Consider the following 71,669-nt stretch of genomic DNA (forward strand, 5'->3'; position numbering starts at 1 on the left):
CTATGAGAAACCGCCGCAAGAAATAATGTTGACGTCGCAAGAAACGGTGTTGATGGGAATTGCCAGACGTCGCCTGGACAAATGATTTTTGCCTCATTGGGATGACAAGATAATGAAGGCCAATTTATTTTCGATACTACCCAGTACCCGCAAGGCAAAAAAAAAAAAAAAAAATCCTACTCTCCAATCCATCTTGAGGATGTTGAATACTCTAGAAGCAGTGCGGTGGTTGAAGGACGTGGTTTACCACTTGAACGAATGTTCACAAAATGAAGTAGAATGAGAATGAGTTTGAACACTCTTGCTAATGCCATCTACTATTAGATCACCCTCTGGTTCATCTTCTTCTTTTGGTTTGACGTCACCAATTGACATATTCTTGATAGCCATCCTCAAGCCTACATTATCTATATTATTTAAATTTCTTGTTTTTCTTGATAGTCATAGTTTCATCAAATTTAATATCATGTATCTCTTCAACTAAATCAGAATTTTGATTGTAGACGCGATAAGCTTTACTATTTGAAGAATAATCAAGTAAGAAATCTTTATTACATTGATGAACCTTCATTACATTTACTAGAATGTACTCCTTCCATTCAAAAAGAGTAGACATATTTCTTTTGGGCTCGGTCTTCGAAGTTAGATTTTGACTAAAATTTTCTTATAAAATATATCATTTATAGCTATAAACCCTATACAATGTGAAACCATTTTGAATTATAAACCTAGTTGCTTGTATACATTAGATATTCTTATAATTTTATTAAATGTTAGTTAAAATACACCAAGTTTGACTTAAAAAAAAACCCTACTATTTCTGAACAGAGTGAGTAGTATTTGCATTGAAATATAAGAAAATATATGAAATGTTTGGTTTCCTTCTAATAAGAAGTTCATATGAGATCTTCTCCAACAATGGGAGATGATATAGTCTATTCAATGCATAGCAAGCAGTGTTGATTGCTTCGAAAAAAATCTGAAATATTACATTCTAAAAGTATAGATTGTCATATTAATTAGAGTCTGATTCTTACTTTCAATTACTTTATTTTACTCAAGAATATACTTAGCTGAAAATTCATATTTGATACCATATTCTACGACAAAATGGGTTCTATCGTGCCCCGTCCACACAACGGATTCTATCTTTGAAAAAAAATAAAATATAATAGTTGAAAAGCAAAGAAAAGAAAAGAAAAAACAAAAAAACCCCTCTTGCAGCATGGATCACACATTCACATCACAACTCCCAGGCGTATGACCTATTTGTTTTGTACTTTTGTTTCTGATTTCTCTGGTGTCAGAAGTTAGAAGCCAACAAACATTTTAAAAGTATATGATCTATTGGAAGCTGAGAAACTAGTTGATAGTAGCTTTTTTAAAAAGTTATGTGTTACGAAATTAAAAATTTATTGTAAAAACTAACCGTTAAAATAAAAACACAGTATTTTAGAAAAATCAAAAACATAGTTTTTCGGAAAAACAGAAACAGAAAAGGCAAACAAACATGCCGTAGAATAAGAGGGACGGAAGGGAGGCGGACACACCCGCCGCTACAGAGTTGAGTGACACGCCGGATGCGCACCGCACCCGAGTACAGTCCAGCGCAGTCCCCACCCTCAAATGCGCACCGCATCCCACGCTCATGGCGCTCCCGTTTCTTGCTATAATAGGCGTGCCGCCGCGCGAGCCTGCGTTGTTGTGGTGGTAGTGGTAGTAGCAGGCCAGCCAAGCCAGCCGCACTGCGAAATACAGAACCGCTCTCTGGGTTTCTCCTACGGAGAGGAGGGAAAGATGGACGACAAGGCGTCCAATCTGGACGCCGTCCTCAAGGAAGCCGTCGATCTCGTACGCTCCTCCTCCTCCTGCCCAAAGAACTCTCTTCTTCTCGCGTCGGTTCTTGTTTCTTTTTTTCTTTTCTTTTCCCCTTTGCGGGTTTTGTTGGGTTTCTGGGGGTGGATTTGGACCGTTTGGTGATGCTCTGCTCAGTTCGTCTTTGCGGCGTTGCTTTTCTGGTGGCAGCTCCCCTCGTTTCTTGGATTTTTGGTGTGCTTTTTTTTTTTTGGGTGGAGTGGGGTTTGTTGCCTGGTGTTGTATTAGTGCTCTCGCCGTTCATGTTCTTGCTCGATCTCGGTGGGATCTCTTGATCTCCGAGCGTCGCGTGGTTTGCTTCCGGACCCTCGTCGATTTGGTCCTTGGATTGCCTCGCCTCGTGCTCCATTTTGCCGCGGTTACGCTTGTGTTCTTCTTGCCAGTTACGTTTCTTTCTTTTTCGGCCCACTTTTTGTAGCTTTTAATCCGCACGTTCTCCTTTTCCGCCCAATCCGCGCCGGCTTCCCTCGTTTGCACGAAGCAATTGTTGTTTCCCCAACGCGGTTTCTCCCAAAAAAGTTGGAGGATTCTTTTTCTTGCCTCTCCCCCTGATCCCTGTGCCGTGCCGTGCCGTGCCGTGCCGCGGTGTGATGGTTTCTTGCGTCCTTGCAGGAGAACATACCACTCGAGGAGGTGTTCGAGAACCTCCGATGCAACCGCGAGGGCCTCTCTTCCGCCCAGGCCGAGCAGCGCCTCGCCATCTTCGGGCCCAACAAGCTGGAGGAGAAGCAGGTAAAGGAATCCGCGTCCCTGGCTTATGCGTTTCTGTTAGTCTCACACATCAGTGTGAAGTTTACATGATGGATGTATGTGAGCAGGAGAGCAAGTTCCTCAAGTTCCTGGGGTTCATGTGGAATCCGCTGTCCTGGGTCATGGAGGCGGCCGCCATCATGGCCATCGCGCTCGCCAATGGAGGAGTAAGTGTTGATTTTGTTGACGACATGTGAACATGGCATGTGTGGATTGCTGTGGAGACGGTGGGTTCAGATGAGTTCATGTGTTTTGCTTTTTTTTTTGAAGGGGAAGCCGCCGGACTGGCAGGACTTTGTGGGGATCATCACGCTGCTCATCATCAACTCCACCATCAGCTTCATCGAGGAGAACAATGCCGGCAATGCGGCCGCTGCTCTCATGGCCCGCCTCGCCCCCAAAGCCAAGGTATTGATAGGATCTTGTTTTCTGTGCCGTTGCGGTGCTGTTGTTGTCTAGCATTACTGATTTTGGTTTTTCTGATGAAGGTTCTTAGAAATGGCCGGTGGAACGAGGAGGAATCAGCTATCCTTGTGCCAGGAGACATCATCAGTGTAAAGCTTGGGGACATCATCCCAGCAGATGCTCGTCTCCTTGAGGGTGATCCGCTTAAGATTGATCAGGTCATTACTAATTACAGTTGCTCCTCTTATGTTGATTGGATTGATCCTAAAAGCTTGAGCTTCTGAGTTCTGACTTTTGAAGTTGCTCTTGTGCAGTCTGCACTCACTGGTGAGTCTCTGCCCGTGACCAAAGGCCCTGGTGATGGAGTATACTCTGGCTCCACGTGCAAACAGGGTGAAATCGAGGCTGTTGTCATTGCCACCGGTGTGCACACATTCTTTGGCAAGGCAGCGCATCTTGTCGATTCAACAAACCAAGTTGGCCATTTCCAGAAGGCAAGCTTCTAGTCCCTGTTTAAGTACTTGCTTACTTTCTTGATTAATAAATTTATGATAATGATAGGAACCTGCTGTTTGCTATCCAGGTTCTGACCTCCATTGGGAATTTCTGCATCATTTCAATTGCTTTGGGTATGGCCGTGGAAATTGTTGTCATGTACGCCATCCAACACAGGGCTTACCGACCAGGAATTGACAATCTTTTGGTGCTTCTGATTGGAGGAATTCCAATTGCCATGCCCACTGTCCTTTCTGTGACTATGGCAATCGGGTCGCACCGCTTGGCTCAGCAGGTATCCACTTGTACAATCAGTAATAGATTGATCTTTATTGCTCAGGTGATCTATTATAGTAGTTGGATGTTAAAGTATTGCATATTGCTGTAGGGAGCAATTACAAAGAGGATGACAGCAATTGAGGAAATGGCTGGCATGGATGTTCTTTGCAGTGACAAGACAGGGACACTAACCTTGAACAAGTTGACTGTGGACAAGAATCTTGTAGAGGTAGGCCTTTGGTATTAGTAGTTCATTATCCTTGCTGTTTATGGATCATTTCAATTACTTTTAACATGATTCTTAATCGGATCAGGTTTTCCAAAGAGGTATTGACCAGGATACTGTAATATTAATGGCTGCCAGAGCTTCACGTACAGAAAATCAGGATGCCATAGATGCCACAATAGTTGGTATGCTTGCTGATCCAAAGGAGGTAAATCAGATTATTTTCTTTTTCTGTTTCAGATGTACACCCATTATTCTATATTCCTTTTTCTTACATTGATTGTTTGAACAAAAAGGCTCGTGCTGGTATTCAAGAGATCCATTTTCTGCCATTCAATCCAACTGACAAAAGAACTGCTTTAACCTACCTCGACCATGAGGGTAAAATGCATCGTGTTAGCAAGGGAGCACCAGAGCAGGTATTAATCGCTTTAGCACTTATTGGGAACTCTTTATTTGTGACTATGATTTTACTTATTAATTATGGATGTTCAACAGATCCTTCATCTTGCACACAACAAGTCTGATATCGAGAGAAGGGTCAGAGCTGTGATTGACAAATTCGCCGAGCGTGGCCTGCGATCACTTGGTGTGGCTTACCAGGTTTGAGATCCTATGGCCTTGCAAGATTTCAATAGTGCCACACTGTAACTTAATTTCTTTTATACTTGACTGACAACACTCATACAGGAAGTGCCGGACGGTAGGAAAGAAAGCCCTGGAGGACCATGGCAGTTCATCGGACTCTTGCCACTTTTTGACCCCCCTCGGCATGATAGTGCAGAGACAATCAGGAGGGCTCTGAATCTTGGTGTCAATGTCAAGATGATTACAGGTTAGGCATATTATTGTTCTCCACCTTTTATTCTGTCGATTCCTCAAAATGTAGACATATGTCCTCCAATTTCTTGCTAGCTTGTTGATAGTAATGTGTCTGCAGATTGGACTAGTGCTTATGAAGAGCTATGTCATAATGTTGATTCAATTTCTTAGTCTCTAGTTGTTTCAACTGGGCTAGGAAATATCAAGTAAACTATTAGAAGACCATCTATGCTAAATTGGAAGATACATTTAGCAAATTCGAGTGCGATATGGTTGCATAAGCTTAGAAACTTTCTCCTAATGTTTTCAGGTGATCAACTTGCTATTGGGAAGGAGACAGCACGTCGTTTGGGAATGGGTACTAATATGTACCCATCATCTGCTTTACTCGGACAGAATAAGGATGAATCAATTGCTTCTTTGCCAGTTGATGAATTGATTGAGAAGGCTGATGGCTTTGCTGGGGTCTTTCCAGGTACAGTTTTGTTGGAGATATCTTCTTTAGAGTACTCATGTTTCACAGGATTAATGATTCCTCAGCATCTGTTTGCATTAATTATGTGTAGTCTATGTTAAACTGTCTCTTAACAGAGCACAAGTATGAGATCGTGAAACGCTTGCAAGCAAGAAAGCATATATGTGGTATGACTGGGGATGGTGTAAATGATGCTCCAGCTTTGAAAAAAGCTGATATTGGCATTGCAGTGGATGACTCGACTGATGCTGCTCGGAGTGCTTCAGACATTGTCCTAACGGAACCAGGCCTTAGCGTGATTATTAGTGCTGTGCTTACTAGTCGAGCAATTTTCCAACGCATGAAGAATTACACCGTAAGTCATTTCTGTAGTTCCTTTTCAGTTTTCAAGTTCTTCATTCTTTGTGCAGTATTTTCAAAGTTCATTTGTGCTTGCAGATATACGCCGTATCAATTACCATCCGTATTGTGGTATGTCTTTGTTCCTTTTATGTTCAATTGTTTACTAAATTATGTATTGCTTGTTTATAGATTATTTGAAAAGGTAATTCACTTCATCTCTACACAATCCGTTGTAACAGCTTGGCTTTATGCTTCTTGCGCTGATATGGAGGTTTGACTTCCCACCATTTATGGTCCTGATCATTGCCATCCTCAATGATGGTAAGCCTCCTTTTAGCTAATTCATGATGAGAGTAAAATTTTCAGTTGATCAATCTCTTTTCTTGCTCATATTCACATGTGTTTGAAGTATAAGAACTTCTGCTTTTTTGACATTTATAGGTACCATTATGACTATTTCAAAGGACAGAGTAAAGCCATCTCCACAACCTGATAGTTGGAAGTTATCTGAGATTTTTGCAACTGGGATCGTTCTTGGTGGCTATTTAGCCATGATGACTGTGATTTTCTTCTGGGCAGCATACAAGACTGACTTCTTCCCGGTATGGGCCAGTAGTTTCTTAAGCATACTTGTAGTTGTAGTTCTCTGTGATTTAGGTCATAAGTGTATTAATATTTTGTGATCCTTGGCATGGTTTGTTAATTCTCAGCGAGTGTTCCACGTTGAAAGCCTTGAGAAAACCGCCCAGGATGATTTTCAGAAGCTTGCCTCTGCTGTCTACCTTCAAGTTAGCACAGTTAGTCAGGCCCTTATCTTTGTGACACGGTCTCGCAGCTGGTCATTTGTGGAGCGTCCTGGGTTCTTGCTGGTCTTTGCTTTCTTGGTGGCACAGCTGGTATGTTATCTCAATCCAATTCACGTCTAACTGCTTTAATTTTGTATTCCTGCTCACATTGTTTTGTCTTGTTGTTTGCAGATTGCTACTCTAATTGCTGTATATGCCGACTGGGGATTTGCTGCGATCAAGGGCATTGGATGGGGCTGGGCTGGTGTCATCTGGCTTTACAACATTGTCTTTTACTTCCCACTGGATATCATCAAGTTCCTCATTCGTTATGCACTGAGCGGGAGAGCATGGGATCTCGTCCTTGAACAAAGGGTAAGAACACGCTTCGAACACCTCCTTGTCATCTAACATTCAGTTACCTTTCACTTGTGTGTACTCATCTTTGTTTGCTGCTGGACATACAGATCGCGTTCACAAGGAAGAAGGATTTTGGGAGAGAGGAAAGGGAGCTCAGGTGGGCGCATGCCCAGAGGACACTCCATGGGCTTCAGGCACCAGAGGCATCCATCTTCGAAAACAAGACCACCTTTAACGAACTCAATCAGCTTGCAGAAGAGGCCCGCAGGAGAGCCGAGATGGCGAGGTACGCACAATGGCAGAACTTTTCAAGATCCTCCTAGCCCCGCTGTAGTTCCTCCTCCAGCATTTGTACTGAACCGACATCTCGAAATTTGCAGGTTGAGGGAGCTGAACACCCTGAAGGGAAAGATGGAGTCGGTGGTGAGGCAGAAGGGTTTGGACATGGAGACCATCCAGCAGTCCTACACCGTGTGATTTGATTATAGAGGCTTGTTCCCATATGTACTAGGCAGCAATAAGAAATCCATGATTGCGAGGATATATTGCTGACTGTCGGTGCGGTGCTGATCGCCAGTCTCACTCCTATATGTCGACCGTTAGCCACCCCCGGCAGATTGGCTGCATTGAGATGTACTCCTTAGCACTTACTAGATGATATAGCACATTTTTGCTTGTTATTTAGCTCGCTCTATGACCTTGTTTACCTGATGCTAGTATTCCGGAATCTGGAAGAATTGGTAAGGTAGACATGGGCAGCATCAATGGCCTCACATGCCTGAGAAAGGGGTGACGAAGCTCATGGTGTGAGGCTGCATTGGTTGCGGCAATGGAGAGAATCTGTGAATTCTTGGCATGTGGGGTGATGTCTAGTGATCCACATGGCTCTGCCGCGGAGCAGGCGGCGTGTCGCTTGAATCAGATGGTCAGCGCACTGTCGGTGCCGGGCAGGAAGAGAAGAGAGAGCGCGAGAAGGCAGGCTTGGGCCTTGGAGCCCATGGAGCGATGTGGCAGATCGCTCGGCCCGAGTTGCCAACGCCGGAGTGCGGCACGGGGAGAACAGTAGAACACATCCAAATCCGCCATCGAGACAAGGCGCGCGCTCCCGTGTCGTCCACACAAACCCACCCCCACCGTATCCTCTCCCCTCCGCGCACCATGAGCGCCTCACCTCCACTACCGCCATGCCCTCGCTCGCCGCGTCCACCTCCTCCCTCCCCACCATCCCACCGCGGGGCACCGCCCGCTCCTCCGTCAACCTCCTCCGCTCCCTCGCGCGCTCCCGCCGCGCGGACCTGTCCCACCGCGCGCTCCTCCTCTTCCGCTCGCTCCATGCCTCCTCGTCCCCGCCGCCGCCCCACTTCTCCCTCCCCGCGGCGCTCTCCGCGGCCGCCTTCCTCGGGGCCCTGCCCGAGGGGCGCCAGCTCCACGCGCTCGCCGCCAAGCTGGCTCTCGCCCCCGCCCACACCGTCGTCGCTAACTCTCTCGTCCACCACTACGCCTCCTGCGGCCTCCCCGCCGACGCCATCGCCCTGTTCCGCCGCATCCCGGACCGGTCCCTCGTTTCCTGGAACACCGCCATCGACGCGCTCGCCGGGAATGGGGACCACCTGGGCGCGCTCGACCTGTTCAGGGAGATGCAGCGTGACCGGGCCGACCTCGCGCCCGACGCCTACACCGTGCAGAGCGTGCTCGGCGCCTGCGCGGGCGCCGGCGCGCTTTCTCTCGGCGTCTACGCGCACGCCATGCTACTCCGGGAGCTCGGGGCCGCGGGAGACGGTGGCACCGAATGCGGCGCTTCGGCGGTGTCCCGCGACGTGCTGATCAACAACTCTCTCGTCGACCTGTACGGCAAGTGCGGGGCGGTGGAGCTCGCACGGCAGGTGTTCGACCGGATGCCCGCCCGGGACCTCGCGTCCTGGAACGCCATGATCCTCGCGCTGGCCAACCACGGCCACGTCCGCGAGTCGCTGGAGCTGTTCGATCTGATGACGCAAACGGAGAACGTCGTGCCGAACGCGATCACGTTCGTCGCCGTGCTGAGCGCGTGCAACCATGGCGGGCTGGTGGACGAAGGGAGGAGGTACTTCGCTGCAATGACGGGTGAGTACGGGATCAGGCCGAGGATCGAGCACTACGGGTGCATGGTGGACATCCTTGCACGGGCGGGGTTCATCGAGGAGGCCCTTCGCGTCGTGGCTGGGATGAATTGCCGCCCCGACTCCATCATCTGGAGGAGCCTGCTCGACGCGTGCTGCAAGAAGAATGCTGGGTTGGAGCTCAGTGAGGCCATGGCCAAGCTGGCGCTTGATGTCCCTGACGACGCTGTGAGCGGTGTCTATGTCCTGCTGTCAAGGGTCTACGCGTCAGCGCAGCGGTGGAATGATGTAGGCATGATTCGGCGGTTGATGAGCGAAGAGGGTTTCAAGAAGGAGCCAGGGTTCAGCTCCATTGAAATGGACGGCTCGGTACATCAGTTTGTCGCCGGTGACACATCGCATCCTCAGTCGGAAGACATATATGAGAAGCTGGATGAGATTCAACAGAGGCTCACATCTGCTGGATACAAGCCAGACTTGTCAGAGGCGCCCATGGTCGCTGGCATTGACCGCACCAAGGGTGCCGCCCTTCGTTTACACAGCGAACGGCTAGCCATATCGTTTGGCTTACTCAACGCGACACCTGGGGCTCCCATTCGGATTCTGAAGAACCTTAGAGTCTGCAAAGACTGCCACACGATCAGCAAGCTCATATCGAGGCTATATGACGTTGAAATCATCGTGAGGGATCGGATTCGGTTTCATCATTTCAAGGATGGGTCATGTTCTTGCAAAGATTACTGGTGATTCTTGAGCCATGAGCTGTGATATGCTATCCAGAGAGATCTTGCTGATGCATCCAAGGCGAGGTGAACTGGAATGTCTATCAATGCTGGCAATACAATGTCCGTCAACTCGTGCAGGGCAAAAGCCCAGCACTTCTAAATCCCTTGTAACTTTGTAAGGTAGATGGAGTTTGCATCAGTTTATACCACAGAAGCTCATTTGAGCATTTTTCTTCAATCTAACATGCAACATGGAGTCAACGCGTTGCAACATATTTTCTATGGTTGATGCAACATTATTTTATCAGCTGTTGCAACTTCGACAACAAAATGAAGTATCATGACCAGTTTCCTCCTGTAGTGGGTCACTCTTGATTAACATCCACTGTGTGCACAATAATCGGAATCCTCACCTAACGCACACCGTCAGACCACACGACGGCAGCCAACATGAACTCGTTCGCCACCGGCAGCGCGCTAGAGACCGTCACGGTAAATGACATCTTCTGAAGCAGCCTGCTGAACGCTAGCCTCCTTGGTGCGACGATGATTGTAATGAACTGCCCTAAGCTGACGATCTTAGTGACGTACACGGACCATGGCGCTCCGACGTTGGCGCGGGAAGTGGACGGTAAAGTTCTTACTCGGCGCCATCGTCGGGTAGTTGAGGTCGCGGGCGGTGCCCTCCGGGTGCCGGCTGGGGCCTTGGAGTCGGTGATGACCCAGAGCCGTGTGGAGTTGTACCCGGAGCTGCTGTCGACATAGGCCAAGATTTCGTCCAACAGGTCCTGAGTTATCTGTAAGGGAATGGGTAGGCTACGCTAGCATAAAATGAAAATTTTCTACCGCGTTCAATCAGAAATCCATGCTAGTATGAGATCATGGAACGTAACCACTAGACGCGTAGCACAACGGAAGAAGAGTTGTAGTAGACCGATCCAACGTCGTGCGTGTCAACACAGAGGTAAAAGCTTTCCGACCAGATCCGAGCAGGTGCGTCGCGCTCCTCGACCAGTTTTGAGTAGTAGTGTCAAGTTTTCGACCAGCTCCGAGCAGATGCGTCGAGTCTTTGACCAGCTCCAAGCTCGACCAGCTCCGTGCAGCGTGTCACAACCTGCGATCAGCTCCGAGTAGCACGCAAAGAGGAAGTAGTCGATCTCGTCGATAATGAAGAGGAAGAGCGACCACGAAGAGGAAGCAATCGATCTCGTCCTAACATCTTTTGTCACCGATCAACACCGCGACAACAGCAGCAGTGCTTCTACGGTATTCACATGTACGAGAATAGAATGTTGTATGCTGGTGTGCTAGTACTGTGCCCAACTAGGGTTTTGTAGGGAGGTCGGGAGGAGGTAATGGCTAGGGTTTTTGGGTGGTAGAATCATAACGCCCACGACCCCTGCCTCCTCTTATATATAGCATGCTAATAGGTCTTCTATGCTGGTGGCCTATTATAACTCTAATCCCTCATGGATCAGAATCCAATAGAGTCTACGTATGAATCTAATTCGAATTGATGATTCCTCTATGGCATATCACTAATAATCTCCCACTTGCACTAGAGACAAATCATGCAAGTAACTCAATATTTCAACACGTTAAGTGTGTGACCCATTAGGTTCACATGTGAATGGCCATGACCCAAAAACCCTTTCAGAACCATAAGTCAATAGTGACACCTAGCAAGATATATTAACTTGTTTCAGAACCACAAGTCAATACATAAAGATCGTATCGGCAGAACCTTGATATACACATACACCAATCTCTTTACCTCACGATATCAGTTAAGCTAAGGTAATAACTCAACCATTCACTCGTTCTTGTAGTTGATTACTATCTCGCGATCAACTATCGAGATTGCTATTCTTTGAACACTTCATTTCTCTGAAATTTTCACGCTCGACGCTGGAGCCTTCAGATTTGTGATGATATTCGTGTTCTTTCTGTTCCTAAAAAACAATTTGTGACTGCCCGACTCAGAATACACAAGATACATCACGAATTTTCTTGAGAAACAGATATAGGACGAATCACATCATAAATCTGGACGCTCGGTGAACATTAATTTCAGACAAATCAGGCGTTTGACGAATAGCAATCTCGCTAATGATATGCAAATCAGCTAACGAATATTATTGCATAACCAGACCGCAAACGATGAAGCGTACGTCCCCAGCATCCAACCGTCACCACTCAAAACTCCCGCGAGCTACGCGCGCGTGTCCCGTCCCAGAATAGCTGCCCCGCCCACGCCCACGCTCACCACCGGCATCCGGCAGCCGATCCCCACCTCTCGCCAGAGCACCAACAAGAAACTACGCCGCGGCGCGCGCGCGTTGAGGCTAGGCGACGTGACGCGGGGGAGGAGAGGAGGGGGCACCGCCGCTGCGCCGGGCGCCGATGGAGCTGTTCGAGCGCGCCAAGACAGTGCGGCTGCGGAGCCACCATGACAAGTACCTGTACGCGGACGAGGACGAGACGCACGTGAACCAGGACCGGAACGCGTCGTCCCCGAACGCGCGGTGGCTCGTGGAGCCCGTGCCGCACTCCCCCGGCGTGCTCCGCCTCCGAAGCCGCTACGGCCGCTACCTCGCCGCCTCCAACGAGCCCTTCCTCCTCGGCGTCACCGGCCGCAAGGTGCTCCAGACGTTTCCCCACCGCCTCGACTCCTCCGTCGAGTGGGTCCCCGTCCGGGAGGGGGGGGCCCACGCGCACGCGGTGCGCCTCCGCACACGCTACGGCAACTTCCTCCGCGCCAACGCCGGGCTCCCGCCGTGGCGCAACTCCGTCACCCACGACGTCCCGCACCGCCACGCCGGGTGGGTGCTCTGGGACGTCGAGATTGTCCAGGTCCTCCCGCCCCCAGGACCCGACTCTGCCGCCTCTGACGCCGCCGCCGCCTCCGTCTCCCCGCCGCCGTCTTACAAACCGCCCTCTCGCTCTCCCTCGCCATCTCCGTCTCCCCTGCCCACGTCGGCGCTGAGGCCGCCTCCGCCGCCGCATCACCGTCCGGAGAACTCGGCTCCATTCAGAGCGCAGCCCCCGCCGCCGCCACCGGGCTACATCGGGCCCCCCGCGCCCGGCCTGGCCAGGCTCGAGGTCCGTACGCTCACACTCGCCTCCTGTTCGACGAATTGATCAACCAAACGCAGATTGCTCAAGGATGCTTATGTTTGTCTTCGCAGTCGACGGACTCCTTCTCGGTGCCGCTGCACAAGGTGGAGGGGCGGTTGATCCACTACCACATTGGGGATGACAATGGGAATGTGAGCGACGATGAAGGACACTCGTTCACGTTCAACGGGACGAGCCTGGGGGAGCTGCTGGAGAGGCTGAAGGAGGAGACGGGGCTCGAGGATGTGATCATCTGCTCAAGGAGCCCGATCAACGGGAAGCTCATTCCGCTCCGCCTGCAGCTGCCGCCTGACAACGTTGCGATGCATATCGTTCTTGTGCAGGAGTCGTCAAAAGGTGCACTTTCTTCGTCAACGACTGATGTCTGCAGCATTTGATTCTCATTTCACACCCTTTTTTGTATGAACTGAGAACACCCTTACCTAATGACATGATATCACGAAACTTGACGTTAGCTGTTATTGAATACTGATGCTGCATTGAGAGCCTTCGATTCCTGTGATATAGGCATTATTTATTTATTTTCTCTTTCCACATTAGCTTTTCTTTTCTGAAAAAAAAGACGAACCATTTGATATTAGGTTATCAATAACTGATGCGATCAACTTCCTAAACAAATTAGTTGTGGAATGGAGCTGAAGTAGTGCCTATGATCATAAGTCAATTTTTACATACGAAACAACACCCGAAAACATCAGCTTAGTAAATTGGAGTAGCTGCAAAACAATATGCATTACTCAATTTTAGTAGATAATAGTCTTGATCATTAGCAATAAATATTTCTGTGTTTTTAGATTTTCAGTTCGTGTTATTTGAAGGCTGAGATGCCCTCCTGCTGGTTCAGTTGGTGTTATTTGAGTGTGGAGGATATAGTAAAAAAAAAAAATACTAAGAAGAGGGCCTAAACGGGTTCGAACTGGTGACCTCTTGATCTGCAGTCAAAAGCACTACCACTGAGCTATGCATCTTTCTTTAAAACATTAATTAGTAAACAAGTAGAAAATGCCTGTTCCTCTCACCTGAAGACGCTACTAAAGGATCGACAGGCTACTCGCTTAGTGTTGAACATCAGAAGATAACAATTGACGTTCCTTCTACCACTCAATCGTTATGATTTTTTGGGCTGAACAAATCTGGAAATATAGGGCCTACAATTAACTAAGCAGATATTTAGTCTGCATAACAAGGTGATCCTCATTCGTGTGCAAACAAGAAAGAAAAATTGACCCTTACACGCTCATGATTTATCTTAGATTCATATGATCTTATCCTGGTTAATGAATGTCGGCAAAATGGAAGCTACCTAAAATGTCTAGATGAAACTAGCATTGATGAATTTAATAGTAATCGTGGAGGGTTAACAATAGTTCTGTCTGTGTTGAATGGTGTGCACATATGTATAGTGGATTTTTAATCACGGTGATGACTTTTACCCCAATCTTAAGTGAAAGGGAACGTGCGTAATATTATATTTATGTGAATCTCCGTAATTTCTTTTTGGTGAATGCAAGAATAATTTTGCTTCTTACCCTCTAATAGAGTTTTTCAACCATTGTGACTTCCAGTGGCAAAAACTTTTCTATGACCTTCTGGTTCACAAATTTGAAGATGGTGGCAGTGGCGGGGCTTGAATTAAATGCAGCATTGTGCATCTCTTGTGTATATATTTGTAATATCTGATTGTACCAATTCCACTGACTAACATAAGTTACTGTTATTCTTTCACCTCCCATGGTTCTCATAAGTATTTGCATTATCTATGTATATGTGCCATCTCATTCTCAAGAGTCGGAGTGATCTTTGTAGCTGAAGACCCTTTGAAATTTCCTATACCATATATTAATCCATTTGTTAACTCTATAGTTTCCCCACTGTACGGTGGTTGTGCGCATCTTCAGATGCAGTGGCTCGGATATTACTATTCCATTGCTACAAAGATTAGCTCTCCTTTACACATGAATACACCACAATAGCGTCGGGATTCTATCTTACAGCACGGCGTGGCCCAGGACCAAGCCAACGGGTCAGAGTTGTGCCCAACAATCATGGGCGTTTGTTGGGCCAACTGTTGTCCTAAAATTTGGGGTGACAGTTGGCACAGAAATCATTTCCAACATTCAAACAAAGTGAACAAAGTACAAAAGCCAAATGTCTTCCACACTTAGTAACAGATAACTAGAGGGAATATGGCATATACCATGCAAATTGGTCATCTACAAATGCATTAAGCATTCCATAAAATTCACAACTGAACAAAGTACAAAAGCCATATTTATTTCACGCCAATTACAGTTTCACACTTATTAACATATAACTAGAGGGTGTATGGCATATACCATGCAAAGTGGTCACCTACAAATGCATTAAGCATTTATATATGAATATCATAAACAAAACCAAATAGCAGACATCAGAGTATTGTTTTACATACCCCTGAAATGTCTAGTGAGAAATCAAGTGGGTATGTACCTTGGTTTATATGCGATGAGTCATTGACAAAGATTGAGTTGAGCTGAATTTGGTTTGCATGCGCATGTGTATGTATTACAATGCATGATTATGATTTTGACTAACCGGAGATGGAGATAAATGGAGTTGGAGAAACTTGCGTGCTTACCTTATGATGTGTAGGTGATGGATACAACTTGGTGGGCTACGGCGAGATGATCAGGGCTAAGCGGAGTGCTTGGTGCCGGACGATCAAGGAGGCTGGGTAGAGTCAAGGGTGATCCTAGCTGTACACGTGGACAGCAAGCAAAACTTGAGAATGTGGATGAAAACGACGTGTTGACAAAGTCAAGCGAAATAGATAACGGTGCAAGTGACAAGGCGGCCTGAGGGATCGGGAGCAGAAGAGACTTGCCAGTGGTCGAGATCGTAAGATAGAGTACACACGCCATCATCAGGAAGGTTACTTGGGATGCAAAGAAATCTAGGTTACTTGGGATGCAAGAAAGCTATGTTACTTGGGATGCAAGCGATTTAGAAAACTTAGGGTGCAAGGAATCTAGAAAACTTGGGATGCAAGAAAGCTCCCAAAGACTATAAAATATGAGGGGAGAGCTATGAGAGCATCCTTGAGTCATCCATTTGAGAGTTGAGTTGTAGGGTTTTAGAAGAGAAAGAGAGAAATGCTTAGCCTATTGTTTAGGTGAGAGCTGTGTATCCAAGGCCACTTTGTAATCAGTCAAAAATAGGATGTTCTTCTGCAATTAATGAATATTGTGTTGCATCTTACCCGTGTGTTCATCTCCTTCTAGTTTCCCTCTCTTGGCCCCCTTGCATAATTGCAAGTTCTTCAGTATTGTTGTGATTTTCATATTTGTTGGAGAGTTGAATTTTCCGATCGTGTTGAATTTATTCTTCTTGTTCCTAGAGGGATAAGAATCATCTATAAGTTGGTCTTGAACCATTCCTTATCTCTAGATCCATCAACTTGCAGAGTTTCTTCACCCGGTGTCTAGTTATTTGAATTTGAGTGTTTTCTCATCGAGTTGCAAGTTTTTGTATGGAATCTAGGTTTAGATCCATCTATTGGAGCTATGTTCTTTTCGGAGATGTTCGATGTGATTTATTCTTGTTTCTCTGGGTTTCTTGCTTCTGTTTTTTTATTTGAGGTGTGTTGGGTGAAAGATTAGGATAGGCCATTCAAGAATTTGGTGAGACTCCTATTAACCCCCCTCTAGTCACCTTTCTCGGTCCTATAATTGGTATCAGAGCCATGTTTGATCACTAATTGGCCTTAGCCGGCTTTGTGATCCATAGGCGACAATGGAGAGAAATGGAAAAAATATCGTTCTTTGAGGGTCATGATTATTTTGTATTGGAAAATGTGCATGGAGGCTTATCTCTTAAGCCAAGGAAGTGATATATGGGAACTTGTTGATTCCAACTATGAAATTCATATTGCTCGTACTTCTCAGACCCAAACTGATCAATATGAGGCCAAAAACAAGGTTAGGAATATATTGTTCACCAGTCTAAGTCATAGCGAGTTTGATAGGGTTCAACACCTTCGCACTGCTAGAGAGATTTGATCCACATTTAGTGTTTTTCATGAGGGCACAAACCAGATTAAGGTTAGGCATCAGAGCACTTACAATCAGGAGTATCAGATGTCTATGCAGGGTCCTGAAAAATCTTTAAATGTCATGTTTGCATGGTTCGATGGGATTGTGAGCAATCTTAGAGCCACCGGGGTTTTTCCTTATTCTGATCATGAGAGGGTGATCAAGCTTCTCTATGCTCTTGACCATAGCATTTGGGAGGTGAAGATCTGTAGCATTGAGGAGTCATCTAGCTACAATACCCTGACTTATGATAGGCTATTTAGCAAGCTTAAGTCCACAGAGATAGATAATGTTGTTAGGATAGGTCTAGGAAATCTCATGTCCCAGAACATGGCGTTGGTTCCAGGATCTAGTAGTTGCAATCAAGAGGGAGGTGGTTTTTCTTGTGCTAACTCTTCACTTGGTGGTTTTGCTTTATCTTCGTTGGTCTCTATTACAGAAGAGCAGGTGGATGGACTTGATAATGAAGATCTGACATTGATCGTGAAGAAATTTACCTGCTTCTACAACAAGTGTCGAAACCAGAGGAGAGGTGGTCCTCATGCTTGCTATGAGTGTGGTGACACCACTCATTTCAAAGTGGACGACCCCAAGCTCAAGAAGAAAGGATACCACAACCATGACTATGGCAAGCACCTGAAGAATAAGAAGCCTTTCTACAAGAACCATGATAAGATAGCAAAGAAGGTGGCCAAAGCAGCTTCACAAGCCTTCATGGTGGCGGTCAACGACATCGACACTTCCTCAAATGAGGATGAGAGTTCAAAAGAGGAGGAGAAACCCGTGAAGAACAAGAAGGATAACAAGGACTTCACCGGCCTATGCTTGATGGCGGGTGAGAACGACGACCTCGATCCTGATTCACATGAGGTACATGCATCTTATGATTAGCTTTCTATTGAATTAGATCGTTTAACTCATGCGTTGATTAGTCAAGATAGGTTGGTTCGTAGTGCACCTAGAGAGGTTAAGGAACTCAAGTCTAAGCTAGAGTGTTCGGTGTCTGAGCTTGAGTTGCTTAGGTCTAGGGCTAAGGATGAGGAAGAAGAGTGTGAAAGTTGTGTTGTAGTCATGACTGAGCTTGCCGAGCTTCAGAATTTGCATGCTTAAGTTGCAGTTAGCTTGAGACTGCTAAGAAGAAGCTTCTTGAGGAGTCTAGACCCACTCTTTTAGGTGCTTGCAAAAATTACCCTTTGCTCGCAATGGATGTTGAAATGAAAGTCAACTGCATTAAAGAGTTAGAGTCTAGATTGGAGAGTGATGGGTGTTCTAAGGATGTATAGCCGAATTGTTCCATCTACATCATCTTTAAGGACAAACCAGTTGGGTAAGAGAGCAGGTTTAAAAGCTTATGGCTGAAAATGAGTACCTCTTTTCTCTTGTGGAGAAGTGCTCAGAAGGCAAGGGCAAAATGGATTTGATTTTGGCAAAGGCCAAGATGTGTGCGGATAAGACATGATTAGCTCTAGGTTTGGGTTTTGAGAGAGTGGCTTACAACAGGCTTGGCAAGACTGTATTAAACACATCCAGTACTGTCGGAGGATTAACTCCAGTCGCAGGGATCCCGAGAGACCCCTTTTTAGAGATTCGGCCGGGGGGATGATCCTGAGTATGTTCATCGGAGAAATAAATAGGAATGGATGCAACGACCGGTGGTGGGGGTGACCTAGTGCAGAAAGAAGTAAATGCACCAGAATTTAGACAGGTTCGGGCCGCACGGAGGCGTAATACCCTATTCCTGTATGGATTCTATAACTGTCCTGAGGAAATCCCTCAAGGATGTTGCTAGTTACAATGAGGGGTTTCTATCCTAGAGCTAGGGCTCCTTGTTCTTCGGCTTGATCGTAGTGTCTCCTCTCCGCTGTGCCTTGCTGAGTTCTTGGCTATGCTTGTATGTTCTCTCCTGGATCCTCTCTCTCAGCTCCTTGTTTTTCTTTTCGTCTCTCTTTCTCCATCTGTCTCCCTGTGCCACCGGCCTCTTCGAATATATGCCAGCAGCGGTATGCTTCGCACGGGCGGCGCGAACTCCGAGGCACCTTAAATGGAAAGGGCGTCATCATTTCTTCTGGGCGAAGTGACCGGGGTTGGAAAAAGCGTCCCACGCCCGGTCACCCATCGCCATAAATGCTTAGGTAACGGACACTGTGGGGTGGGCCCACCGGGCAGTCGCAGAGCGGCCCGGCGTGCCCGCCCTGTCTTGTTCCCTGACATCGCAGCGTGGCAGACGGAATGCCTCGGCCCTTCCGACGTTGTCCTGAGACGGGCCGAATAGCACGGGACGGGACCTGTGCAATTAATGCCCCCATGCCTCTCTGCCAAAACGGGGCAGGAACCGACGGTAAGCGCAGCGGGAGCAGTTGGAGATGACAGGCCATGTCTGCTCTTTAAATGCGGCCTCCGGCCTTTGACTGGCTGACACCTCATCGGTGGGCCCCTCGGGGGCCTCTGCCAGGGGCTTTTTGGGTCGTCGGGGTACCGAGTGCTCGGGGGCACTGTTTACCACCCCGAGCACTCTCTCCCGAGAACGCTCCTTCTTGTCTTCGGGGAACCGAGTGCTCGGGGGTACTGTTCACCTCCCCGAGCACTCTCTCTCGAGCACTTTGGTACGGATCTTCGGGGAACCGAGTGCTCGGGGGCTGCCGCACGCAGCCCCGAGCACTCTCTCCCGGAACTTAGCTCTCCTGGTCGTCGGGGAACCAGGGTGCTCGGGGGTGGCCATACACCCTCCCAAGCACCTTCTTCTCGGTACTTAGTCTTCGTGGATCATCGGGGAACTGGGGTACTCGGGGGCCACTGACTGTGGCCCCGAGCGCCTTCTCCCGGGACTTGCTCTTCTTACCTCGCGGGAGGGACTCTTCGGGATGACGCCATGTGGCGCATGGCTAGCCTGGCCTTGGGATTCGGGGACCCCTGGTTCCAGATACACCGACAGCAGCCCCCGGGCCCATTGGCAGGCGATGGCCTAGAGACTGTGGATGGGCCCTTCGTCGCTAACGAGGCCGAAGCCGGCACCGACGCCACGTGGCGGGTTTTCAGATGGTGGTCCCTCCGGTCCGGACCTTTGGTATGGCCCGACGGGGAGCCGAACGGACGCACGTCCAAACGACTCTCAAGGCGTGTGACAACGGGACGGGCGGCGCGCGTGGCAATTGCGTAAGTCGAGGAAAGTACGCCTGGTAATCTGCATGGCATGGGGGATTCGCCTGACGGTTGTGTTGATCGAGAAAACCGTCCTGCCGAGCGCGCCGTGGCAGGCGACATTTGAATTCCCCCTGGGGTATAAAAGGAGGAGGGGAGCGGACCGCCCCCCTCTTTACGCTATCCCGCGATCAAGCTCTTGCCCTCTTCGCGCTCCTGAGCCCTAGACTTTCCTTAGGCGATCAGAGCGCTTTCCTTTCTCCTCCGTCCAGATTATCCCCCGCCCCGACGAAATGCCAAGAGCAGGAGGAAGCCGCTGCGACAGGACTCCCGACGGTGTGCTGCCGGAGTCCTGCCTGGTGAACGAGGAGGTGGTGGAGAAGATCCGGAAGTTGCTGGTCCCCGAAGGCCAGCAGGGGGCCGTGGTGGTGACGCCAGCGAGCTTCCCGCCGGCGACCAGCCGCCTAGGACACATCGTCCTCTTCACCTCCTTTGTAGCAACCGGCTTCATGCGGGAGGCGCCGCCGACCCCAGCCCCGAGGAGCAGCAGCGAAAGCTCCGGCTCCGACTAAGCCTTTTTTGTAGTAGCTTTTTCTTCTTCTTTTCTTTTTGACTTGATGTAAATATGGGAGTGACCCCGCAGAATAGCTGTCCTTTTTTGTGAATATAATGGAAGCCTTTTCTTTGGGATCGCAACTCCAGTATTCTTCTGAGTGCTTGATGAAGTTTCTGCCGTTTTTCACTTGATGTTCCGAGGAGTACTCAGTCGGACCAATACCGACCTTTCCTTCCCCGAGAACGCAATCGCCTCGACCGTCCTTCTCGGCGCGTTTAGCCACCGAGCCCTCGCGAGTCCGCGACAGCTAAGACAACAGACAAAGACACGAACTTCCTTGCTCGGGAGATAGATCGATCCAGCACGGAGCACGCCATGATCGGTGAACACTTCTCCACTTTGCGACCACTCAGCAAGTAGACTGGAGACACGTGTGGGTGGGAATGCGACCAAGAGTCCCCACGGTTCGGTGGTGCCCGAGCTTAAGACGGACCGGACCGAGCACCGACAACCCGTCCCTGGGGTCTAGGCTCCGGACTACTCGAGCGGCTCAAGTGATAGGATTACCCGAGAACCCTAGGGACTCGGTAGTGCTTGGGGCCCTAAAAAGCGGACCGAACACCACGACCACCATGAAAGACTTCGATCGGTAATCACCGTTCGTACGGTACACCTTTCTACTGACTGTTCTGTCGTTCATATTGCTCGTACTTCTCAGACCCAAACTGATCAATATGCGGCAGGGTTTTGTGCGCGAGGAGACCATCTCACCGAGCAAATTAGAGTACGAGGGCCCCCGAGGACGACTCGGGAACAAAATATTACTGAATGTAAACTCGTCTGAATTTAACCACTCACCGGACAGCTGTCAGCTTCCTCGGCCGACCGATCCGGGAGGGGCATGCGCTCCGAGCTCGGGGTGCCTGGGAACTTGGCTCCCACGGCTGGGGCGCCCGAGCACCAGGGGGCGCATGAGGAGCCCGGGATCGGGCGATCCCGACCACTCACGATTGAGCGGTAGGACCACCCGAGGACCCTTAGGGCTGAGCAGCGACCTAGGCACTGAGGCCCTCGCGGTCGAGCTGCTCTTGCTTTCGATTGTCGATCTGTGACTTGAGAAAAAATAGAGAAATTATTTGCTTGGTGTGCTGTGTTAGTGCGGTACTCATTATAGACTGCTCTCATTTTTGATCCGAGACCCCTCGAATACCCAGACCGGAGGACTATACTATCAGAGGCATAACCCAAAGGTCCTATGGTTCGGTGGCGCCCGGGTATGACAGACCAGACCGAGCACCGACAGCACGCCCTTGGGGCCTAGGCTCCGGACTACTCGAGTAGCTCGAGCGATAGGATTACCCGAGAACCCCAGGGACTCGGTAGTGCCCGGGAGACTGTCACGACACCGAACACCACAGCCTACCACATCAGATGTGAGTCAGCAGCAACTGCCCGCGCGCATACTGATCGGGATTCTTTTATCAACGGGGAAAATGAGAGAGCGAACTTTTCTCGCACAATCGAGCATCTCACCAGATAGATTAAACATATGGCATCTAGAAAAAGAGAAAATGACATTGATATACATACGGTATTGACAAATTTTTCTTTTACAAGGTTGGGTGACTTACCCAGATAGTGGTAGCCCCCGGTCAACTTGGGCGGGGGGAAAGCCCCCGACCTGGTTGACCTAAGCCACGAGCGTGGCCATCTACGGGAAGAACTTGCGCAAGTGCTCGATGTTCCACGGGCTGGGAAGCGGTTGTCCATCTTCTGCAGCCAGCCGGAAGGAGCCTTCTCGTGGGACACCGATCACGGTAAAGGGGCCTTCCCACATAGGAGACAACTTATTTCTTCCTTCGTGTGACTGAACGCGTCGGAGAACTAGATCCCCCACCTCGAGAGACCGGGCCCGGACATGGCGCTGATGGTAGCGCCGTAGGCTTTGCTGGTAGCGGGCTGCTCGGACGGCAGCGCGCCGGCGGCGCTCTTCCAGATAGTCAACGTCGTCGTGCCTCTGCTACTCTTGTTCGCCTTCAGAGTAGGCATGCACCCGAGGGGAGCCTAGAGTGAGCTCGGAGGGGAGGACCGCCTTAGCGCCGTACACGAGGAAGAAAGGAGTCTCCCCGGTAGCACGACTTGGCGTGGTTCGGTTGGTCCATAGCACAGCAGGCAGCTCGTCGATCCACCCTTTCCCGTGCTTGGCGAGCACGTTGTAGGTCCGGGTTTTGAGCCCCTTCAGTATCTCCGCATTGGCACGCTTGGCCTGCCCATTGCTCTGAGGATGAGCGATAGAGGCGAAGCAGAGCTTGATGCCGAGGTCTTTGCAGTAGTCCCCGAACATGGCACTTGTGAATTGAGTGCCGTTGTCAGTGATGATCCTGTTCGGGACACCGAATCGACTGGTGATGCCACGGATAAACTGGAGCGCCGTGTTCTTGGTCACCTTGACGACTGGGACCGCCTCCGGCCACTTGGTGAACTTGTCGATGGCGACGTAGAGGTACTCATAGCCCCCGATTGCTCGGGGGAATGGACCCAGAATGTCCAAGCCCCCAGACCGTGAAAGGCCATGACAGGGGATGGTTTGAAGAGCCTGAGCTGGCTGGTGAATCTGCTTTGCGTGGAACTGGCACGCTCTGCAGCGCCGGACCAACTCGGAAGCATCCTGGAGAGCTGTAGGCCAGTACAAACCTTGCCGGAAGGCCTTCCCGACCAACGTGCGGAACGATGCATGGCCACCGCACTCGCCCTCGTGGATCTCAGCGAGGAGCTCGCCGCCTTCTACCTGGGAGATGCATTTTAGGAGAATACCTCCTGCGCTACACCGGTAGAGATCCCCATCTACTATGGCATAGCGTTTGGACTGCCGAGCAACTCTTTCGGCAGAAGCCTCATCCCCGGGGAGGAACTTTTTCTTCAAGTACCCTCAGATCTCGTCCATCCACGAGGCATCTTGAGAATAACCAGCAAGTGCAGCGCACTCGCCGGACGACAGCACCCTGTCGGGGCTTCCCATTGAGGGCGCCGCCGGGTCCCCTGAATTGAGCTCGAGGTTTCCCCTTCGTCCTGTTCGGCAGGTAGGACGGAAGGCCTTGTGAGTCTTTCTTCAAAGACTCTGGTAGGGACGCGCGCACGGGAGGAGGCCAGGCGGGAGAGGTCATCGGCCAGAGCATTGTCGCAGTGAGGGATGTACCGCAGCTTGAGGCCGTCGAAGTGCTTCTCCAGCTTCCTGACTGCCGCCACGTACGCCACCATTTGAGGATCCGTGCACTGGTATTCTTTCGATACCTGGTTGACCACCAGCTGGGAGTCTCCCTTGATCAGGAGGCGACGAATCCTGAGGCCCACTGCAGCTCGGAGGCTGGCGATGAGGCCTTCATATTCCGCCATGTTGTTGGATGCGCGGAACTACAGCTGCACGACGTACCGGAGTTCTTCACCCGTTGGGGAGGTGAGAACCACTTCGGCCCCCGCGCCTTTCAGCAAGAGGGAACCATCGAAATGCATGGTCCAATACCCGAGCGCATCGAGCCCGGGATATGTAGAGAACTCTTCCGGGACGACCTCGGGGGCGGGCGTCCACTCTGCCACAAAGTCAGAGAGCGCCTGGTGGCTGACGAAGTGCAGGTCGAACTCCACCAGCTCCACCGCCCACTTGACTACACGCCCAGTGCCTTCTCGGTTCCGGAGGATGGACCCCAGCGGGTACGTGGTAACCACCGAGACCTTGTGCGCTTGGAAGTAGTGGCACAGCTTCCGGGAAGCGATGAGCACGGCGTAGAGCAGCTTCTGGGTCTGGGGGTACCTTGTCTTGGCTTCCTGGAGGACCTCACTGACGAAGTACACCGGTCGCTGTACCCGGTGGGCCCAGACTGCGGCCTCGCCCGAGGGCCTGCTGCAGCCCCCAGACTCGGCGCCGTGGTCGGGGCTTACTAGGTGCTCGGGCTCGACTCCCTGACCGAGAGGAGCCAAGTGCTCAGGCTCGACCACCTGCTCGGAGGGAACCGAGAGCTCGGGCTCGACCACCTGCTCGGGGGAACCGAGAGCTCGGGAGAGTACCCGGGGGCCGCCGGGAGCTCGGACCCAGCGCCTGACCCCGTGCACTCATCGTGCTCCACCACCAGTACCATGCTCACGACCTGAGGAGTGGCCGATACGTAGAGTAGTAGCGGCTCTCCTTCGGACGGGGCCACCAGTACGGGTGGCGAGGTGAGATACTTCTTCAGCTCGCGGAAGGCCTGCTCGGCCTCCGACGTCCAGTCAAAACGACCGGTCTTCTTCAAAAGCTTGAAGAGGGGGAGCCCCCGCTCCCAAGTTTGGAGATGAAGCGCCCGAGGGCCACCATGCAGCCGGCGAGACGCTGGACCTCCTTGAATCGAGCCGGGGGTCGCATCTGCTCGATGACCCGGATCTTCTCTGGATTGGCCTCGATTCCTCTGCTGGACACCAAGAAACCGAGGAGCTTGCCCGCAGGTACCCCGAAGACATACTTCTCGGGGTTGAGCTTCAGGCGGGTGGTGCAGAGACTGTTGAAAGTCTCAGCAAGGTCCTCAAGCAAGGTGGCGTGGTCTCAAAACTTGACCACGAGATCATCGATGTAGGCTTCGACGTTGCGACCAACCTGTGAATCAAGAGTGATGCGGATAGCGCGCTGGAAAGAAGACCCAGCGTTGCGCAAACTAAAAGGCATCGACACATAGCAATAAGTTCCCACCGGAGTGGTAAAAGCAGTTTTTTCTTCATCCTCCTTGGCCATACGAATCTGGTGATAACCAGAGTTTGCATCTAAAAAACACAAAAGATCACATCCCGCGGTTGCATCTACAATCTGATCTATGCAGGGCAAAGGAAAAGGATCCTTGGGGCAAGCCTTGTTTAGATCGGTGTAGTCCATGCACATGCGGAGCTTGCCGTTGGCCTTCGGGACGATAACTGGGTTTGCCAGCCACTCGGGGTGGAGGACCTCCCGGATAAATTCGGCGTCAAGGAGCTTGCTGACCTGCTCCCGGATGAACTCTTGGCACTCAGGCGCCTGCCGCCGGACCTTCTGCCTCACCGGGCGTGCGTCCGGACGCACAGCTAGGTGGTGCTTGATCACCTCCCTAGGGATCCCGAGCATGTCGGACGGCTACCATGCAAACACGTCAGCGTTAGCCCGGAGGAAGGCGACGAGCGAGCTTTCCTATTTGCCGCCCAAGTCACCGCCGATTCGGACGACCTGGGAGGCGCCTTCGCCCACCACGACCTCCTTCGTAGGAACGGAGGCGTCGGCAGCGAGTCGGGGTTTGGATGAAGAGGGTCCCGGGCCCCCTGGATAACCTTCGGCCTCAGCTTGGGCTGAGACCAAGGCCGAGTACGACTGCTCGGCGCAGGAGACGGCGCTGCTGGTCTCGGCGGACACGGAGATGGGGCCCGCTGGGCCCGACATCTTGACCGTGAGGTATGCGTAGTGCGTGACCACCATGAACCGAGTGAGCGCCGGGCGCCCGAGGATGGCATTGTAGGGGAGGGGGAGCTCCACGACATCGAAGATGACGTTCTCTGTCCGGAAGTTATCCTGGCTCCCGAATGTTACGGGCAACTCGACCTGCCCGAGGGGCAGGGAGTGCCCGGGTGTCACCCCGTAAAACGGGAGCGACGGCTTTAAGCGCCTGGAAGGCACCTGCAGCTTCTTGAAGGCCTCCTTGGAGAGGAGGTTAAGGCCTGCTCCCCCGTCGATTAGCACTCTGTTGACCTTCACATTGCAGATGGCGGGGGACACTACCAGGGGTAGTCGCCCCACGCCTGCAGTACTGGCGGGGTGGTCGGCCAGGCTGAACATGATCGAAGCGTCCGACCACTTCTGTGGCCTTATGGCTTCTTCGCTCGGGGTCGCCGAGCACACCTCGCGCTGCATGGTTTTGACACTGCGGCGGGAGGAGGGCGTGTACGCGCCTCCGTCGATGAAGGCAACGGTGTGCTCGGGCTCCTGGAAGCCGAGTTCGGCGTTGTCGGGGGTGGCTTCATCGACGCCATCCCTGCGGAGCTCGTCGCGCTCTCTTTGGCGCTGCTCGACGAGGCCCTTGACCGTGCGGCACTCCGTGAGGTCATGCCATATGGTCTAGTGGATTGGGCACCATTTACCTGGCTCGGGCCCCGCAGGAGCTGGAGCCCTTGCTGGAGCGGGAGCCCAGGCGGGAGCCGGAGCCCTTGAGGGAACCGGAGCCCTAGGAGGGGCTCGGGCCGGGGCTCTCACGGGCACGGGTCGTCTGTCGGCGGCCGCCCGGCGTGCTTGCCAGCGGTCGGGCTCTTGGGCCGTCCTATGGGTGGGGCCCTGGGCCGGCTCGACGGGGACAACCTCGCGTCTCCTTCTCTTTTTCTTTTCCCACCTATCGGAGCGGGAAGAACCTGTTTGGTCGGCGGCGGGGGGCTTAGAGCGCGGAACGTGCCAAGCCCGAGCTTCCGCCGCCTTAGCACACTTGTTGGCCAGCACGAAAAGTTCCGCGGTAGTCTCGACCTCGTGCGTGCCTAGCTTCTCGAGCATCCGCTCGCCGCGGACGCCCTGCCGGAAGGCGACGATGACAGCGTGGGGGGTTATCCGCGGGATGGTGTTGCGGACCTGGCTGAAACGCTGAATAAAGCGCCGCAGCGTCTCCCCCTCCTGCTGTTTGACGGCATGGAGGTCGCACTCCAGACCGGGGCGCGTGAATGTGCCCTGAAAGTTGGCCACGAACTGGTGGCAAAGATCATCCAAGGAGCTAATAGACCCTGGGGGTAAGTTCATAAGCCAAGAGCGGGCATAGCCTCTCAAGGCAACATGAAAGTAGTTAGCCATCACCTTTTCGCTGCCACTAGCCGCCTGGACCGCGGTGGTGTATATCTGGAGGAACTCGACAGGGTCGATGGACCCGTCGTACTTCTCTGGCAGCTCGGGGCGGAACTTAGTGGGCCATTTGACCCGGTGGAGCTCACTGGTGATAGCTCGGAAGCCGGTGCCGTACCCTGTGGCGCGAGCGGTGCCTTTGGGCGGTGAATGCTGGCGAGCCGGGGAGCCCCGGCTATCATAGGCCGGCAAAAAAGGAAGCCTGGTCCTCAGCTTCAGCCTCCTGCTGGGTCTCCCGCTGGCGCTCAAGAGTGACACGCCCGTCTTCGACGCCCCTCCGCTCATTGAGGTGCAAGCGGAGGTCGTGGGCTCCGGAGGTGGCCAGGGGGGGCAGCGCTCCGCCTGGAGGCCCCCCGGCTAGCACGAATGCCACCTGACGATGGGCCGGTCCCAGCGGCGCCACGCTGGGTAGTGGCCCAGGAACTTTCGGCCAGCACCTGGCGACAGGCAGTGTTGACCAGGGCAGCGACTTCCTGGATCCAGCGACCCTCCGGGGTTTCCCCTGCCGCCTGGATTGGCGGATGCCTGAGGAGAGCGTGCGCCACAAGCAGTGCACTCCCTAGGCTGGTCTCGCCGAAGGCAAGCCTACGCCGGAGCGGCGCCCGGTGCCGCCCAGACGCAGACCTGGCGGCGGGTGTTTCGGCCACCGGTTGGGGATCGGACGGTGCACCAGCGACGGTGGCGGCAGCCCTGCTGGGCCCAGCGCCCTGGTCCCCTTGAGAGGGGAACGCCGTGCATGTAGAACGCGGCTGCTGCTGGGACGCAGCAGCGACTGGAGCCTCCTGTGCGAGGGGTTGCATTTCCCCGCTGGAACTGGAACTGGAACGCTGGAGGCGATGACCACCGGCCATTTTTTCTACAGTAGGAAACAAACAAACAAATTCAGAGATGCTTCCCCCCTACCTGGTGCGCCAGCTGTCAGAGGATTAACTCCAGTTGCAGGGATCCCGAGAGACCCCTTTTTAGAGATTCGGCCAGGGGGATGATCCTGAGTATGTTCGTCGGAGAAATAAATGGGAATGGATGCAACGACCGGTGGTGGGGGGTGACCTAGTGCAAAAAGAAGTAAATGCACCAGAATTTAGACAGGTTCGGGCTGCACGGAGGCGTAATACCCTACTACTGTATGGATTCTATAACTGTCCTGAGGAAGTCCCTCAAGGATGTTGCTAGTTACAATGAGGGGTTTCTATCCTAGAGCTAGGGCTCCTTGTTCTTCGGCTTGATCATAGTGTCTCCTCTCCGCCGTGCCTTGCTGAGTTCTTGGCTATGCTTGTATGTTCTCTCCTGGATCCTCTCTCTCAGCTCCTTGTTTTTCTTTTCGTCTCTCTTTCTCCATCTGTCTCCCTGTGCCACCGGCCTCTTCGAATATATGGCAGCAGCGGTATGCTTCGCACGGGCGGCGCGAACTCCGAGGCGCCTTAAATGGAAAGGGCGTCATCATTTCTTCTGGGCGAAGTGATCGGGGTTGGAAAAAGCGTCCCACGCCCGGTCACCCATCGCCATAAATGCTTAGGCAACGGACACCGTGGGGTGGGCCCACCGGGCAGCCGCAGAGCGGCCCGGCTTGCCTGTCCTGTATTGTTCCCTGACACCGTAGCGTGGCATACGGAATGCCTCGGCCCTTCTGATGTTGTCCTGAGACGGGCTGGATAGCACGGGACGGGACCTGTGCAATTAATGCCCCCACGCCTCTCTGCCAGAACGGGGCAGGAATCGACGCTGAGCGCGGCGGGAGCAGTTGGAGATGACAGGCCACACCTGCTCTTTAAATGCGGCCTCCGGCCTTTGACTGGCTAACACCTCATCGGTGGGCCCCTCGGGGGCCTCTGCCAGGGGCTTTCTGGGTCGTCGGGGTATCGAGTGCTCGGGGGCACTGTTTACCTCCCCGAGCACTCTCTCCCTAGAACGCTCCTTCTTGTCTTCGGGGAACCGAGTGCTCGGGGGTACTGTTCACCTCCCCGAGCACTTTGGTACGGATCTTCGGGGAACCGAGTGCTCGGGGGCTGGCGCACGCAGCCCCGAGCACTCTCTCCCGGAACTTAGCTCTCCTGGTCGTCGGGGGACCAGGGTGCTCGGGGGTGGCCGTACACCCTCCCGAGCACGTTCTTCCCGGTACTTAGTCTTCATGGATCATCGGGGAACTGGGGTACTCGGGGGCCACTAATTGTGGCCCCGAGCGCCTTCTCCCGGGACTTGCTCTTCTTACCTCGCGGGAGAGACTCTGCTGGATGGCACCATGTGGTAGATGGCTGGTCTGGCCTCTGGATTCGGGGACCCCTGGTTCCAGATACACCAACAAGTACCCTTGAGACTGAAAAATCCAAGATCATAACACACAGCTTGTGCTAGAAAAGAAAATTCCTATATCACAACCTATGAAGACAGAGCTTCCACAAACACAACCCAGGAGAGCTCCTCAGCTTGAGTGGAAAGCCCCTATGAGAGATTCTAGAGTGATCAGCTGGCCAGTTCTTGAGAGACGCTATTTTTGCACTTACTGCCAGAGAGAGGGTCACCTAGTTGAGTTCTGTTTTTGCCTTAGGAGAGATGAGAGATGTGAGTGGAAGTGGAGCACTTAGGACATGTACCATCCTTCTTTTGGTGTACATGAGCCTTTTCCTCGCCCTTACTCATGAGTTTCTGATGCTTTGCAATTTCCTTCTAGAGGTGGTGCCCAGCGTAGATCATACCATGGTACATATGATTTTGGTTCGCATGTCAGAGGTTTTGAGTCATAGCGCATTGGCACCCCACATTTTCCTTGTGCTAGGTCTGATTTACATACACCTATTTTTTACTCTTTCTCCTTGAGTGACTCGGTGCTGGATTCCCAAAAAATTTCTGACTTACCCCAGCACTGCCTACTCGGGCTCTTCTTACTTTTGTGTAGGAGGCAGGTGGAGGCCTGGAGAATATGTGGCTCATTGACTTTGGTTGTTCATGCCATATGACCAAGGATGCATCATGGTTCTCTAGCCTCACCCTGATGAAGCGACATGAGTACATCACATTGAAAGATGACAGAAAAGGAAGAGTAAATGCCAAAGGTATAGTAAAGGTAAGTGAGAGTTTACTCTCAAAGACATGGCTTTGGTGAAACATCTGGGGTACAATTTGCTTTCTGTATCTCAGTTATTGGATGATGACTTGGAAGTGTGCTTCAAGCATGATGTTTCTCGAGTTCTTGATTCCTTGGGCAATTTAGTTTGTCGGATTTCTCGAGTTGGGAGAGTTTTCGGAGCCAGATTTTTTGAGTTTTCTGGTTCTTCTCGGTGTTTGATTGCTAGACCTTCTTTTGAGCTCTAGATGTGGCATAGGAGGCTAGGGCACATGAGTTTTGATTTTCTCACATGGTTAAGTGGCCTTGGCTTGATCCAAGGATTGCCCAAGCTTAAGTGTGAGAAGAACCTTGTTTGCGCTCCTTGTCGACATGGAAAAATGGTTGCCTCCTCTCACCCACTAGTTAATCTGGTGATGACTGAACGACCGGGAGAACTTCATATGGACATCGTTGGTCCATCCCGAGTATGTTCAATGGATGGGAAGTGGTGTGTACTTGTCATTGTTGATGACTACTCGCGCTATTCTTGGGTGTTCGTTCTTGCAAGCAAAGATGAGGTGTATACACACTTTCGGAGCTTAGCTTTGAGATTGTTCAAGGAACTCTCTGGTACATTAAGAGCAATCCGTAGTGATAATGGCACCAGGTTCAAGAACTCTCTTTTTGATGCTTTCTACCTTGAACATGGCATTGAGCATCAATTTTCTGCCCCACATGTTCCTCACCAGAATGGCATGGTGGAAAGGAAAAATATAACCTTAGTTGAGATGGCTAGGATGATGCTTGATGAGCATAGGACTCCTGGGAGGTTCTGGACAAAGGCAATTAGCACAGCTTGTTATATCTCAAATCAGGTTTTCTTGTGCTTGATTTTGAATGTGACTTGTCATGAGTTGTGCTTTGGGAGGAAGCCGAAGGTTTCACACTTGAGAGTATTTTGCTTTTGTTGCTTCATCCTAAAGCATGGCAATCTTGATAAGTTCGAGTCACATTCTTCTGATGGGATTTTCTTGGGTTATTTGGTTCATGGCCATACTTATAGGGTTTATAATCTTGACACTAACACTATCATAGACTCCTATGATGTGACCTTTGATGAATCAATCCCTTGTGCTAGCTCTAATCTTGAGTGTACAGGTGATCAAGAGATGAGTGAAAGTATCTTTTAGATGGCAACCTTACAACTCTCATTGATGATGAGGACGATCCACTACTTCCTTCTATCACACTTGCTCCCGAGCTACTTCCTGCCTCTTCAACACCGGACAGAGGGTCTTGCAGTGTTTACTTCTACTTCAACTGCTTTCGAGTCTTCTTGAATAGTGTTTGTGATGAGAGGATTAGGCCTGATCTTCCGTTCGGTAATGGTAAGTCGATTGGTGGAGACTCGACATTGATGATCCAAGGCTTCCGATCAGGATAGAATGCAACCCTTGCCAACGCTACACCACTGCTCCGTTGGTTATCAACCGCGTGCGGCATGATTGACCTCGCCAAGAAGGCTAATTCCTGCAAGCAAATCGAGAACACAAGTAAGAACACGGAAGAACACAATCTGAAATTGCAAATATGATTAAGCTCACGAGTTGGGGTTTCACAAACCGAACGACGGTGAAACTGTTCAATGACAGATTAATCTAATAAAAAACCTAAAACGTCTATGACGACGGCTGCAAGATATATGAAGAGAGGTGTGCTAGGGTTTTGAGTGACCCGGGGGGTGTCCACAACTTGGTCTTAGACCCGAACACGTTTACAGGGCCCGATATGGCCCAAAATTGTGATACAGCACATTATTTTGATGACACAAAATAATCCACTGTGAATCTGGATCTGGGACCGGTACCAAAACAAAGCTATCGTCGTCAGCTTTCCAACGCATCATAGAACACCTTATTTGGACTCCATATGAAGTTGTTACGGCCGTTTTAGTGCGGCGCTGTCTGCTGAATCCGAACCGAGTTCCGACTCCGACTTGAAGTTGGCTTGAGCCCCGTTCGACTTGGATGTTCCATAGGTGCTTCTCCCATATTCCTAAGCATAAAAAATTCACAAAAATTGAGTAGCATCCCATCCTTATAATTAGTAGTATGGACAGCTAGTAATGAATTCACCTCATGAGTTAAATGACGTGCACGAGCCCGTGTAATCGGTCCTTGTAATGGATCAATCACCGGAGGATCACTTGTAGCTCGTGTATCTAAATGAGTGATGTCCTCATCATCCTTCCCCTCTTGAATTGGAGTCACACTCGACGCAACCTCATCTTCCTCTCCAACATATGGTTTTAAATCTGAAATGTTAAATGTGGGACTAACCCCAAAATCTGCAGGCAACTCAAGCTTATATGCATTATTATTAATCTTCTTAAGAACTTTAAATGGACCATCAACTCGAGGCATCAATTTAGATTTTCTCAACTCAGGAAATCGATCTTTACGCAAGTGTAACCAAACAAGATCACCAGGTTCAAAAGTTAAATGTTTTCTACTCCGGCTACCATAAACTCTATATTTCTCATTTATTTTTTTAAATATTTTCTTTAGTTGTTTCATGCATCTTTAGAATAAATTCAGCATGTTGTGTAGCATCCAAATTCAGAGTTTTAGAAGGAGGTAAAGGAAGTAAATCAATAGGAGCACGGGGATTGAAACCATACACTACCTGAAACGGACTTACCTTGGTGGTGGAGTGGACGGATCTGTTGTAAGCGAACTCAATATGAGGCAAACACTCTTCCCACATCTTCTTTAAAATAGCCTGCAACATAGTAGATAATGTGTGATTAACAACCTCCGTTTGTCCATCAGTTTGGGGATGACATGTAGTAGAGAACAGCAGCTTCGTCCCCAATTTATTCCATAATGTCCTCCAAAATGACTCAAAAACTTCACATCACGATCAGAGACAATGGTATTTGGCACTCCATGTAAGCGTATAATCTCCCTGAAAAATAAATCAGCTATGTGTGTACCATCATCACTCTTGTGACAAGGTATAAAATGTGCCATTTTAGAAAAATGATCCACCACTACAAATATACTATCCCTCCCCCTCTTTGTCCTAGGCAATCCTAAAACAAAGTCCATAGAAATATCCTCCTAAGGTACACTAGGAACAGGAAGAGGCATATAAAGACCATGTGGATTCAAGCGAGACTTAGCTTTATTGCAAGTAGTGCAGCGTGACACGTAGCGCTCGACATCGCATCTCATCTTTGGCCAAAAGAAATGAGTGGCCAGCACATTTTCAGTTTTCTTCACTCCAAAATATCCCATCAAACCTCCTCCATGCGCCTCCTGTAAAAACAAAAGATGAACGGAGCTAGCTGGAACGCATAGCTTATTAGCGCGATAAAGAAGTCCATCATTCATCACATACTTATTCCAAGTTCTCCCTTCTTTACAATTTTGAAAAGCATCTTTAAAGTCCGAATCAGTTGCATACAACCCTTTTATTGTTTCTAAACCAAAGATTTTGTGATCTAGTTGGGACAACATGGTGTAACATCTAGATAATGCATCTGCAATGACATTGTCTTTACCTTTCTTGTATTTAATTATGTATGGAAAAGATTCTATGAACTCAACCCATTTAGCATGTCGTTTATTCAGTTTAGCTTGACTTCTAATGTGCTTCAAAGATTCATGATCAGAATGAATAATAAACTCCTTAGGCCAAAGATAGTGTTGCCATGTTTCTAAAACTCGAACTAAAGCATACAACTCCTTAACATAAGTCGAATAATTCAGAGATGGCCCATTTAATTTCTCACTAAAATAAGCAACGGGTTTACCTTCTTGAAGTAACACTCCTCCAATTCCAATTCCGCTAGCATCACATTCTAACTCAAAAGTCTTACCAAAGTCTAGAAGTTGGAGTAGAGGTGCATGTGTAAGCTTCTCTTTCAGCGTGTTAAAAGCTTCTTCTTGTGCTGGACACCAATGGAATGGAACATCCTTTTTTGTCAACTCATTAAGGGGCGCAGCAATGGTGCTAAAATCTCTCACAAAACACCGATAAAACCCTGCAAGACCATGGAAACTTCTCACCTGTGTAATAGTCTCTAGGGTCGGCCAGCTCTTGATGGCTTCAATTTTTGATTCATCCACTTCAATTCCCTGTGGAGTAACAACATAGCCAAGAAAACCAACTCGATCGGTGCAAAAGGTGCACTTCTCAAGATTAGCAAACAAACGTGCCTCTCGCAAAGCATCAAAAACAGCACGTAGATGATCAATATGTTGTGTATGTGACTTGCTATAGATCAAGATGTCATCGAAATAAACCACCACAAATTTACCAATGAAAGCATGTAGAATCTCATTCATCAATCTCATAAACGTGCTAGGTGCATTAGTTAAACCAAAAGGTATCACTAACCACTCATATAAACCAAACTTTGTTTTAAAAGCAGTTTTCCATTCATCTCCCAATTTCATTCTTATTTGGTGGTAACCACTATGCAGGTCAATCTTTGTGAACACAATAGAACCACTTAACTCATCAAGCATGTCATCTAGCCTAGGGATAGGATGACGATATCTTATGGTAATATTATTAATGGCTCTACAATCAACACACATGCGCCAACTACCGTCTTTTTTTGAACCAAAAGAACAGGAACAACACAAGGATTAAGGCTTTCTCGTACATACCCAACCAAAAGAATAGGAACAACACAAGGATTAAGGCTTTCTCGTACATACCCACGGTCCAAAAGTTCTTGGACTTGCCGCTGAATTTCCTTAGTCTCCTTTGGATTGGTCCTATATGCTGCACGGTTTGGTAAAGTTTCTCCTGGGATCAAATCAATTTGGTGCTCGATTCCTCTCAAAGGTGGCAGCCCCAGGGGTATCTTGGTTGGAAACACATACTTATACTCCTGCAAAAGGTTAGTGATAGCAGAAGGCAAAGAGGAAGGTATATCATCAAGTGAAAATAAAGCCTCTTTGCATACTAAAGCATAGCAAGGAACATCATTGTTAACAATTTCAGCAAGGTCTGATTTTGTAACAAGCATAACACCACCTTTTAATTTAATGCCTGTGGAACTAGAAGAAGGTGTTGGTTGCTCTTTCTTTGGTGGAAAAACATGTTTAGCTACTTGCTGATTTTTAGATTGTAATCTTGCTCTCTCTTCGCATTTTCAGCTATCGCTTTATCACATTGCACAATCTCACTTGGTGTTAAAGGAAGCAAGGTTATTTTCTTTCCTTTGTGCATAAGTGTGTATTTATTACTTCTACCATGGTGTGTAGCATTAGTATCAAACTCCCAAGGATGGCCTAACAAAAGGGAACATGCTTGCATAGGCACGACATCATAATCTGCATAATCATTGTAGGAACCAATGGAAAAATGAACACGAACAGTGTGTGTTACCTTCGCCTTACCACTATTGTTGAGCCATTGAATGTGATATGGAGAAGGGTGTGCACGAGTGGCCAAGCCAAGCTTCTTGACAAAATCTGAACTCACCAAGTTATTGCAACTCCCACCATCAATTATAACTCGAACATGGCAGTCCTTGACAATGAGAAACATCTGAAACAAATTATGGCGTTGAAGCTGCTCCGCTTGCTCCATTTGAGCACTCAAAACCCGTTGGACAACAAATGTTCTATTTTTGTAGTCCTCAGTGGCAGCGGCACCTAAAATCTCATCACCATCGCTATCAGTCTCATGATCACCTGCAAGGTTAGCTTGAAGCACAAATTTATCCTCAACATCACTAGTACTGATGTACCCACCATCATCGGTTGCAACGTAAGCGCATTGACTGGGGCAATCCTTCATGACATGGCCCATGCCCTTGCAACGGCGGCACACAATACTCGTTGAACTACTCGTGGAGCCAGTTGAAGGAGTGGTCTTCGTCGCTGGTTGTTGCACAGAAATAGATTTGCTCACCTCGGTTGTATGTGGTGCTGGTGGTGACGGTGCTGCTGTACGCGCCCTATTATCGGAGGGGGCAGCAGACCGTGCCGGAGCGAACGAGGCTGATTTGGCTTTGCCCGATTGCGATTTGGAGGAAAACGAACTCCCAATGTTCCGCGACTTTGGCTCACGTCCCTGCAATTCTTTCTCAAACAACATAGGAAGATGGAACAACCTATCCATGGTATTATAATCTCTATAATCAACCAAGTCCTGAATTTCACGTCGCAACCTCGAATAAAAACGAATCATTGTATCCTCATCATTTTCTTGTATACCACAGTGAAGGACAGCAATGTGTAGTTCATTATAGTATTCATTAACAGATCGACTACCTTGATTGAAGTGCTGCAATTTCTTTTTTAAATCTCGTACGTGCTCAGGGGGTATAAATCTACTACGCATGGCATGCTTTAATCTCTCCCAAGTAGTAGGTTCTAATCCAGCATTTACCAACCCATTCCACCAAATAATTGCATAATTAGTGAACTCACTAGTGGCTTGTCTAACTCTATGTATGTCAGGAACCATGTGAGAATTAAACTTCTGCTCAACCGTCATTTCCCAATCTAAATAAGCATCAGCATCATATGAACCATCAAAAGAGGGTATCTTAAACTTGACCTTAGCGTAGTGATCATCATTACCTCGAACATTACCTCCCATGCGGTGGTTACGGTTGTTGTTATTGTTGTTCGGCCAGCGCTGAAGTTGTGCCCTCCAATCTTGTCCCACAAAAACATCAGCATCATCATCATCTTCATGTCTAGCATTGGGATCATCATTGTTAGAAGCATCTTCTTCCTGTGGACCCCGCAGCTCAATGTCGTTCACCCGTGTGACTAGATTAGCAATGCTTGCTCTCATGTCATTCATCCTTGTGACAATGTCATTCAATGTTTGATTCTGTCTTGCCATCATGTCGTTCAATGCTTGATTCTATTGCTGAACGAGGGTGTTAAGTTCTCCCTTGGAGACACAGTCCTTGAAATCCGTCGGATCATCTGCCATGATTAGTAGAAAGCAAAGGACAAAACAAAATTATCCCTATCACTATTAGGTAGTGGAATCACACACACTCAAGCGTCTTACCATGCTCTTACAAGTATTCTTACCAACGCAGCAGGTGGAACAATCGGCGGCTGCTTCTTGATAACTTGTCGAGCGAGGGTATGATTGCAAGAGAGGACCTGTTCTGATCAAGAGAAAGTGTAGCTTGGCACGGAACAATATGGTAGCAAAAAATAGCAAAAATCGTAATCAGATTAGCAAAGCTGAATAAATGTCCAAAGTAGTTATCGTTGCTAGTCCCTAGCATGTGCCTAGACCTAGCACAACAAGCTGAAAGAAAGGACCAAGCACAAAGAACACAGTGTGCTACCACAATCTGATTGCCTTTAATATTTCTGATTTTTACCACAATATTTGTTCTCTATTTTTTTTGCACACTTTCTTTTCCAGATGTTGTAGCACACACTTATAAAGGTTCTAAAAAGGATAGGCACAAAATTTGGAAGCAAGCAAAGCCAAAACAAATCACAAAGCGGTAGACAACAGGATGTGAAAAAACGGGTGCTGAAACTTCCGGGCCCTGAAAGAGGGTCTAAACAATCGAATTTGGGCGTCAAACAGGGCAACAAGTCAAAGACAAGTTATTATTCTCACGTCGGGCTCGAAATTAGCTTTCCAACGGCGTATAGAACGTCCAAATCTGAGTTCGTAGGCAAAAGTTATGCACGATTTAGTGAACACTGCTCAAACTAGGATTTCTGCGCACTTATTTTCTTCTGTCGGTTTAGGGCAAAGCTTCCCTATCAACCGAACACAGGACATGGCTAAGTAACTCTGCTTAGCGATGTGAACACACCTAGGGAAAAGCTTCCCTGGGCTATGGATGATAACAGCAGCGGAAAATTAGGGCAAAGCTTTCCTACTCAATCGGTAAGCCCACGAAATTAGGGCAAGCAAGCAATCAGATCGCCAGATGAAAAAGGAGGGCTGTGGTGGCAGGGCAAGTGATACAAGACGGCTTGCGACCTATCTAGGGCTAGCATGGTGAGAATTAACACAAGGCGGTTCGTGAGGGCAAATCGAGTGATGTAGTGGCTCGACTTGTTGGTGGGGGTGGGGGTGGTGGGAGAGCGACGCGACAAATAGCACAGGTGTTGATCTAAGACCAAGAACACTACTCTAGACCAGCAACAAGAATTGACCACGATGGACACAAACTCAACAACGCGACACCAAAAACAAAATTGCAAGGCCCAAAGGGTTGTAGGACAGCGGACAAGGGAAATATTTTTGGCTTTTTGTAGACTCTAGGTGATGAAAACAGAACTAATCTAAGGGAAAAATCAAATTACCTGGCGAGCAACCTGAAAATTTGATACCAATAAATGAGAGGATTAGGCCCGATCTTCCGTTAGGTAATGGTAAGTCGATTGGTGGAGACTCGATGTTGACGATCCAAGGCTTCCGATCAGGACAGAACGTAACCCTTGCAATCGCTACACCACTGCTCCGTTGGTTATCAACCGCGCGTGGCATGATTGACCTCGCCAAGAAGGCTAATTCTTGCAAGCGAATCGAGAACACAAGCAAGAACACGGAAGAACACAATCTGAAATTGCAAATATGATTAAGCTCATGAGTTGGGGTTTCACAAACCGAACGACGACGAAACTGTTCAATGATTGATTAATCTAATCAAAATCCAAAAAAGTCTATGACGACGGGCGTGCTAGGGTTTTGGGCAACCAGGGGGCGTCCACAACTTGGTCTTAGACCCGAACACGTTTACAAGGCCCGATATGGCCCAAAATTGTGACACAGCACATTGTTTTGATGACACAAAATAATCCACTGTGAATCTGGAGCTGGGACCAGTACCAAAACAAAGCTATCGTCCTTATCTTTCCAACACATCAAAGAACACCTTATTTGGACTCCATATGAAGTAGTTTTGGCCGTTTTAGTGCGGCGCTGTCTGCTGAATCCGAACCGAGTTCCTACTCTGACTTGAAGTTGGCTTGAGCCCCGTCTGACTTAGCTGTTTCATAGGTGCTTCTCCCATATTCCTAAGCATAAAAAATCACAAAAATTGAGTAGCATCCCATCCTTATAATTAGTAGTATGGACAGCGAGTAACGAATTCACCTCATGAGTTAAACGATGTGCACGAGCCCGTGTAATTGGTTCTTGTAATGGATCAATCACCGGAGGATCACTTGTAGTGCATGTATCTAAATGAGTGATGTCCTCATCAGTTTGAGGGGGAGATCTTCTCATAGCGCGAAGTGATGATCAGTGATCTCAATGAAAGGGTAACAATGTCTAAATCCGCTCAACATGTTTATTTCATAGAATTTGTATTTGACGCTTCTTTTGAGCCCCATGACATTGGACACACGATTTCTGATTCAAATTGGGTCAATACTATGCATGAAGACCTTGAGAACTTTGAGAGAAACCATGTTTAGGTCCTTGTAGAGCCACCCCCAAATATCCATACTATAGACACCAAATGGGTTTTAAAGAACAAGTAGGTGGATAGGTCTGTAGTAAGAAACAAAGCTCGACTTGTGGACCAGGGTTTCACACAGATAGAGATGATAGGTTTTAGAGAGACATTTGCACCAGTGGCTAGATTAGAAGTCATTATGATCCTCCTTATATTTTTGGCATCCAAGGGTTTCAAGTTTGTATCAAATGGATGTAAAAAGTGTCTTCCTAAATAGGTTTATAGAGGAAGAGGTCTATGTCAAACAACCCCCTAGTTTTGAGCATCCTAAATACCCACATAGGGTATGCAAGCTTCAAAGGCATTGTATGGCCTTAAGCAGGCGCTTATGGCTTAGTATGATTGGCTTAAGACTTTCTTGTTAGATCATGGGTATGTGATGGGGTTGGTGGATAAAACTTTGTTTACCTTCAAGCATGGCGATGACTTCCTACTTGTTCAAATATATGTGGATGATATAATTTTTTGTTGCTCTTCTCATGCTCTTGTGGTCAAGTTTGCAGAAATTATGAGTAGGAAATTTGAGATGTCGATGATGGGCGAACTCAACTTCTTCATTGGGCTTTAAATTAAGCGATGCAAGAAAGATACATTTGTCCACTAGATGAAATACACAAAGGATTTGCTGAAGAAGTTTGACATGTGCAATACGAAGCCTGCCTGTGTGCTCGCTTCCAAGCATCACCAAGGACATCTCAATACCAAGTCGTGAAGCGCATCTTAAGGTATCTCAAATACACCCATGAATATGGTCTTCGGTTTTCTGTATCTTCCTCACTTTCTTTTCGAGGCTTCTTGGATGCAGACTTTGCTGATTGTAGGATTGATAGAAAGAGCACATCGGGTACTTGTCATTTCTTAGGAACCTCTTGTTTGTTGGCCTTCTCACAAGTAGTTTAGTATTGCCTAGTCCACTGCCGATGCTGAATATGTTGCTGCCACTAGCAGTTGTTCTCAGATCTTGTAGCTGGTTGCCACTTTGATAGATTTTGGGCTAGATTTCAATAGTGTGCTATTATTGTATGACAACACTAGTGCCATAAGCTTAGCCAATAACCCAGTCCATCACTCCAGAACCAAACACATAGATGTGAGATTCTATTTTTTGCAAGACCAAAATGAGAAGGAAGACATTGACATGCGTTACATAGATACCCATCACCAACTTGCAGATATCTTTATCAAACCTCTAGATGCAACTAGGTTTGTTTTTATGAGGGTAGAATTTGGAGTGTGTCATCCTTATGGCATTGTGTGATGGGAAGTTCTTGAATACTATAAATAAAATAAAAAACAATAAAAATGTAACGAGCATTGTACTTTATACATGTATGACATTTGAAGCCATGTTTATGCTACAAGGTTATTGCACCTTCATATCTATACATGTAATTGTGTAGTTTTAGTCATTACTTTTTAATTGGAATGAAAACTTGAATTAAATCTTGTCATGGTCAAACTTTCTTGACTGCTTTGATCTTTTCTAAAAGATCTAAATGTGAATTATCAAAATTATGTGCTAAATGCTAAAATATAGTTGATAGGCAAAAGATCAAGGAAATATGCATTGTCGCACTTCTTTTTTACAATACTGCTTATCATTGCACTTTGATATAAAATTGAAAGAAGTTGTGTATGATCGAAACCATTAATCTTAAGCTTCTCATTGTCTTTTTGACATAAGCTTGGCACGGTTGAAAATTAAGGCTGATAGTGCATATAATTTCTTACAAATGAATTATATCTTATATGTTTTCAAGCAATGAATGAGTTGTTTCAACCACAATGAAATGTTAAAGTTTCAATGTTTTCTAAGATTGAAGTAATTGAGTTTTGGAGACCATGCCTTGGTTATTGTGTTTCAATTCATTCTTTGTTTTTCATGTATGTTGTCAATGGACTCATCAAGGGAGAGATTGAGAAAACAAGTGGATATGTACCTTGGTTTATATGTGATGAGTCATTGACAAATATTGAGTTGCGCTGAATTTGGTTTGTATGAGCATATATATGTATTATCATGCATGATTATGATTATGACTAACCAGAGATGGAGAGAAATATAGTTGGAGAAACTTGTGTGCTTGTCTTATGATATATAGGTGATGGATGCAGCTTGGCGATTGACGGCGGGGTAATCAGTGCTAAATGGGGTCCTTGGTGCTGGATGATCAAGGAGGCTGGGCGGAGTCAAGGGTGATCCTAGCTGTACCCGTAGAGAGCAAGTAAAGCTTGAGAAGGTGGATGAAGACGACGTGTTGACAAAGTCAAGCGAAAGGGATGACGGCCGGTGCAAATGACAAGGTAGAGACTTGCCGGCGATCGAGATCGCAAGACAGAGTACATGCGTCATTATCAGGAAGGTTACTTAGGATGTAAGAAATTTAGATTACTTGGGATGCAAGAAATAGGTTACTTGGGATGCAAGAAATAGGTTACTTGGGATGCAAGAAAGCTACGAAATTTGGGATGCAAGGAATCTAGAAAACATAGGATGCAAGGAAGCTCCCAAGGCCTATAAATACGAGGGGGTGTTGTAAGAGCTTACTTAAGCCATCTATTCGAGAGTTGAGTTCTATGGTTTTAAAAGAGAAAGAAAGGAATACTTAGCCTATGGTTTAGGTGAGAGCTGCGTATCCAAAACCACTTTGTAATCAGCCAAAAATAGGGCGTTCTTTGCAAGTAATGAATATTGTGTTGCATCTTACCCGTGTGTTCATCTCCTTCTAGTTTTCCTGTCTTTGCTCCCTTGCATAATTGCAAGTTTTTCAGTATTATTGTGATTTTCGTTTTTGTTTGAGAGCTAAATTTTTTGATCATGTTGAATTTATTCTTCTTGTTTCTAGAGGGATAAGAATCATCTATAAGTTGGTCTTAAACCATACCTCACCTCTAGATCCATCAACTTGAAGAGTTTCTTCACCCGGTGCCTAGTTATTTTAATTTGAGTGTTCCCTCATCGAGTTGCAAGTTTCACTTGGAATGGTTTTCTATGGAGCCTAGGGTTCAGATCCATCCATTGGAGCTATGTTCTTTTCAAAGATGTTCGGTGTGATTTATTCTTGTTTGTCTTGGTTTCTTGCTTTTGCTTTTTGATTTGAGACATGTTGGGTGAAAGATTAGGATAAAACATCTAAAGCGGCGGAGTGCCTCCCACGCGTCGCTGACCATGGGGTGGGGCTCATAGGAGTGGAGCGTGGAGGAGGCTATCGTGCCGATGAGTTAGCGAGGCCATCCCCTGACGAGTACATGCTGTTGAAATCGCTGCCACTCCTGGCGTAGCCACCGGAGTGCGAGACGTTGCTGAGCCAGCAGTCGTCGAAGGAGGCATGCGTCCTCCATCCCCCTTCCCCTCGGACTTCACCAATCTTCGGCTGGCCTCCACCTCCTAGCTCCGACCAAATCTAGCCCGAGTGCCAGCGAGCTAGTGCGAGATCTATGCACTGACGTGACTGAGGGGTGGTAATCCACAACTAGAAGCAAAACACGAAGGTGACGACGAATGCGGGGGAGTAGCGGGTGAAAGGATCAAATGATATAAGAGGGGGGTGACTTGGGCATTAAATTAAAATTTCTACCAATTTCTAGAACAAGTAGCAACCTTAACCTAGATAAAAAGAAATTGTGACTACACAAACAAACTAGGAGAAGAAAACAAGACAAGCAAGCAACAAGACTAAGTAAATGCAGAAAGGAAAGCTTGCAAGAAAATAAATGCTCGAAGTAAGTGCGGCAATGTAAAGAGTTAGGCAAGAGGACACAAAAAAATTTCTCGAGGTATCGAGGAGTTTGCACTCCCCCTAGTCCTCGTTGGAGCATCCACTAAGGATATTGCTCCCCCTTGAGCCACAAAGACTCAAGTGCTCCCTAATGATTACCAAGTACAAACCATCTCTTGGGGCTCCCACAAGATCTCCAAGAGCTCATCGAGACACCTCCAATCACCAAGACCAGCTAGGTGTTGCTAACCACCAAGAGTAACAAGCTATAAGCTTCACTTGACTAAGATCAAGTCTAAACTACAACTAGATGCACACTTGCTACTCTCCAAGCACAAATGAAATCCATAATCTTCAATTAAGACTTTGCTAATGACCCAAATGCCCTCTCTTGCCTTTAGATGACACACTAAGTGTATTGGTTTCTCTGGGGTCGCAAGAGATCGCAGGGAGACGAGATGGGGGTATATATAGGCTAGAGGTCCAAAACTAGCAGCTGCCCAACAACCCCCATTTTCTGTAATGCTGGAAGGTTTGACGTGCTTTGTCTCCCCGTCACCAGAACATCTAATGCTTACTGCTTCAAAATTTAGCCATTAACTAGCCATTGGAAACTGTCATTAGTCATTGGAAAACACTCCGTCGATGACTAAGTCCCTATGTCGGATCATCCGACGGGTAGAACTCCGCCAATCGAATACCTAGATGGAGGATGGAGTGATAAAGGCCCTTAGCTTTGGGAGCATGAACTTCCAGCTCCAGCCGGAGTACAAGGATACATTTCCCGCGAAGGCCAACAATAGCTGGTGGTACACCGGTTGGTCAGAGCGATGATTTTACTATGATGTTGGCATTGGATCCCCCTTTTGCTCTACAAACTGTGACATCAAGTACGTCCAGACCCTAGTGCCAGATATCTCGGATGCCTAGCTTGCTTCACGGTTGATGCTCCTCCAAAGGGTGGCCAAAAGGATGAGCTTGCGTGATCTCGCGGAGGTGTTTACTATGTTGCAGACGTGAAATGCCTTTTTCTTTCAAAGAACTGCCTTTTGCTGGAGCGAGTGATGGATATTGTGGAGGAGTTCTTGGGCCCAGCTACCTCCGTGGCGCGGAACCAACGCATAAGCATGGTTGGGACCTGCGAGCGACACAACCGCATATGCCTTCGTCTCGGGGTGGAGGCCCCGATGTGGTCAAACCCGTAGGAGCCCAAGGTCACCAGGAAGCGGGGTTACAGGGTTTCTGGCGCTGCAGCCTCCGTAACACCCGCTAGCTCACTCTGAGCTCGGCCCCACCAACCTCCCAAGGCTCGCAGGCCAGCTTGGTGGTCAAGCCGTCCAAGGCGTCGTTGGACGGAGTGAAGCGTCGAAGGCGGGTCAGGAGAACTAGAAGCATAGGTGGCCTGGCCGAAGACAAGGCCCAGCCCGGAGGAGGCGATCATGGGATGAGCCCAGCCCTTCCGGACCTTGCTGGCCACGGCCAGACTAGAGGGGGAGGTAGTGAAGCCTCACTGGATTTCCGCGCAAGGTGGGGTTTGATGCCCTATGACGATGAGGAGGTCATGGGTCATTTGGTTGGAGGGACCAGAGGTATTTGTAATGTAGCTCGCACCTTGTAGGCTTCTGTTCTATAGTGGTGATGAACAAGGAGTCTTGACTTCCGTAATTTCCAGGTGTTTCTAGGAGGCATGGGGAAAGATGGGCCCTCGACCCCCATTCCCGAGGTTACAGGGCCTCAGCAGGAATCTACGACCCCTCCGGAGGTGTCCCCGATAGTCACTCTGGAGGGCGTAATTTCAACACCATGGGATGCTGAGCTGGTCCACGACCTGGCTTTGGTGACTAGTGCTGGTGGTGCCGAACCCTCTACAAGGGCTGCCTCTATAATAGTTGAGGGGGCTCTTGGCCTTGATGTCCTGACCCCGGATGACTTTGTGTTGCACCTGGAGGCATTGAAGGCTTTCGCCTTGGCCTCGTCTCGACTCCGGAGTGGAGATATTGAGTAGTTGGTGGCCCGGGGTCCTCTAGAGGAAGTGGAGACGCGCTTGGAGGCGGCGGCCTTGCAGCTAGGCAGTTAACCGAAGTTTCTTGGATCTGGCATCTATTTTTTAGTAGCTCATCTTATTGTTCCTATGCTTTGTTCTGCAGCAACGGATTTTGGCGAGGGCACTGGGATGTGCATGGCAGCAAGCCCTTGTCGCGACGTGTGATGAGGCTTGAGACGAGGTGGCAGGGCTCCGTTAAGCCTTGGAGGAGGCTAAGAAGCAGGTAGAGTCTACGGAGGGTCACCTACAGGAGGAGACAACATATTGAAGCCCTTTGGGACATGGAGGCGTCTCTCAAGGAGCCTGCTATGGTTAGAATGGCTGTGGAGGATAGTGCCTGGGGCCTTTGGGTTACGATTGCTGAGGTTGGAGGCAAGTTGGAGGTGGCCTGGGCGGCGGAGGAGCCACTTTGTGTGGAGCGCCAGGTGATATATGAGCGCGCGTTGGAGGCGGCCTGGGGCACCCATAGTGCATTGAGCGGACTCAGAGCTGAGGCACCGTCAGTGCCCTCCGGCCCAGAGGCGCTGGCCCATATGCTACGTTGGCTCAAGACTGCCACGGAGGTGATGACTGTCGTTGTTGAGGCCTACACAAGGTCTAGCGCACGTGTGGCCTCAGAGCTCCAGTTGGTGTTTCTGCACTGAGCGGGGCTCCGCCAATTTGATGCATTGAGGCAGCCAGTTCCGGACTCCATGATTAATGACTTCCGGTGGAGATTCGTGCAGCCTCGGACAACTTCTGTCGGGGGGTATAGACGAGGCTTTGCCGAGATGCCACGCTGTGGTATATGGAAGCTTGAGTGAAGCCGGGTGCCAAAGGGACTTCCCGCCAGGGCTCTTCTGCAGGAGTTCAGGCACCCCACCAAGAATCTTCGGATGTACGGCCGTCATCTGGATATCCTTCTGCTCCGGTCATCACCCCGCAGGAGCATTCTTCACATGTGAGCGACGCCTTGTGAGCTCCGCAACAGGAGGTGTAGTTCTGAGTAGGATACTTTTTTTCCTTCTCTTCTTGCGGGGGGTTAGAAACTTAGTTTGCTGATCGCCCTCTCCTGCTTCATGTATTTTGACCTTGTTCACCAAATGGAGCCATGTCTCCCTCCTACTTGCGATGTTTGTGTTTGTGTTGTTCTAGAATACTCGTGCCCTATGGCTGACTTGAGTAGGATTTGTGCATACAAGTACGGTGACCTGAGCCCAGAAGGGGCCTCACCTGCGCTCGGGATGTCGTCTTTGAGGAGGAGTCTAGTGCATTCGGAGCATCCAGGGAGCGGTGGCGGGATTGCCTTGTTTTGCCTTGTGATTCCCAAGGGCACGTGGATCTAGAGGTGGCCACCGATGTCTTGGTTAAGGAGGAACTAGCGGGCCCCACTGCTTCTATTTCTGCTCCTGCCTCATAGGTGTGTTTTCTTGAGAAGGACAACTGGTGGACAGTCTGGGAGGCTGCTGGTCCGCACGACTCTCAGCATTTTATTCTTCCATGGGGTCCTGATGGAAAGGTGCCTTCGGAAATCCTCGAGTTCATCATGGCCGAAGTAAAGGCAGAGGATATGCAGGCTACGGAGGCTTCGCGGAAGGAGTGCAAGGAGCTGGACTTTTCTACTTTTGATATGTACCCCTTCCAGGTAGAACCTCCATCTTCTCGAGCTTGGGGAGACCCTACTGTTGATAGAAGGCATGGTGATCCAGTGCCTTCCACATCCCGAAGTGCTCCGGGGAGGTGCAATAGGCTAGCACGTTTGTTAGGCATGGATTCAATGTATGACAACTAGCCGAGCGCAATATTTTTATGTGAATAAACTCATACTATGTTAACTTCGCTCTCTACATTTATAATTTTGATCGCACCGACACTTCGTTTGCCTCCCCTTACCTGGCCCCCTCACATTATGCGGCTGCTAGCAGCCGGGGATGCGATTTTTTGAGGGGTACTTAGTTGCGTTAGGTGCGAGAAGAGCGAAACACTTCATTGGTTAGTGATTAGATGCGTCACCCCTCTCTAGTACAGAGGCTAGGCCTTCAAGATACCGGAGGGGTTAGACAACTTTAGCACATAGGCTTTAAGCCTTCAAGATGCCAGAGGATTCGAACCTTTTCAGCACGGAGGCTAGTCCTTCAAGATGCTGGAGGATTCAATTTTTTTCTTTTTTTGGGTATGGAGGCTATGCCTTCAAAATGCTGAAGGTTGTTTCCCCTCCATCATGGTGGCTAGCTAGGCCTTCAAGATGGCGGAGGGTCTATACCTCTCCGGCACGGAGGCAATGCCTTCAAGATTGTGGAGGGTTCTACCACTCCACCATGGAGGCTAGCTAGGCCTTCAAGATGGTGGAGGCTCTATACCTCTTCGGGACAGAGGCAATGCCTTCAAGATGTCGAAGGGTCTATACTTCTCTGGTACGGAGGCAATGCCTTCAAGATACCGAAGGGTTCTACTGCTCCGCCATGGAGGCTAGCTAGGCCTTCAAGATGGCGAAGCATCTATACCTCTCTAGCATGGAGGCAATGCCTTCAAGATGCCGGAGGGTTCTACCGCTTTGCCACGAAGGCAATGCATTCAAGATGGTGGAGGGTCTATACCTCTCCGGCACAGAGGCAATGCCTTCAAGATGCCGGAGGGTTCTACCGCTCTGCCACAGAGGCAATGCCTTCAAGATGGCAGAGGGTCTATACCTCTCTGGCATGGAGGCAATGCCTTCAAGATGCTGGAGGGTTCTGTTGCTCCACCACGGTGGTAATACCTTCAAGATGGCGGAGGGTTCTTAAGACATCTCTGCGTGCGGAGAGTTTTGATGTCTATGCACTATTTGAGGAAAGGTATAACTTAAGCTAAGTTTTGCTGGCTACTATTTGAATAGAGGTATAGTTTAAGTTTGACAGTCTACTGTTATCAGCGAAAAGCTAGTTGCGGCATAAGTTATTACTAGGTCGGATGACTATGCTTAGCACATGTCAAAGTAAGATATAACTTATGTTTTGATACTTACTGTTGTCTGCCTCTCCGCCATGGAGGCTATGCCTTCAAGATGGTGGAGGATCCACTCTTGTTCGGCACGGAAGCTAGGCCTTCAGGATGTTGGAGGGTTCTGCCTCTCCGCCATGGAAGCTAGGCCTTTTAGATGGTGGAGGGTTTACAAGGTACAACTCTAGCTAAGTTGTGTATGGACTGTTATGAGGGAACAGCTATTTATAGTAGATATAAAAAAAAACTCTACCTCAGGTGACTATTCTCAGCATGCCTCAACCTAAGGCTATTAGCGAGCCATGTAAAGGTCAAAAGTGAACTGTAATACTGAATTGGAGGGGTGCATGATAGGGCATACCTTTTTTTGATTAGGCCCCTCCGGGAGGCTTGAGCCCAGGGGCTTCCCAATGATGCGGTAGCTGATTGCTGGGGGGAGCGGGGGGCTGAGGACTTCCACACATAGTACTTGCGGAGGGTCTCCGTGTTCCAACTGTGTTCCAGAGGGGTCCCTTCAGTGTCCGCTAGATGGTAGGAGCCAGGCCTGTTTGACTCGAGGACAAGGTATGTGCCTCCCCATTTGTTGCGCAATTTTCCTGGAGCCAGGGCGCACCGGAGTACTAGGTCTCCGGCCTCGAAGCTTCGAGTGGCCACCTTGGGATTATACCAGGCCTTGCTTTCGGAGATGTAGTGGTCAAGATTTTAGACGGCATGGAGCAGTGTGCCTTCAACGAGGTCAAGGGAAAACTCTCTTTCTCCAGCAGCCTACGGTAGATGCTCCTAGAGTGAGCATCCTTCAATCTCAGTTGGAGTCATAGCTTCATCACCGTATAGGAGGTGGAAGGGGGTGAATCCTATGGGTCATGTGACTATGGTGCAGAGGGACCACAAAACTTTTGGAAGCTCTTTGACCCATAGGCCTCTGGCCAGGCCTACAAGATTGCGATTTAGGCCTAAGAGAATGTTGCCGTTGGTGGTCTTGATGACCCTGTTGGGTTGAGGATGACGGACGACGGTGAAGCACAGCTCGATGCCAAGGTTGGTGCAGAATTCTCTGAATGGCCCGGAGTCGGATTGTGTTTTGTTGTCGACCATGAGTTGTCGTGGGATGCGAAAGTGGTAGATTATGTTTTTCCAGAAGAACTTTTGGACATTCTTTGATATGATTACCGTGATGGGCTTAGCCTCGACCCATTTGGAGAAGTACTCCAACGCTACCACCATGTACCGAAGGTTTCCATTGGCACGGGAGAACGGTCCGATGAGGTCCATGCCCCAACGAGCTAGGGGCCAGACAGGAGCGATCGGCTGTAGGGGAGCCGGGGCCTGTGGCTCCAATGTCCCATCCATTGGCATCCTTGGTAGGTGCAGACGAGTTCCTCTGCATCTGACATGATCGTCGGCCAATAGAGCCCCTGGCGGAGTGCCTTGCCTGCCAGGGCGTGGGGCGCCAGATGATTGCTGTATAGGCCTTCGTGAATTTCTCAGAGGAGTTCGGCCCCCTCCTGCTTGGTGACACAGCGAAGGAGGGGAATGTAGACCCCTGCTTTATAAAGGGTGCCACCAACCAGGAGGTAGCCCCTGGCGTTGTGCTCCATGCAGCAGAGCACGACTGGGTCGTCTGGCTCCTCCGTTCCACTTAGGAAGGAAAAGATGGGGGCCATCCAGTCTGGGGTTTCTATAGGGAGAACGGTGGTGACTATCTCTTCTGGGGAGTCGGTCGTCGGCCGGTAGATGGTCTCGAAGTAGGCACCCAATGGCAGGTCTCTGCCTCCGGCAACAGCCTTTGCCAGGGCGTCTACGCTTCATATGGATATGTTGCGAAAAGACCCTTTAGCCTTGCAAATGGCTTCGAGGTATCTTGCCAGGTCTGGATGTCGAACTTGGAAGCTCTTGTCCATGTGCCCAGCAACGACTTGGGAGTCGGTCTTGATGATGACTCTAGCACCTCGTAAGGCTCGGGCCATCCGGAGGCCAAGGAGGACGGCTTCATATTTGGCGACATTGTTGGTTGTGTTGTACTCCAAGCGGGCTACAAACTCAGCCTGCTGGATAGTGGGGGAGATAAGGACCGCACCCCCCTGCACCGGTGGCACCGTAAGCTCCGTCAATGTATATTGCCCATATATCCGGAGGAGGGGTTGTGAGGGGACCTGCAGTTGCCGGAGTCCATTCGATGATGAAGTTGGCCAAGACCTGTGACTTGATGGCTGTACGGGCCACAAATTTTACCGTGAAGGGGGCTAGCTCCACTGCCCATTTGCCGATGCATCTGGTCGCCTCTCGATTGTGAAACATGTCGCCAAGCAGATACGAGGTTGGTACAGTGATGTCATGGGAGAGGAAGTAGTATTGGAGCTTGCACGAGGTCATCAAGAGGGCGTATGCTATCTTCTCGAGCTTGGTTTAGCGCATCCTAGCCCCGGCTAGGGCCTCGACACATAGTATACAGCCCTTTGTGCATAACGACCCTAACCCTCACTCTCCTCTTCTCGTATTAGGGCAGCACTAATAACGGAGGCAGAGGTGGATAGGTATAAGAGGAGCCCTTCGCCATTGAGGGGTATTGCGAGCATTTTGATGTCGGAAAGGTGGGCCCTGAGGGCCTCGAATGCGGCATGGCACTCCGGAGTCCACCTAAAAGGTTCGGAGCCCCTCAGCACTTTGAAAAATGGAAGGTTATGCTCGTTGATTTGGCGAGAAAACGGCTAAGAGCTGCAAGGGCTCCATTCTACATACACAAGAAGTTAAGACATCCAGTCTAATGGTACAAGAATATATACTGTGGATTATACATGTAAGACACTGACTGAGTCCACAAACCTATGAGTTGAACACCGAGGGCATATTGCTGGTATATTTTATACGTTTCATCGAAATGAATCCAGACTTCGCCGTCCCCGTGGAGGAAATCACAATGTCTATATTGGAACGCAAACATTTGTCTACCAGCCTTCGACTATGTCAAGTACCATGAATAAAATCTCTGCATTTGGATTGTTAGCTCTAATAGGGACTCAACTAGTGATTTGTCAAGCTTAAATTGCCATCTAGTTTTTGCTTTTTCAACCTTGGACTCGTCATGAAGTGCTTCTTTTGTCATTCCAACCTCAATTAGAAAGTGTCTTTCTAATTCTTCATGTTGTTCTAGCTCTCTCTATTTTTTTTACCTTATCGCACGATGCCTTCCTCAACTGTTTTTTACCCATGATGTGTGTGTAGTTTGATTTTAGCAGGGGGTCCACAAGTCTGCCCAAAGTCTGAAGAAACTTGGCGACCATTCCTGGACCGATAGCACTCTTCTCTGGCTCAATATTGAAGTGTGCAGTGACATCAGCATTGACTTTCCTTGTGATTTCCTAGACCCCTAGCCATCATGGTGGGAACATCCAAGGGAGAGGATATGCTGGCTTCTTAGATGTTGCCTGCCGCTTCTTAGCTGCTGCTCGCTGCTATGATGAAGTCAATTTCTGAGATGACATCAACTTCTGAGATTATGCCGGTGCTACCAGTATCTGAAGCGGGATAGGCACTGGTGGTGAAGGGGTTGGAGATCTTCTTGATGGTTGTGGAGGCGGCGACGGAGGTGGAGATCTTTTGGGTGGCTGTGGAGGCAACAATGAAGGAGGTGGAGATCCTCTGGGTTGCTGTGGAGGTGACGGCTGAGGGGGCGGAGATCTTTTGGGTGGGTTCGATGACTCCAAACTAGACCAAGACTACGCTATGTCTTCGCCAAACAATATGACGCGCTTACGCCATATGACGTAATGGCCTACGTTTTTTGAGAGGCTTGTTTCCCACACATCTCCAAGGTAATCTAGATTACTTTTATGGTACGCATGTATTACACTATCCACATGTACCCTGTGGTATCAGACAACCATTGAAGAGAGTCCCTTCCACCCATTGCTCAACTAGACCCCTAGCCATCGTGGTGGGAACATCCAAGGTGGGCACGACAAGCTTGCATGGTGTGATTTCTATGATGTCGTCCACGAGGTGACGGATTAAGGATTTTTCTGGAAGCCCCGTGGACGTGCAGCTGCTCCGGGGACTACCAGGGCTCGTGAACAAAGCATTATCTGTGCCGACTAACTACTCCTTCCTGGCTTGCTCCCTGGCTTGCTGCATAGCTGCTGCTATTTTTGTGTCTATCATCCGTCTCTCCTCTTGCAGTTCTTCTTTTAGAATGGCCATCATTTCATCAATATTTTCTATTCTTCATTTCTTGTAAGTGTCGTTCTCCCTATCTACATGTAAAGTGCCCTGGGAACACTGGATGTGGGCATCTCTAATCTTCTGTGTGATTTCCAGTTCTTCTTCGCTTTTGAAGCATAAGCTTCCGTCATTCACAGTAGTCATCCCTCTCACATACAAGTAGTTCTTCACTCGTGGAATCCACTCAGTCGTCATAGGTGTGACACCGCTTTTAGTTACGTTTTCTTCCATCTTCTCTCACTCGTCAAGTTTCCTAACGTACCCGCGCGAACACACCACGCGAGTCAGTTCTGTGGGGGTATAAGTTCTTCTTGGAATTGGCCTTGTTTGCTTTACTTATTTTTTTTGCTTCCTCCAAATCCCTGTACTTCATGAAATCATTCTTAAAATCTTTCACTGTTGGATAATCATCCTAGTCCGGTGTTCGATCCTTCAAGTGAAAATCTCTGTACAATTTACCCTTAAAATTCTTAAAAATTCTACCCATTATGACTATGGCATGATGCTTCGCTATGTCCATGTTGCATCCTTCAGGGAACTCAAACTTTTCCGACAACTTGCCCCACATAAAATCCTTGATGATATCGGGAACCGTCCACTTATCACCTCGTTTGCCTCTCCAAGTTCTATAAGTGATTGTGATGTGGTCCCTTATGAGACACCCGCATGCTGTCTTGAACGACCCGAGTACATCTAAAGGTTTTATGGGCTCCCCAGCTGAATCAACTTCCGTGATGACAAAGTGTCCCTCAAGCATCTTGCTAGGACCTCAGCCACGCCTTGGTTCTTTAGACAACTGACCCACCAGCTCAGCATCAGTGGTTGGAGACGAGAGCGCATCATCTGTGGTCGGACCCTCGAGAGCATCACTGTCAGGTAGATTAAAATTGAGGTATGCACTTGGGCTTTGCTCCCGAACATCATCCGAGACTAGATCCTGGTCTGAGGAGAGGCCTTGTATCGGTGGGCACATCCGTGGGCAGCGACTTAATTTTGTACGTGCCATTCGTACATAAAAATTCCATCTATTCAAATTTCTTGCAACATCGACATTAGCATATATGACAGCTAGCGAATACATCAAGAAATAGCAACTAGCAGATTCTTCTTAAATGCATCAAATAGACTAGCAAGTTTCAATACTAGCAAGTTGGCCCAGGTCAAACACATCTAGTTCAATGGTTGGTGCACCTTAATCAAACACTAACTGAATGGCCTGTGTGTTGCTACAGTAAAACAAAACATCTCTTGCAACCAACGAGATGACCAAATAAGAAAGCACCTGGCCACCAACTAATCATTCAGTACATCACATTAATTGCGCTATTAGAATTTAAGGAAACAAAGAGTAAAGTGCACAGAACAATGAAGCTATATGATTAACATTTGCTCATATGAATAACTCGTCTCAATTTACATCATTTCATAGAATTGTGTGAAACTGCCACTAAAGTTACTAAATTACGAGGGAGAATCAAGCGACGCAACTGGAAAACCCAAGTACACACTAAAGGTCAACAATATGTGAACACTCGCAAGAATAATTGTATGATTGACAAAAAAAAAAAAGAACTATACTCACCAAATTGTTGTAAGAACTCGAGTCACTGTCTAGAACTTCAGGAGTTAAAGCTGCCAAACGCTGCCAAGCAACCACCGCGTACTACACAGCCATTGTATCAACCTCGTGCGCTAGATCTGTGAACAAGGTCTGAGCCAATAAAAATTAGCATTACCAACAGCTTCAGCCTTGCAAGTAGCATTTAAGATTGTGGGAAGAACTACTAATATCTCAATGTATCACTTTTAGTACAAGTGTTGAACAACCATCTGATTTCAAAAGCTGTCAATATGAAACTACATTTTGCTAGAAGCCAGATATATGCTGTTGTCATTGTTTTTAATTCATTAAAAATTCCATTTTAAAAGAAATGTGTGTCACGTACTTGGACAAGGCTTCTGTTAATTTACCACTGATAAGGTGTATGTGTAACCAAAGTTCCATCGATTTATGTTTTAATAATTTAGTTTAATGATTTGCGTGAAATGTTTGGTTCTTGTCTTGCAAAATGTAATGTATAATCCATTTTGAAGTTCAATACTCTCTGCTGATTTTACCTGAATTACTTTCATTCTTTCGCAAGACCTGCCAATATCTGGATCTGCTGCTGGAAGAACTTCGCAGTCCTGCTGTTTCGTTGCACTCTCACAAGTCTCAGTCACAAAGGCTCTTAGCATTGAAACATTTTAAATCTGGTCAGGTTCCCGTATTGATTGCTACTGATGTGGGCAGCCGAGGGTTGGATATCAAAATAGTTGATCTTGTTATCAACTATGGCATTCCACGGTGTCTTATACTAACTTTTATATGCAGTCAATATTCCTTGTGAACACATTTTGTGAATGTTGGAACCTGACTTGTGCTTGTTTATACTTATTGTAGCTTTCCACACGATTACATCCATAGGGTTGGACGAACTGCAAGAGTTTTAAGGGGAGGGCTCTCTGTTAGCTTTTTTACGCAGGTGTGATGAATGCTTGCGTTCTGATGATGCTTTCCCCTAATGCAATTATCATTTGTCCTACTATCTTAAAGAAAACTCCAGCCTTAACTTCTACGATGGTTAGCATATTTAGATTATGGCAATTTTTTATGAATTGATCAAAGGTCATCGGGGAGCTTGGATATTTCATATAATTTACGTTATGACAAGTTAGTTGAACAATCTGGGGAAGTAGTGCTAACTGTTCATAATGTTCATTGTGTATGCAAATTGGTGAGATCAGAAATTTAATGGAGTGCATTACAGTTTTTAAGAGAACAGTACTTGGTTTTGTTCTCAATGCATCATGGTGACTGCTCCATTCTTTGTGAAACTTGCATACTGATCCGGGTATATCTGCAGAGGGACATATGCCTTTTACATGAGATAGAAGATATTGTAGGGAAGCAATTGGATGCCTACCAGTGCAATGACAGAGAAGTTACTAAAGATATTATGGCGACCAGGATGAGGAGAGGGGGCTCCAGGGACGGCGATGGGGACAAGGACGGTGGGGCTCCGGGCACGACGACGGGGACGGGGACAGGGACAGGGATGGTGATAAGGACGACAGGCCTCTAGGGACGGCGACGGGGATGGGGACATGGATGGTGGACGGCGATGGGGATGGGGACGGGGATGGCGGGGCTCTAGGACAGCGATGGGGAAGGCTCAGGGGTCGGCGGCGTTGGGGAGACAGCGGCCTCAGGGAGGCAGTGGAATCGACAGGCGCGCAAGGGATGGAGAGACTGCGGCTAGATCCTGATATATATAGGGATAGAGTATCAGTGTTGGCTGTGGTCTAGAACCGACACTAAAACAAGCATCAGTGCCGGTTGTATAACCCAGCCGGTACTGATGCATGGACTATCAGTGCCGGTTGTAAAATCAAGTTGTCACTAATCCAACATGCACGTACTCCAAACACCAGACCATCCAGTCTGTGTCGTCCACAGCCACTGTAAACCTTGAAGCATCCACTGTGTAGAAAATTTTAGACGCCGGACCATCCGGTGTGTGTTGTCACCTCGGAGCGTCTGGTCTGCACGCCAGACCATCTGGTGTGTAGAGTATCAATGCCGACTGTGGTCTACAACCGGCACTGATACTAGGGCTACTAGTGCCAGTTTTTCCTATAACCGACACTAATATTATTTTCCTTTTTTTGACAAAATATTTTGTTGTATATCTATGTCTGTAATTTATTGTATATTAGGTAATTTATTTTATATGAGGTTTATAATTTGTGAAGTACATCTTCATTACATGTAATTAAAGCATAACAAAATCTTTTTACTTAATAGAAATTATGGTATATTCTTAGTAGATACGAATTAGATCTATAACTATCATGCAATAGCTTTATTTGTACTAATTAAAGCATAAATGATAGCTGTAAATTTTTTACTTAATACAAAATAAAGCATATTTTTACTCAATACATGACCTTGATACAAATTACAGTGAATCCTGAATTAATTATTACATCAAAGCTGCTTTCATTTAACGATTATAGCTTCATTATGATCGCGGCATATGTAGGTAGGTTCGTCAGTGTCATTAATGAGAGGTAGGTCGATATTCTCTCCAAAAGGAGGCAGGTCGTCGAATTGATTGTAGTCTTCCTCGTCGACGACATCCTCAACACTCACTATCTTTCTTTTTCCTTGAAGAACCACATGGCGCTCCTCCTTGTTAACTAGGTTCATGTTCTTTACATAAAAGATTTGAGTAACATCTTTGGCAAGCACCAATGGTTCTTCTCTATATCCGACGAGTTTGAGGTTGACGGTAGTCATACTGTACATGTTAGTTTTCACTCCACCTGGGAGTCTAACCCATTGGCACCGGAAGAGGGGGATCTTCAACTGTTCTCCATATTGAAGCTTTCAAATCTCCACTCTGAATTCCTAGTAGGTCTCCCTGTTACCATCACGATCGTAGGCGTCAATAAAGACACCGCTATTTTGGTTAGTGCTCTTGTTGTCTTGTGCTCTCATATAAAATGTATAGCCGTTAATGTCGTATACTTTGTATGTATGAATCATAGTTGACGATCCATTAGCCAGCATTTCTAACAATGCATCATCTGTATCTTTATCCATCATGTGTCTACGTAACCAACTGCTGAAATTATCTTTGTACTCTCTTGAAATCCAATCTTCTAACTTTGTTGGATTTGTGGACATTAGCATTTGCACGTGTATATTGACATACATGTCCACTACAATTGATTGTTGCAAAACTGTGAAATGTGCTTGGGTGAATGAAACATAATCGTTGGAATGGACTGTACTATGACTTAGCGTCCCTTTCCCCTTTAGCCTTCCCTCATGGTGAGATACAGGCTTACCAATTACTTTCATATCCTTGTAGTCGACGGTGAACTCAATGACCTCCTCCATTCCCCAGCCATGGGCCATGCAACCTTACAACCAACCTCGGTTATGAACATATTTCTTCAGAATTGACATAAACCTTTCCAAAGGATACATCTGATGCAGAAATAGGGGGCCAAGGTAATTTATCTCATGCATGATGTGAACAATGAGATGAAGCATTATGTCAAAAAATGATAGAGGGAAAATACTCTCAAGCTGGCATATAGTATGGACCACATCTTCCTACAGCTTTGTTACTTTGCTCGGATCGATGACCTTCTGTGAAATTGTGTTGAAAAACGAACATAACTTTACAATTAGGTCTCGGACCTTATCTGCCAGAATACCTCTAACTGCAACAGCAAGAAACTGTATCATCATCATGTGACAATCATGGGACTTCATGCCAACTAACTTCAAAGTTTTCATGTTCACTAATCTCTTTACGTTGGAGGAGTAACCAGTCAGAACTTTGATTCCATGTAAGAAACTGCACAGGCTGATCTTTTCTTCCTTGCTTAGGGTGTAGCAAGCCGTGGAAAGTTCGTTTGCCCCGTTGCCTAGGATTTGAGGATGCAAAATTTTCCTTAGCTTCATATATTCCAGGTCCAACCGTGCATTGAGTGTATCTTTTGTTTTACTAGGTATGTCTATTAAGGTACCAATCAAGTTGTCAAACATGTTCTTTTCCACTTGCATGATGTTGATTGCGTGTCAGACCATCAAGTGCTTCTAATAAAGTAGGTTCCAAAAAAATGGATCTCTTTTTAAACATAGGAGCGAGTTTTCCAGCTGAGAATTTTGTACTTCCTTTCCCCTTTCCAAGGCAACTCTAAGATTCTTTACCATATTATATACTTGTTCTCCACTGTGAACCTTCAGAGCTTGATGAGTTTCCATTATCCCGTCAAAAGCTCTTTTATTCCTGTGGTATTAGTTTTCCAGATGTAGAAACCTACGGTGACCCATGTAGACCATTTTCTTATTGTTCTTTAGCCACAACCCCCTGTTTCATCCAAGAAACATACACATCCATTGTAGCCTTTTAAAGTCTGTCCCGATAGGTTAGCAAGATCAAGGAAATCTTGGATCGTTACGAATAGCATTGCACATAGGGTGAAATGCTCATGTTTGTATTCATCCCACACCCGTATGCCATCTTTCCATAGTACAAGGAGACCTTCAAGCAATGGTTGGAGATACACATCGATATCGTTGCCAGGTTGATTCAACCCACTGATCAGCAAAGGCATCATAAGGAACTTCCATTTTATACACAGCCAAGATGGAAGATTGTAGATACAGAGAGTCACGGGCCAAGTGCTATGACTATTTCTCATGTTATCGAAAGGATTCATCCCATCCGTACTCAACCCGAACCTTATATTCCTCACTTTAGCTTTGAATTCCATGTATTTTGTATCGAAGTTCCTCTATTGCATTCCATCAGCAGGGTATCTAAGCATTCCGTCTTTCTTACACCCTTTGGTGTGCCATCCCATCAACTTGGCATTCGCTTTGTTGGCAAATAATTATTTTAGACGGGAGATTATAAGGAAATACTAAACCATTTTAGCGGGGGGTATTTTATCCTTACTCTTCTCCCCTACGTTATCACTATCGATATCGTCAACGTTGCGCTTGTACCGTGATTCACCGCAAACGCGACACACTTCCAAGTTTGCATCCCCGTTGCAAGACAATATGCAGTCATTTCGACATGCATGTATTTTCTCTACTTCCAACCCTAACAGACAGACAATCTATTTGACATGGTACGTGTTTTTAGGCAACTCGTTATCCTCTACAAGCAAGTCCCTCAAGAATCGTAACAACTCATTAAAGCCCTTATCAGAACAACTATTGCTAGACTTCATTTTCACCAATGACAACACAACATGCAGCTTGTTGTGCTCTTTCTTACAACCCTAGGAAAACCAGTGCTTTCTAGTCCTCTATCATGCGCTGGAACTTTTCGTGTTGCCTATCACTGGTGAAGTCTCCATCCGCATTGCGCAACATTTCGTATAGGTTGTCATTATAATTGCCGACAAAAGTATCTTCGAACACCAACATATCGATGATTTCATCAGTCGTCATATCGTTGCCTCCGTCTTCCTCGATTGTGGGCTGCTCTTCATGCACAACCTCCTCATATTCACCGTGCTTGTTACAGCGGATATAGCTAGGCTTGAAACCCCCGCAAAACAAGTGTACACGGATCTGCTCGATGCCTGAGAACTGCTTCTCATCTTGCAATCAATGCACGGACATCATATATAGTGATCATCAAGCTTGTTTTTTGGCTTCCTATACGCTACGGCAGCCCTCAAGAAAGCATCCACGCCCAGAAAGAACTCTGGGTCACGACGGTCAGCCTTGTACATCTATGTCCGGTCCATCTGTAAATTTTTTATTATCATTACGTTTTAGCAATCATTAAAAAACCATTGAACTGATAATCATACAATATTTCAAAATGCACATCTAATTTATCGAATTACCTTGTATCTTTATTGCTTCATGTTAGATGGCCCATCACCTTCCGGTACTTGGTCCAGGTCGATGGACCCACCTTCTAAATACTGTCATGTCCGCTTGCGATTAGCGTGTGGATATGCCATCCCTATAGCACAATATTCATATTCAATATGCTAATCTATTTAGAGGTGATTTTAATCTTTTTACTAATTCACTTGAAGAAAATTGGAGCTAGGTTGTAATCTATTTAGAGGTGATTTTAATATTTTTTTTCTTAAATTAGTGCTAGAAAATTGGAGATTTAGGTCACCATAGCATAATCACATACTTCCAAATCTAGAGCAATCGAGCAAAAAAATCTAGCTACAAATGAAAAGTTTTAAATCATCTATATATGCCTTACAATGAGAAAATTGTAATTCTTACTCAATTAGAGCTCAATTGGAGCTCTAGGTCCTCCCAAAATTCATCACATGGAGCAATCACATATTTTAAAACTAGAGCAATCTAGCAAGTAAATCTAAGTAAAAACAAAATGTAGATAATCTTATTAACCTTGGAGCACCTTGGTCACATAGATTCCTCCAAATTTTGAAATCTTCAAGTGCAAGGTTGGACACAAATGGTGAGAGCCGAGCAGAACAAAGCTCCTCTGTATTTTGTTCATGCTTGGGGAGAAGAAGGCGCCATTTATAAACTGTACACTTATTAATGCCAGCTCGTAATACGAACCGGCACTGATACTGATTATCAGTTCTGACTCAATATTACCAGCCGACACTGAAGTATCAGTGCCGGTTCTATCCTAGCTAGCAATGATGACCTGATTCGGATGACTATTTCTATTGCAGTAATATTGCATGCGTCGATAACGGGTCACATGATAAGCCAACGTCGCCCTATTTTTCTAGTGCTTACTAAATGTGCCAACATTGAATGTAGCTATTTGTTCAAACCAAATTTCTGTTGGTTGATGATAGAAAACTCCGTTGCCACACAAATCCATAGCGCGACGTTGGCCTATGAAAATGAAGTATCCAATGGCTGCGCTGCACAAACAAGCCAAATCTCAAATTCAACAGACGAATTCTGGATGAGATGTGAGTCTGGATTGAGCAGCATTGACAAAAACTAAGGAAATCCGATCATTTATGTTCTCTCGCTGGCTAAATTTCGGGAATACAAAACCACAATAACCTACACGAAATGGATCACAAAATTTCGATAAGGTTCATTCCAATCGCGCCCCCGTAACTTTTTCTCCCTGGCGTCGACCAGCGCTCGCCTGAACGTCCGCACGAGGAACAGCGGGACGGCGAGCTGCGCGAGGCGCAGCAAGACGCAGCAGGCGCGCACGGCGGCGTCGCAACCGAACCACGCCACACGGCGCTGCCCCTCGCGCTGCCGATCCAGCGGCCGATGGTGTAGGCGAAGTCGCCGAAGATGCTCACGTGGAGCACGGCGGAGAAGCAGCACAGCACGGCGTCCACGGCCCAGGCGACGCAGCTGCGCCGGGCCGCCGCCGCCTTGACGACCCACCGCCGCGGCAGGGACCACGACCTCTCTCCTTCGAGCGCGCCCATGGAAACCCTAGGTTCTAGAAGCCTAGAGTGGCCGGGGAGCGGAGTGGTTGTGGACCGGAGAGCGGAGAAAATGGCTGCCGGCTGCGGAGAAAATGGTTGAGGCGATCGGATTTCTGTTGGGCCGGGCCTGACGAAACGGTGTCTGTCCGTATCCGATAAGACGACACGGCACCACCAAGTGCCCAGAAGCTCGCGCCCGAATTAAATTGTTTGATTTGAACATGCTGGGAGTGATCTATTTCAGTTTCCATGGTTACCAGCTAAACAATCTTAATTGTATAGTATTTTCTATTAGGATCTACGAATTTGAAATCTCAGGTGGACAGTTTCGATTTCAAATTGGGACAAAAAATCTCAGTGGCAGGTGACAACGAGGTGACACCGTTGGGAACGAAATCAAGCAAGTCTCAGTCACAGGAGACAACAAATTGGCAAGGGAAGTATACCCGCCAAGGATGAAACAACTTATAAGGGACGGAACATGGAATTGCTATGGACCAAGACGACATCAACCGATAAGGCAGCGAATGACCGCTAATCCCAGAATTTTGTAGGTCTGTGTAAGCATTATCCTTCAACAAATTTGTCATTTTGAAATGGTCGCTTTCCAGTAGATCCATTAAAGCCATATAAATCAAACTTTTCCACCTTCCTAGCTCCATTGCCTCCTCGGTGCTCTCCACAAGGCCACAAAACTACACCTTGTAGTCATGGCTGTGCAACTCCGTGAGGAACTAAATTACTTAAGCATCAATGATCCTAACTGAACTGCTAAACCCAGACCTGCCAGTGTTAACCAATCAGGCATAACACCATGCACAAGCTCAATATAATCTCTGAATCATCGAAAACATACATGAAACGCCTTTGCTGTGAGAACTAAGCAACCCAGGAATCAATTTGCAAACCTTTTACCAAGCAATGTTTGAGTCTGATCCCACCATGCATTGCCGGTACAATGTTCAATCTACCAGGGAACAGGTATTGGCACCATGCCAACATTAATCGTGTTGTTTAGAGCACTAAACAATAGGTCCAGAGATGTCTACGACAACAAAACACAGCGGCTACCGCTAGCGGCTGGCTAATAAGTTCTACCAGCTGCTAGCTGGTAGCTGATAAGTTAGATAACATTCGAAGATGGACTGGTTCTCAAAGGATTAAAGGGCGTAGACTGTTAACAATAGCATCTAGGTCGTGTTACGGCCCTGAAAACTTCCCAGCACCTCTTTGTAACCATCCAAAACCATGTGTGTTGACGTCAAAAAGATGTCGCACCAAATACCGAGCACTTTGTGTGCAATATCCAGTGAGCAGCGTCCAGGATACCCTAGTCGCGGCACTGCGTCGTCATCTACGCTCGGGAGGGACCTCATCGGGGCACGGATGACCGGCGGCTTGTTCTTAGTCATTGAGATCAAGAACATGTAGCAATGTAGATTGGAAAAGAGAACGGGACTATAGGAACTAGGCAAAATAAATAAAAACAAAAGGTAATGCAAATTCTGTTTGATGGATTGGATGATTCTCAATCGGCCACGACCCTCTTATATTTAAAGGGCGGTAGGTCTTAGCCGTAAAAGATCATAACTTTTAATTCAAACCAAACTAGACTTACATATATAATTCGGCTATACCATCTGATCTCCAAACTTTCTATAACTAACATATCTTTCCTATTAGACCACGTAAACTCTCATATATCTACCCGAGTATCCTTTATTGCAGTTCGGCCTTCTTGGACTCAACTACCTACTCACGTACCTCCTATTCGGTCTAACCATGTGCTCCAATTTCGACCAGTCACTGCTCAGTCCGACCACCTGCTCAGAATCCTCATGCTCGAACTCGACCAGTTCCTGCTTGGAGACCAACATGCTCGGGTTCCAACGTGCTCAAAGTTCGACCAGCCTGCTCAAAGACCATGTGCTCGAACTCGACCAGTTCTTCCACCTGCCTGGAGACCAGCTGTTCAATCCAACCATGTGCTCGAATTCGACCTGTCACTGCTCGGTTCGTCACCTGCTCAAAGACCAATGTCCTCACAAATCATCTGGTCAGAGGCACGCACTGCCTTAGCTACACATCACCTTCTCGAAGATCACCTGATCAGGGATGACCATAGTTGAAGATCACCTTCTCGAAGATCACCTAGTTGGGGATAACCATAGCCGAAGATCACCTGGTCAGAGACCACCTGCTCGGTTCGATCACTCCCACGCATTTAACTAGGTCCAACAATATCCTATTAACCAATCATCGCTGCAATGACCACTGTAGATGCCAAATCTTGTGATCAACACATGCCCCCCTATTTTTGGTAAACATACATGTTTGACACAAAACAATATCCTCAGTTGTTCCGCAGAACGATGGTAAGCAAAACATGGGCTATATTTATCTTAGCACTTTGCCACACACTAGGATAATACTTCTTCAAGTATTGCCAGTTAATAGCTCTATGCAATTCCTCTCCTTGCAAGGTTTCTAACAAATAAGAATTTTCGGGGATGATACTTACAACTCTGTATGGACCTTCCCAGCTCGAAGACCACTTGCCAAACTTATTGTCCTTTTGTCCAATCGATAGGATAGTCTTCCATACAAGATCTCTAATTTGAAATGACTTTACTCTTACCTTCTTGTTGTAGGCTTTGGCTACTCCTAATTTGTCCTTCTCAATTTCCCTCAAAGACTGTAATCTTTCATCCGTCACCTCATCAATCTTGTCTATCATTATATCATAATAATCCACAGCTGACAGGTTATTCTGCTTGGCCAACCTCAAAGCACTCAGATTTACTTCATAAGGTAGTACAACCTGTTGTCAATAAACAAGTTCATACGGCATTACTTTAGTAGCACCATGTCTAGAAATATTGTGTGCTCATAAAACCTCCGATAGAACTTCATGCCATCTTTTAAGGTGTTCATCTATCTTCTTCTTGATAAGCTTGATCAAAAATTTATTACTAGACTCATCCTAACCATTGGCCTGAGTATAATATGGAGATGAATTGAGAAGCTTAATTGCAAAATTCACATACCTGATGTGACATGAATGAAGTACCTTGATCCGTAGTTACAGTTTACAGAATACCGAATCTATGAACCATATGCTCAAAAATAAAATCCATCACCTCCTTACGTGTCATGTTCTTGAGAGGAACATCTTCAGCCCACTTGGTGAAATAAGCAGTAGCCACCAAAATAAAGCGATGACCTTTAGACAACGGAGGATGTATTTGACCACTGAAATACAAGCCCCATCCTCGGAAAAACCATGGTTTAATAATAGGATGTATCATAGCAGCAGGAACTAATTGAATATCACCAAACTTTTGGCATGCCTTGCATCCCTTATAATACCTAAAGAAATCATTAAGCATAGTAGGTCAATAGAATTCTGCTCTTTTCAATAACCACTTCATCTTGCGTGCTGATTGATGTGTGCCACATATGTCTTCGTGTACTTCTCTCATAGCAATTCTTGCTTGATCTGAATCCAAGCACTTGAGAAGCAAAACATCTAGAACTCGACGATATAGATCATCATTCCATGATGAATATTTGAAGGCTTGACGCTGAATCTTTCTATCAATACTTCTGCTTGGATCCTTCAAGTAATAAATTAAAGGTCTTCTTCAATCCTTAGCCACTTCAACCTTTTCTCCACTGAAGAAGATGTAAACAAACCCAAGAATCCATGTTTGGCTATACACTGATCAACACCTTCAAGCATCGGTCTTTCAATCACAAGGAATTTGCATCTATCAACTTGATAACCATATGCTTGTTGTGCTAAGTCATTAGCCCTAAAATTATTATCTCTAGACACATGACTGATAGAAAAATCATCCAATACAGCAATGATGTCCAGACATTTAAGATAGCTATTCAGTGATCCGTAAAAACATTGATAATTACCGAAAATTTGCTGCACAACTAGCAACGAATCACCAAAAAGCTTATATGTTCTTTACACCCATGGAACTCAAAATTTCTAATCCTAACAAGAGAGCTTCATATTCATCTTGATTATTAGTACAAAAATACTCCAAACGACAAGATGTTTCAAAAACGGCACCTCTAGGTGAAACAAAAACAAGACCAACACCTTGTCCTACTCCGGAAGCTGAACCCATCAAAATAAAGCTTCCATGATTTAATGGATATATGACCGACTTCTGAATCATACTTATCATCAATCTGATGGTCAATAATAAATTAGTTACAACTTGGCCTTTCATAGATTTCAAATATTCATAAGCCAAATCATACTCTATGAGTGCATAAGTCATTTACCAATTCTACCACTTAAAATTGGCCTTTGCAACATATATTTAACCATATCGGCTTGACATGCTACTACACAAGTACTAGATAGCAAATAATGCCTTAACTTCGTGCAGAAATAATATAGCGATAAGCATAATTTTTCAATGATGACATACCTTGTCTCCGCTTCCAAGAGAGACCGGCTCAAGTAAGTAATTGCGTACTCCATGCTGTCAATCTCTTGTGTCAAAACAGCACCGATCACGTTCTCTCCTGTAATAATGTATAGCCGAAAAAGGTAACCCGGCTTTAGGTGCCCAAAGTACCGGAGGGGTAGACAAATATTTTTTGATATCATCATATGCAAGTTGCTGTTCTGCCCTCCAAGCAAATTTGGTCTCATTTTTCAACCGAAGTATGGGCGTGAAAGCACTAACTTTTTTCAGATATGTTTGATATAAACCTCCTCAAATAATTTACCTTACCTTAGCACTTTTGCATATCCCTTTTACATGTAGGTGCCTAAACCTTTTGTATAGCCTCTACTTTAGTAGGATCTATCTCTATGCCCTTCTCATGTATTATAAAACCTAAAAACTTTCCAACCGACAGACCAAAAGCACATTTGAGTGGATTCATTTTCAGACCATTCCGACGCATTCTTTCAAAGGTTAACCTCAAATCGGCTAGATGGCAATCATTATCATCTGATTTAATGACTATGTCGTTAATGTATACTTCCAATATAACTCCAAGCAAATCATGACAGATTAAGTTCATAGCCCTTTGATAAGTAGCACCAGTATTTTTTAACTAAACGTCTTGACCACCCACTCAAATAATCCGACAAAGCCAAGACAACAAAAAGACATTTTAGACATATCTTCTTTGGACATAAAGATTTGATTATAACTAGCATTATCATCAAGTAAACTAATTATTCTATATCCTGAAGCATCATTAATTAACATGTAGGCTATAGGCATAGGATATTCATCTTTAGGAGTATCCCTATTCAAATCTCTAAAATAAATACAAATTCACAACTTACCGCTACCCTTCTTCTCAACCGGGACAATATTGGAGATCCAATCCGCATATCTGCATGGTCTAATAAACCTAGCTTTCAATAATCGGTCTATCTCTTCATTAATCTGATCATGCATGTTAGGATTAAACCTCCTATGTAGCTGCTTATAAGGTCTAAATCCCACTTTAATGGGCAACCGATGTTCTACTAGCTCTCGGTCAAGTCCCAGCATCTCATGATACTCCCAAGCAAAGCAATCGATGTATTCTCTAAGCAATTCGATTACTCTAGCCTTGTAATCAGCTTTCATATATTTGTTTACAAATGTCGGCCTTGGTACAGTACCATCACCTATATCAACCTCCTCTAACAGATCAGCCGACGAAAAACCTTGACCTAACTTATCTAACTCATCTAAGTCTTCAATAGCTTCACAAATATCGTTCTTATCTAAACGATATTGTTCCATACCCTTATGTAGCCATTCTAAATTCCTATCTCTACTCCTTGATACACCACATCTTTTAACCGATTATCACAAATCGGCTTTACGACCACGGGCACAAGACCATCTTTCGAGACACTAAGAAAGTCATAGTCTGAAACATCAAGTCCCAACAAGCACTTGGCATTGCCATATCTCCAATCGACTCAAGCATCGACCAAAGTAGTATAGGCTGAAGTATTCGCGTGTACCACTTCTACATCATCGTCTACCCATTAAATCAAAAACGGATGCAACGTAGAGTGAACACAGCCATTTGTATGAATCCAATCCCGTCCAAGAATAACACTATAATTACCTTACACCTTGACAATGAAGAAAGCAGTAGATAACATCTTGCTTCCAATGGTAAGTTCTATAGAAATAGCACCTTTGGCCTCATTAGAATCACCCACGAACCCATTGAGCATCAAGTTAGTCTTCATTAATTCATCATCATCTCTGCCATGCTTCCTAAAAATATGGCATCAAATTCACTGCGGCTCCACCATTAACTAGCATCCTTGCGATTGGCTTCCTATTAATATGGCCATTTACATATAACTGCTTCAAGTGTCGATCCGTATCTTTTGGCTTTCCAAAAATAGCTTCCTTCAGTCCCATGTCCAATTGAGCCACTGCACCTTCATCTATAGCACAAAACTCCAAAGGTAACATAAAAACCATATTGATATCCATACCTTCGGTCAGTGTAGCATTATTAATGTGTACCGACGAATCACCATAATCAAACCATTTTTATCTTCCTTTTCATCTTGTATAGGTGCCGGTGTTATTGTTGGTGAAAGAATTGTTGTAGGGGCATCTAGCTTTGGTCTCCACACTTCATGGATTGCATTGGTTTAACCTCATTTAAAGTAACATCTCGTAACTTTTCAGCTTGTTGCTCCATCAACTCTTGCTTGCGCAACCGCTGCAATCTTCTTTTCTTTGTATGAGACAAGCCTGAGGGACACCATCTTGTCTGTAGGTATTTAGAACGTTGCTTGCTACTGCTCGCTTCATGATCATTAGTTTCTAGGGTGTTTTGGACAGCAGTACTTTCATGCTTAGATTTGACGGAATTATTGCTAATGACAATCGGTCCTTTGCCAAGTTCTTCAACAACTACTTTCATCGAGCCAATCTCAATAATATCAGCAGACGTGGTCCTTGTTTGATCAACATTAGACTCTAAACTTAGAGTAGAAACACTACTCTCTTTGTCCTGGTATATTTTCTTCACAGCTTTAGCATGTTGAACATCGCTAGACCGATTCATATCCCCCAATTGGTCATGGATAGGATGTGATATTTTGTCAAATGCTAGCTTCCGCGGTGGTGCCCATCCCAGATGAAAAGGAGGAAATTGCATGGGAGGAGGAGGCATCCGCATACTGTCATAACCTCACGTCTGGCAAGGAGGAAATGGCATAGCAGGGAGTGCCCATAGCAATGGCGTCGATTGCCCAAGTGGTGGGTAAATGGCAATAGCACGGTCTTCCCTTGGTTCATGATGATCACGCACTGCTGGTCTTAAAGGTGATTTTGGCTTCTTGAACCCATTTGGCCGACTCATAGGAGTTGGGACGGCCTTGTCTGTCTCATATTTAGACAAAAGTTTCTTGAATGTGAATTTGAATTTCTCAACCTTGTCATGCCTCCTTTCTTCATTAATCATCCACTTGACAACCTCCTGCCTTTTTGGTTTGATCATTCTTGGCCTAGCATCATGATCATGCCCCCTAATAGCTGAAGTGTGCACCACAATCTTGATTGATTCTTTACCTTTAGGAGTTTTATCAAGTAATACTTCTATTAACAAGCTTTTGTTTTTCCCCAAAGGTTTAGTTCTTTCTTCACCAACAATTACATTCTTCCCTTTAGTTGATTTAGCTTGATTTGGCCAAATTAGGACGCTCCTGTCTTGGAAATTGACCACATCAACCGGGAACTGTTGTTTTTCTATTTGCATCTCTGCAAATGTAACATCCCAATTTTCACAAAATTTGAATTTCAAAAGTGTTCAAAAAGAAATCAGTTCAAAGCCTATTGCAAATCTATTTTCAAAAATCAAATCCAAATCAAATTCCAAAATCATTTCTCCTTTTCTCCTCTTCTTGGGCTCAGTTCTGGCTGGCCCATCTCTTTCTCTCCCTCTCTTTTCTTTCTTTTTCCGATCGGGCCCATTTTCTTTTCCTCTCCAGTCTCTCTCTCTTTTTCCCACGGCCCAGCCCATCGCGACCAGCCAAGCTCGCCCGTTTCCCCTTTCTTCTTCCTCCTGCCCAGCAGCTCGCGCGCTCGTCCCTGAGCTCGCCCGTCGTGGATCCCACGCCTAAGCTCTGGACCTTCCCTCTCTGTGAATTTGCCGCGCACAACAACTGGTGATGAGCCCATAGTGGTCGAGCGGACTAAGCCACGTACGGCCCTTGTAGGTCACCGCCGACCACTGTCCTTGCCTCCCCTTTCCGTCTCTCTCTCCTGCTCTCTCTGTATCAGCATGCATGCATGGTCACCAGTGACAGTTGATGCCAGTCCCTCACTTGGCCGACGCCACATGCCATGGCTTGGCTTTCACCGTGAATCTCGGCCGCTGCCATGGCTACCCCCCCTCCTCTGCCTATAAAAGGCGACCGCCTGCTTCCACGCACCTCACTACCCTCACCGAGCTAGCTGAGGCAAGCTCCACTCTCTCCCTCTCTCTCTCTCTCTCTCTCTCTCTCTCTCTCTTCGTTGTCCTTCTCCTCCATCACCGGCCACCATCAATCCCCTCTCCAGAGGCCACCACCGGCCAATTAGGCCTCACAGCGAGCTTCACTCGGCCTCACCCCACCTCCTCCACCCCTCTATCTAGCCTCTTCCCCTCTTCCCCGAGCCATCACTGTACCGCCATAGCCATCGTGCCTCATTTCTTGTTGCCGACCGCTGTGATGCCTCACCGGACAAGCCGAGCATTGACGTGACTTCCCCGCACCCCAGGTATGCTCTCAGCTCCCAAAAACCCAACCCCAAGCCATCTCTCCACAAATTTTGACCTCGGCCTCCATCGCTCCCAACTCTGGCAAGCGATTAGCTCCATTCCTGCCACCATCCGCTGACAAGATGCCCTCCACCAGCTCTGCCACCTCATGTTGATCACCCTAGACCATCTCTTGGTCCAACCTGAGGCTGAGAGCCACCGGTGGTGAGCTCTCCAACGAGCCCCCGTAGTGGACCCCTCAGCACCACCACCCTAGCGCCGCCCCGATGACCTAGCCACCCGCGTGGACACATGGCAGCCACGCCAGTTGCCACCTCAGCCGACCCCACTCCCTTTAGCCACATCAGCCACCACGTCAGCATGTCCACGCCCCCAGTCTACCGTAGACCCTAGACTAGTTTCCCCTCTGGTCCACAGAACCATGGACCGAGTTCACAGCACAATAGCATTTTTCTTTTTCCCAAAAATCCATTTTATGGGGAATATTCTAGGGAATATTCTCTCCTTTTCTTTTTCGCGATTTAATCTGCCAGTCAACTTTTGAAGCCCATATCTCCTCCGTTTCAACTCCTATTTCGACGATTCTTCCACCTAAATTCATCTAAATTCAAATCCTATTGTGTGTTTGTGTGCCATGTTTCATATTTATTTCAAATTTATTTGTATTTAATTGTGTGTTTGTGTGCCATGTTTTAGAAACCGAGAGAGTTCGAGAAGGAGTACTGGGAACACAAGACTTTGAGCAAGACCCCCTCAAGGACTTCAACGGAGGCAAGTTCCAATCCATTTCCCTCATTGATCAAATTGAACCCAGATTTTGGTACCACAACCTGTAGCAGCTGTTTTCCACCGAATAATTGCATGAAGTATCTTGTCGGCTTAATTTAAATTGTTGATCTAGTTATGACCTATTGTAGATTAGCTGGCCAAATTGTTATCAACTTGAATATAATCATGGTAAACCTAGGGCATTCATCTCGGCTACTTCATTTACGCTAAGATGATCGTCTTGTTACTAGAATGCTTAGGATTGCAATCTTC

At 47.3% G+C, this 71,669-nt stretch overlaps 3 protein-coding genes across 3 annotated transcripts; all 3 read left to right on the top strand.

The window, feature by feature from the left end:
• Positions 1 to 1,684: 1,684 nt before the first annotated feature.
• On the top strand, positions 1,685 to 7,494 carry LOC133891361 (plasma membrane ATPase 1-like). Its single transcript, XM_062332073.1, has 21 exons — positions 1,685 to 1,851; positions 2,488 to 2,607; positions 2,694 to 2,792; positions 2,896 to 3,033; positions 3,114 to 3,248; positions 3,345 to 3,524; positions 3,614 to 3,820; positions 3,914 to 4,033; positions 4,119 to 4,238; positions 4,327 to 4,449; positions 4,529 to 4,633; positions 4,721 to 4,865; positions 5,163 to 5,327; positions 5,444 to 5,682; positions 5,766 to 5,798; positions 5,909 to 5,990; positions 6,111 to 6,271; positions 6,380 to 6,565; positions 6,647 to 6,829; positions 6,922 to 7,100; positions 7,195 to 7,494. Exons 1-21 carry the CDS (start codon positions 1,798 to 1,800, stop codon positions 7,289 to 7,291), a joined length of 2,871 nt encoding a protein of 956 aa, XP_062188057.1. The 5' UTR covers positions 1,685 to 1,797; the 3' UTR covers positions 7,292 to 7,494.
• Positions 7,495 to 7,891: 397 nt separating this feature from the next.
• Positions 7,892 to 9,876, top strand: LOC133891362 (pentatricopeptide repeat-containing protein At1g59720, chloroplastic/mitochondrial). Its single transcript, XM_062332074.1, has one exon. It carries the CDS (start codon positions 7,999 to 8,001, stop codon positions 9,658 to 9,660), a length of 1,662 nt encoding a protein of 553 aa, XP_062188058.1. The 5' UTR covers positions 7,892 to 7,998; the 3' UTR covers positions 9,661 to 9,876.
• A 1,950-nt stretch (positions 9,877 to 11,826) lies between these two features.
• LOC133891118 (uncharacterized) lies at positions 11,827 to 14,675 on the top strand. The gene is made up of 3 exons (XM_062331835.1): positions 11,827 to 12,740; positions 12,827 to 13,112; positions 14,342 to 14,675. The coding sequence occupies exons 1-3, from the start codon at positions 12,042 to 12,044 to the stop codon at positions 14,359 to 14,361; spliced, it is 1,005 nt and encodes a 334-aa protein (XP_062187819.1). The 5' UTR covers positions 11,827 to 12,041; the 3' UTR covers positions 14,362 to 14,675.
• Positions 14,676 to 71,669: the final 56,994 nt, after the last annotated feature.

The sequence above is a fragment of the Phragmites australis genome, chromosome 14, assembly GCF_958298935.1.
Source record: "Phragmites australis chromosome 14, lpPhrAust1.1, whole genome shotgun sequence".
Taxonomy (NCBI): Eukaryota; Viridiplantae; Streptophyta; class Magnoliopsida; order Poales; family Poaceae; genus Phragmites; species Phragmites australis.

Bases quoted from the DNA above. Each gene is read 5' to 3' on its own strand.
- LOC133891361 (XM_062332073.1), top strand. From the start codon at position 1,798: ATGGACGACAAGGCGTCCAATCTGGACGCCGTCCTCAAGGAAGCCGTC. The intron at 4,866-5,162 runs GTTAGGCATATT...TAATGTTTTCAG, and splicing joins CAATGTCAAGATGATTACAG to GTGATCAACTTGCTATTGGG. The intron at 6,830-6,921 runs GTAAGAACACGC...CTGGACATACAG, and splicing joins ATCTCGTCCTTGAACAAAGG to ATCGCGTTCACAAGGAAGAA.
- LOC133891362 (XM_062332074.1), top strand. From the start codon at position 7,999: ATGCCCTCGCTCGCCGCGTCCACCTCCTCCCTCCCCACCATCCCACCG.
- LOC133891118 (XM_062331835.1), top strand. From the start codon at position 12,042: ATGGAGCTGTTCGAGCGCGCCAAGACAGTGCGGCTGCGGAGCCACCAT. The intron at 12,741-12,826 runs GTCCGTACGCTC...TTGTCTTCGCAG, and splicing joins CCGGCCTGGCCAGGCTCGAG to TCGACGGACTCCTTCTCGGT. The intron at 13,113-14,341 runs GTGCACTTTCTT...TGTGACTTCCAG, and splicing joins TGTGCAGGAGTCGTCAAAAG to TGGCAAAAACTTTTCTATGA.